Source organism: Taudactylus pleione, unplaced genomic scaffold (genome assembly GCF_031769625.1).
Source record: "Taudactylus pleione unplaced genomic scaffold, aTauple2 ptg000040l, whole genome shotgun sequence".
NCBI lineage: Eukaryota > Metazoa > Chordata > Amphibia > Anura > Myobatrachidae > Taudactylus > Taudactylus pleione.
The window spans coordinates 5,584-66,531 of NW_028284442.1; the positions used below are offsets into that span (position 1 = coordinate 5,584).

The window sequence follows — 60,948 nt, forward strand, 5'->3', positions numbered from 1 at the left end:
GCACGTGCTCCGGGCACCAAGGCTACACGCTACTCCTCTGCCAGGGCCACCCGCATTTGCCCCCCGGGTTAAAAGTTGCCAGCCAGCCCCTGCTGCTATCCTTTGTTGCACAGGTACTATACACTCTTATATTAATTTTTTATACTTTGCTGTATAAAGAAGCATTCAGGAAACATTAAAGGCTAACTGAGCTGGTCCTTCCGCTTGCTGTGGTCCTGGGACCAGCACGTTCAAGCAGTTTCTTTCATAGATTCCTCGGTTTCTAGTTATTCAACTTGTTAAAAATGTTGGGATGCATACATCGTCAGTATTGTCGTCAGTCAAAATGTTGAGAGCATTATGTCGACGTGACGATGCAGATACAGTTGTAACATTATTTAAAGCATTTTAACCATGTCGGCAATATAACTATAAACATTATCTTAAAGCATCATGTTTAAAGTTATAATGCCAATCTGGTTAAAATGCTTAAACATGTAAATCCTTGGTTCTCAAAGGGGGAATTGATGCCATGGGTCCAGTTGGAATGGGATATAGCTACTCCATTCCCACTCACAGATTGTCTCTGGTTACCTTCTCATGTTAAGATCCCATGGATCGAAAAATGTACGACGATATCCACAACCAGGAAAGCCTGGTTAGAAATTGTTCATGCGTCATCAGAAGTTGGTCTTCCTTCCACGGATTTTTCACTGGAGGGACTGGCCGCTTTAATACCAAATTTAAGCTTTGAGACTTGGAAATCCCAGGGTATTTTTTCCCTTAAAGAAATAACTACACTTGGCACTCTTCGACTTTTACCCAAATTAATGCACAATTCCACACCTCTTTTAGAGAGTTTTATAAATATTTACAATTAAGACATTGGCTACAAAGTATAACTCCACCCCCATACATCATCAAAGATCTCCCTAAACTTTTGGTAAATCAACTAAATAAAGTTAATAACAAAAGAGCCATTACATGGTGGTACTCTCAATTAACGACTCCCACAGAATTCAACAAACCTGTAACAATTGTGAAATGGGAAACAGAGCTCACTTGTGTCTTCTCGGAAGAAGACTGTCGTTTAATTTATAAAACTAGTCATAAGGTTTCAAAATGTATATCGCATATGGAACAATACTATCGGTTGCTCCACCGACAATATTTTACGCCTAAATTAATGCATAGTATTTCGTCATCTCACTCCAATTTATGTTGGCGGAACTGTGGCCATGTCGGCTCTTTACTTCACATATTTTGGACTTGCCATCTTATCACTCCGTTATGGAAAGAAGTGTTTATTTTAATATCAAAAATTGTAAAGATCACTATCCCTCCACACCCGGTTATAGCTATGTTTCATTTATACAAAGACGATATGACCTCTAACGATCGTTATTTAATGGGACACGTCCTGATAGCCACTAAAATAATGTTGGCCCAAAACTGGAGATCTTCTATAATTCCCACTTTGGAAGATATAGAAAAAAAGGTCCAAACTCACTTTGAGTTTGAAACAGCTGGAGTAAGCTACTCCACAGCACCTTCCAACCCGCTAATTCAGTGGCTGAATTGGTCTGAATACTGGTCCTCAAAACCCAATCCCAGAGACCCAAAACATTAAATTTTAGGTAAATAATCGAGTTTGAGTGGATCATCGGTGGTTTCGGGGAGAGATGTTTTGTTCCTTCTGTGACTTCAACCATCTGGAAGACATCACTATAGCTAGTAGTCTATATCTTGTCAGTTTAGTTGCTTGCATGTAGTGATTACTAGATCAAAATAACGTGACTATATATTAACTGATGAAAACAGTTGCCTGTTCCGGACTGTATTAATATTACCAGGTTATATTTGTTAGTTTTTATGCAAATATTGTACCTATTTTTTTTTTATTATTATTATTATTATTATTATTGTTTATTATTGTTTCCTTGATCCCTTCCCTTTTTATTTCTGTACCCCAGATCCTACCCTTATAATTTTGAAACAATAAAAATTTAATGTTTAAAAAAAAAATAAAAAAATGCTTAAACATTACATTATCTCATCGACACAATTCTGACGACATTTTGACTGACGACAGCATAACTGCGACTAACTACTGTACTTCCCAAAATGTTAACTGGTAGGACACATGTGCCCTAAGGGAGTGGGAACTCAACAGTCCAATATGAAGATACAAGGTCTCAGCAGTTTCCACTGAGACTTGGGGCTTCCTATTGGATGGTGTGGTCACACCAGTATAGACTGTGGGCCTGATTCAGAGCCGGATGCTCTGAATCAGGGCACTCCTACCTGAAATTGGAGCAGCCTCATGGACGCTTGCATAGCTGTGGGTTACCACCCACAGCTAAAGTGAGCGTCCATGATGATGGTCGCGATGGTCAAGACCATCGCGACCATCGGGCTTGCGACGAGACCCTGCGGTAGGGTCTCGGTGACCGCAAGCCCTGGAGTGATTTTGGCTCTATCAGAGCCAAAATCACTCCCACTGACATCACTACTGATGTCAGTGGGGCCGGACTCAGACGGTAGGCGTTCCCATGGGAACGCCTCTGTCTGGCAGCTACGCCCCCGGCACGCCCACCAAAGGGGGCGTGCTGTCACTCACCGTCGACAGCACGCCCCCTTTGGTGCGAGACCCATAACGACGGCTTGGCCATCGTTATTCGGGTCTTGCGCATGCGCACGACGGAGCTCCCTCCGTCGTGCGCATGTGCAATTCGGCACATTCGACCCGCTTGCGAGCGTCCTGCGCTCGCGAGCGGGTCTGAATGACCCCCTGTGCATGGCACTGTCTTGTGCCATAGCTGTGCTACTGTATTTTGGGGTCCTGGGAAAACTGTTTGAGCATGCAGTTCTGGTGGCTTGCCTAAGAGGAAGGAGCAGTGCTCCTTTAATATTACAAACTGAACATGTAAAATACAGAGATAAGCTTGAAATCAAGACTTCATACAGTCCTATGTCTGTGATATAGCATACCTGTCTGCAGTCACATTAAGGTAATTAACACTGATGATGCCAGGCTGTTCATTTCTCAGAGTATCACAAGCAAATGTATCCAGGACCAAGAAAAGCTTCTTCAATCTTTGTGAGCCCACAAAATCTTTGCAAAGACTTTCAGCATATGCTTGGTGGTACGCTTGTGCAAGGTTGTGTTCATGACCTTAAATACAAACATGGCAAGATAACACTATCTCAGTTATAGACAAATAATTCCAATCAACAGCATGGAAAATGCTATCCTAATGTGTAAACTGTAATTTCTGATTAGGCAGAAAAGAACAGAACAGAAATATAATACATCTACTATTACCCTATATGAGGGGTTATTATAGGGGTATACTAGAGAAAGTATGGGTAGGCATGATGCTCCAAATTACAATAAAACAGTGGAGAAACTAATTTGGGTGCAGAGGGTGTGGCAGCTACAGGCCCAGAAGGTGAGGGATGCCAGCATTGCCTGTTCCTAATCTGCTCCTCCCTCCACAGCCCACGCACCCACAATGTCCCTATGCAATGCCAGGACATTCTCTGAGGCCCCATATTCCCTAAAGGCACCCACACAGCACTCATCTACTCTCTGCTCTGCATTGGCAGGTCACTCTATCAGGTCCATACACCCACCAAAGCACTCGCAGCACTCCAGTAGGATGATCCAGGATGGGTGCCCTCACCTCTACCAGACCACCATCTGAGGTCCCTGTACCACCCAAGGCACCACTCATAGCAGTCCGGGAGCTCTGCTAATCTGCTCTGCAATGCCGGGTCACCCTCTGAGGCCCCTGTACACCCCAAAGTACCTGCAACATTCCCTCAAATCCTTCGTTCTGCAATGCCACTACACCTGCACATCCTCCAAGGCACCAGCAGCACTCCCTGAAGACACACAATTTTTGAGTCTTATTCAGTATTGCCACTTTTGTTTTTTTCCTGGTTTTCTTGGTTTGCAGCGGTACAGGGATGGAAGATCTGCACTGTCTATATAGACAGTCAAAACATCAACACCAGATGGTTGACATGCAACTGTTTGACAGGGTCCAAAGGTCGATAGGGTAAAATGGTCGACAGTTAAAAGGTTGACATGGACAGATCGACAGAGTCAACATGTTGACATAGTCAAAAGGTTGACACGGAAAAGTTTCATACATGAATTTTAGGGTTAGAATGAGTTAGGCTGTGGAAGGGAATGGTTAGGGTTAGACCTTTTGTGTCAATCTTTTTTTTTATTACAATGTTGACCATTTGACACTGTCGACCTTAGTCCATGTAGACCATTTAACAGACTACCTTTTTACCCGGTCGACCATTTGACCCTGTCTACCTATTGTCTGTCTACCATTTGGTGTCTATCTTTTGAAGGTCTAAATACTGTAGATCTTTCAATCCACACCCGTTTGTAGCAGCCTGTTAACAGGGAAATCTGCAATGTTAAGGTATAGGGTCTGATTCAGAGCTGCTCACAAGCGGCTCGATGTTTTGCCACTGCGCATGCGCCACGTCCGGCATGCGCGAGCCCCGCCGAGCGACTGAACTACGGGGCTCGCTAAAAGATGGGCGGCTGTCAATGGTGAGTGACAGCTCGACCCGTTTTGTAGGCGGGCAGAGGGGGTGGCTGCACAAACGCAGGCGTTACCTTAGGAACATCTGCGTTTGTGGGAGGACCTACTGACATCACTAGTGATGTCTCTGCTCTATTAGAGCAGAGAGTCTACCCTATCCCAGGGTCTCGTCACAAGCCCGATGGTTGCAATAATCGCGACGGTCTCCAGCCCGCTCGCACAAGCTGTGGGTGGACACCCACAGCTTTGCGAGCGGAGACCCTGCGAGCTGCCTGCGGCAGCGAGCGGGTCTGTATCAGGGCCATAGTGTTTCCACTTTTGGATTTTTTTTCCCTGATGGGATAGAGGGCCTGATTCAGAGATAGACGCTAAAGCAAAATGCAGCATTTTCATGCGGTACGCAGCTGCAAAAACATGCTAATAGTTCCAATGATCACCCGAGTACAGGGACGCCCACTGCTGCTTTCTCATCTGAGTATGACGTCACTTACCTGCGTAAATATCGGTAACATCAACGCACATTGAGCAGCCATCTTGCTCTTGCAGCAGGTCTGACCAGCCGCAAACACTGCAGCTCTCCTGAAAAGCAGAAGGCTCTCATGCTGCATAGGAGATCGCAATGACTAATTTATGCACGCCCATGTAACAGCGTTTAAATGGTCCCACATGTCTCCATTTTATTAACCGCCCCGTTACCTCTCCCAAGCGCTGACTACCTGTCACTCACTTTGTAAATCTCAAATCAATTGCAGCGCGTGCGCAGTACGGCTTACACGTATGCGTACTGGCAGCACAGATGGTGTAATGGTTAGCATTACTTCCTCACAGCATTGAGGTTGTGGGTTCGATCTTCCACTATAGCCCTAACTGTGTGGAGTTTGTATATTCTCCCTGTGCTTGCGTGGGTTTCCTCCGGGTGCTCCGGCTTCATCCCACAGTCCAAAAATATACTGGTAGGTTAATTGGCTCCCAGCAAAAATTAACCTTAGTGTGTAAGTATGTGCGTGTACATGTGGTAGGGAACAAAGGGCCTGATTCAGACCCGGACGCAAGTGGCCGTTCGCTCGTCCGCCATACGGGCGAAAAAATATAAATTCAAGCGCTCGCTCGCAGCTAATCTTCCGCCCCATATTCTCACAACCCCTCCTCTAGCTAGCGAACGTTCGAAATAGCGACCGTCCGTCTCTTTGGTTGCAGGGAACGCTCGCACAAGTCAAATCCGGAAGTGGCCCTGTCAGTTTTCGATTGCCTGCTATTTCATTCAGCAAACATACTTGAATCGATTAATAGCAATCACTATATTAATTAGCTTAATTGTTATTCACATGTTTGCAATCCTTTTTTTTTTTCAATTTCAATAAACTTTATTATTGTTAGTGTGTGTCATTGCTTCCGCAGAATATGTACGGTTGGACCAAGAGGATGGTTTTTCAAAATGAAAAGTTTGTTTGAATGCTACTCTTGTTTTGCGTTGTTGTTCTAGCTCGATTTTTCATCTTTTTTATTAATATTTAAATTAGCATACGCATGTCACTGCATCAAACCTATCATAACTCACATTATATTTGTGAGGGTGTAGGTCACATGACTCATACAATAGAATGCTTTTTGTTAATTTACAAAGTACATTAGCCAATCAAAATTTTTTTCTAGGACCTTTATTAAAACTGTTTTGTGTATAAAAAATCATTGCCATCATGAGAGCCGCAGCTTTTTGTAGACGTGAGCTCCTGGTCCTCACTAATGTGATGGACCGGAGAATCACACACCAGCCGCACCCCATCACTAACCTCTGCAAGCGGCTGGCCTACGCGGAGGTGAGGCGCCGCCTGCGTACGATCGGCTACCGCAGAAATATCGGCCAACTGGAAAGGAGGTGGTCCGATCTGGGGCGCAGATCCCCACGCCTGTTGGCCAATTTGCGTCAGCAAATAGAGGAAAGTGTTTTTTTTAATTATATTTAAAATGTAAGCATACCTGCAAGTGCATGTTTACTGTATAGCCCTGTTTCTTTATTTTGGCCATACCTGCTTGTGCATGTTTACTGTATAGCCCTGTTTCTTTATTTTGGCCATACCTGCGTGTGCATGTTTACTGTATAGCCCTGTTTCTTTATTTTGGACATACCTGCGTGTGCATGTTTACTGTATAGCCCTGTTTCTTTATTTTGGACATACCTGCGTGTGCATGTTTACTGTATAGCCCTGTTTCTTTATGTTGGACATACCTGCATGTGCATGTTTACTGTATAGCCCTGTTTTTTTTTTGGTGTGTAAATTGTTGAAACAAAAAATGAAATATGTAATAATCAAAATTTTTCAACATCATTTAGGGGCTGAGCGCAGACTACAATGTCGCCAATGTCAGCGGCGTCGGGCACGTCCCCTATCCCCCACTCCCACCCAAACCTCCTCTGCCCATTCTTCCCCAAATTACCCCTCCAACCCAGACCTGGCTGACCGTGAGGCCCCTCCCTCTTCTCACATTCCCATCCCTCCCAATTCACACTCCCCTCAACCCCTCCCCTCTCTTTTCCTCACCCTCAACTTCATCCCAAATCACCCCTCCTCCATCCCTGCTGCACTGGCCCACCTCTGATGAGGACGATTTTGGGGCTCCAGGACCAGGCACCATTAAGACCGGTATGTTTAGCTTTAAAACTATGGCTGTGTTTTCATTATTTTGATTTTGGTTGATGTTGTCCTTTTGCCTGTGCATTTCAAAATTGTAAAGTATTTCTAATGTTTTTGATATATATCTTTGTGAAACAATGTCTAGGATGTTTTCCCCTTACACATATGACACATGTCCAAACACTCATACTTGTGTCTTTCTTGTTTACGGTACCAACAAATGTTGTATTTTTGCGTAGTTGTAACTCTCTTTTATGTTATTTTTGCTATAGATTTTTTGGCTTTGTTTTTCGACAATCTATTCGTTTGGCATTCCTTTTGGTTTGTAGTTTTTTTTTGTCACCTTTTTTTGTATACTATGATTTTTTAGTTGTTTTTTCACATATAAATTAAGGTGCCATTTTAGTAATCCGCCCATTTTTTTTACCCACAGAGGACCAGAGGCGTAACGCTGAAATTTATGCAGGCTTGCTGAATTTGAGGGGCCATGTAGTTGCCATGCTTGTGGCCTTGGATCACAATTTGGCGCGCCTGCGCCACTACTTATTTTGTTTCACTCCAAATATGTCTAAAAAAATAAAATGTATTTTGATTTATTTAAGTCTCATTCCTTGTGTGTAAATCTTAGATTGTTGGACCTTACATAAGTCTACTATTTGTCCATGATTTTTTTAAGAAATGTAAATGTGTTTGTCGAAAGCTCAAGTAAGTATGTAAGCTTGCACATTAAACACATAACAATACCAATAGGTTTGGAGAAGTAACCTCAAAATGTGATTTTTTTTTTGGTGTGGGTAATGTTACATTTAAAAGGTACCTGCTTAGGCCTACAATTGCAAACATACTGATTCACCATAATACCTTTGGTATTTGTTTTTAGCAACAAAGCAGGGTACTAAACTTTTACAAATAAGAACTTACAGTATTAGGCATTAAGCAACTTTGCATTTTTAGAAACAGGTTACACTTGGTTGTAATTTACAATGGAAATCGTTGGTGAACGTAAAATAAAATTTTAATACACACAAATAATAAACACCAAGTGAATACACACAATAAATACAAAAATTCAAAACACACACACACATGTCAAAAACACACCAAAACCCCCAAAAAAACAAAATCTTCTGTTTGAAGAAGGAGCATGCCAACATGAATCCACAAATGAGAAGAAATCATTGTTCCCGAAGTTATATCCAATTTGTCCACATAAAGTCATTTGTGTTGATCAGGTAGTAGGCATTGTTTTTTATGGTCATTTTAGGGATTAAAAACAAAACAAAAAAAAAATCAGTTAAAAGTGTACTTTAAAATATTACATGTCTACATTGTGGCATTTTTAAACATTATGAGGAAATAATACCTAAAAAATCTGGCCACATACCCCCCCACATACTGACTTCCGACCAACCTCGGAGGGGCCGTCCTCAGGCAAGGCATCCTCTGGCTGCATTGGGACACCACTCCTTATGGCAATGTTGTGAAATATTCCACACAGGACCACAATTTTCGAAACCATAGCCGGCAAATACATGAGGTCGCCACCAGAGTGGTGGAGGCATCTGAATAGGCCTTTTAAAAGGCCGATACAGCGCTCCACCACCTGCCTGGTGGCTGTAAGTGCGGAATTATACTCACTTTGTGGCCCTGGTGTGGGAGCCAAATAAGGAGTGAGCAGCCAGGGCGTGCAAGGGTAACCACTGTCTCCTGTGAAAACAGATCAAAAAACATCAGGACCATTGTGTAACAAGCTTTGCATTGGTTTCAACAGAAGGTGTCAACTTACCCAGAAGCCACGCATCACCAGCTTGTAGGTTGTTTAATTTGTGCCAAATCCCTGATTGCCGGATGACGAAGGAATCATGTGCACTGCCGGGGAATTTGGCATTCAGGGACAGGATCTGGAGGGAGGCATCACATACCACCATTACATTCATTGAGTGAAAGTGTTTGCGGTTCCTAAATATAGCCTCCAGCCTTGCTGGAGGCTGAAGTGGTATGTGAGTGCCATCCACAACCCCTATGATGTGTGGGAAGCCAGCTATTTGAAAAAAATTAGCCTTCGCCACATTAAGGGAACCCATATCCAATGGCATTTTAATAAAATGATGGAGGTGTTTGAAAAGGGCCTCCATCACTGCCCTCAGGATCCTTGAAAAGGAGGATTGGGAAATTCCAGCGACTATTCCCACAGTGGTTTGAAAGGATCCTGAGGCACAAAAATGTAACACCGACATTAATTGCGTAAGTGGTGGTATTGCTGTAGGACTGTCAATTTGCCATTCAAGATCACTCTCTATTAATGAGAGAGTGTCTATGATGAGTTGTGGCGGAAGACGGTAGCGCCTTAACACCTCATCATCTGGCATTCCAAAAAGGGTGACACTGACACGTGTTCTATATATCTGGGGCCTTGCACGCCTACGAGGCCTACGCCTGGGACGCAGTTGAGGTTGGTCGGGTTCTGGAACCATGGCCAATATAATACGACCAACATCAACCTGAAATGGTAAGCAAGGTAGTTATAGGTTTAGACAAATGTGTTAAGAAAAATATACTTATCTTTTCCAAGAAAACCAAAGATGCTTACAGGCCTGGAACGTGTCATGGGCAAATCAACCTACATTTCAAAATTTTTACAGATATTAATTTCAAAAACTAGGATTTAAAAAAAAAATCGTATTCTAAAAAATAGAGAAGGGAGCACACATTAGTTCTCAAAATAGTACGCTACATTTAGTGGGAAGACATGATTTTACACAGAAAAATTGAAAAAACATTAGTTCACTAAATAGTACGCTACTTTTACAGTTAAATAAGGATACATTAGTTCGCTAAATAGTACGCTACTTTTACAGTTGAATAAGGATACATTAGTTCGCTAAATAGTACGCTACATTTAGTGGTGACATGATTGTTCAAAGAAAAAAAACAACATTACTTAGCGAAACATATGCTAAGACCAACACACCGAATTTGTAAAATCATGAAACCAAAAACACTTACCAAAAACAGACAAATATCCCAAAGTTCAAAAACTTCACTCGGTCACTGTCAAAATAACTGTAAAAGAAAAAAAAAATTAGAAACAAATGTAAACTATTTACTATTATTTTTTACGGTGGATTTTTTAAATACTTACTCAAAAATGAAAATCCAAAAAGCCGAAAAAGATAAAAAAATGCGAACGGAAAATAACGAAGAAAAAAAGCCAAAAGATCAAAATAAACCAGTCCTCCTTCTCCAAACCAATCGCCAACAATCAACTCCAACGCTAAACCTCCAACAAACAAAACATGCCACCTCGACTCGAGTCACACCAAGCCATAAATAGGCTTTATTTTCCTGCTCAAATTAAGGACGGACAATAGGAGCGCACAAGGAATGATGCGGCCGAATAATGCTGACGCATGTATAAAAACATCACTGAAGGCCAAAATCGGTCGGCTACATTGACCGAAAAAAATGAGTACAGAGCAGCAAAGTACTAGCCAACAGGCACCATGTAAGTTTTTTTTTTTTTTATGGGAAAATGCGTATGTTTATATTAAACATTTTTAACATTTAAAAAAAAAGGTGTGGAGGATGCCATGGAAGAGGCTGCTGGCCCTAGTAGGCAAACTAGGGCCAAAAAAAAAAGGCAGCCACAATTCACAAGGAATATGGGTGCAACGCAGAGATGGAAACTGTGGAACGACATAGCCATGTGGTGTCAATGGTGTGGATGAGTTTGAACGTTCAACCCGGTAGGTCAAGCGCCGGTACGTAAAAACTACATTTTAGTAAAAAGTGTTTACAGGTCAAAATACTGCAGGAATAATGCCAAATTTTAAACCAACAGATGGAGCGACTTCAAATATCGGCTTAAACAAAAACTGGCTGATAGGGCTAGGCATGCAGGGGAGACAGGTGGGGGTCCCACCCCTGTGTCACTTGAGCTCACAAATTTGGAGGAGCTGGCCCAGGGGTGTGTGCAGGATGAGGAGGTGTTTGGCGTGTCGAACATGGATACCGACATGCCAGACTTTGCGGCTCCTCATGTTGCCCCAGGTAAATGTTGTAAGGTTACCAACTCAGAAATGTGTTTTTGACAATATCTAGATTAAAATTTTACTCTTTTCTCTTTTTTCTCACAGAGACACAGGCGGATGAGTCCGCTCCAGAGGTGAGCTTTGGCCACAGAATTTCTTCTGGCTCTGCAGGGGAGGAACCAGTAGATCCGGCTGGGGACCCTGTGGCAGACAGTCCAGGGCATTCCCCCTCGCAGGCAGTGGCCCTCCTCACTGATCTCAATGGTAAAACAGGTAAAATCAGCAGACCGAGATTCTGCAGAGGATGCAAGCCAATCTGCTACGGGTGGCGGACGCCCTGGAGCAAAGTGCTGCGGCCAACGTGACCATTGCTAAGGCCCTTGCGGAAAATACTGGGGCCAACATGCGAATAGCAAATGCCCTGGAGCAGCTCGTTTGCCAACACATGTTGGAGCTGGCCTCCCTTCCTGCCGGAACATCAGGACCCTCCACCTCTGGCACAACAACAGCCATCCCTCCAAATGTGCCTAGCCCTATGCCTAGTCCAGAGGCCACAACATCTGCCTCTGGCCAGGCCAGCCGAAGGACTTCCCGTACCCGTTCAGGCTCCCTCCAACCCCCGGCCAAACGGCCTAAAAGGAGATGACAGCACTGGCTAATTTCCCCACAATCCATCTCTGTGTTTGCCCCATATTCCTGCATGGCAAAAACCTCCCTCTCCTTTCTTGTGAATTGTTTTTATTTGTTTTATTTGTGTTCAAATGACACTTTTTTTATTGGTGTGTGGGCAAAACGATTTCTAGATTTTGGCCCATGAAAAAAAATATGTTTACTTTAAAAAAAACTTGAAACAAAAAAAAACAAAATATTAATAAACTTTGGAAACAAAATGGCAAAATTCTATTGTTGATTTATTCACAAACTGGTTAAAAGGTAATCTCTCTAACAAACTTACAAACAGTACAACGGAAATAGAAACATTTCATATTTTGCCTAAAAACAAGGGTTAAAATCAATTTATGAGTTTTAATTAACAATTATCAAAAAACAAAAGGACGATTGGTTTCTTGGTCAAAAAATAAAATAGAAAAAAAACAAAAACATGCGTACAATATTGTTTGCCTACAAATTAAACACTTCCAAATATGTAAAAAGCACTCAAAAAACCCAAACATTTGTTAGCTAATTGATTGTATGCCCCAGAAATTAGCAGCTGAGTAGTTCACCTGCGTTCGGTTTTTAGCTACTAAAAAAGATCTATTTGCTAAACACCTTACAAGCTGTTTAGCAATTAAAAGTTAATTGTTTTTGTTGCCTCACTTGATTAATCGCAACACCATCGATGAGTCCAGGGAAGTACGAGGAGACCCTCGTCATTACGGTAGACTATACCAGACCCAAAGCTGAGCGAGCAGTCTTAATGGAAAATGGATCACACAGTGACGTGTACAAAATAGCGTCCACATTGGACGTTCGCACAAGATAATACATGTACGCCCAAAAAACACCTTGCCACGCCTGCATTTTCTCATCTCCACCCCCGTTACCACCCATAAACGGAACATTATGTCAATCAAATGACATAGGTCACCTCCTGTTCACTGTGTATACGAGCGATCGAGAAATGACCGCAATGATCCGGTCGCACAAATGCGCAATGAGATCCGGACGCATGCGTGGTTTAAAACAATCGAATGCGTACGAGCGAACGGCTGATAGCGTCCGGCTCTGAATGAGGTCCAAAGAGTGTAAGCTCCACTGGGGCAGGGACTGATGTGAATGAACAAATATTCTCTGTAAAGTGCTGCAGAATATGTGTGCACTATATAAATAACTGGTAATAAATAAATAAATAGTAAACGCCAAACAATCACTTGATCTGCGTAAAAAAAAAAGGATAACTAACCGTTAATCCATTTCTCCGATTCCACAGGGGAAACGGGATCAATACACTGGGAAGACATAAATACTGGCGTGTGGTTTTAAAGCCAGCTTCATGTCAAAGAAATCTTTGACGAGTGGATGAGTGGAGCTGGCACTTATAAGTGTGAGTGACTCCTCCTCCTCTATCCCTCAGAAGCCCCAGTTAGAGGAGACAGAACAGAGGGCCTGATTCAGAGCCGGACGCTCTGACCAGAGCGCTCGCTCTGAATCAGGGCCCTCCTACCTAAAATTGGAGTGGCCTCCTGGCCGCTCGCATAGCTGTGGGTGACCACCCACAGCTTATGCGAGCGGCCAAAAAGATGGTCGCGATGGTCAAGACCCTGCGGTAGGGTCTCGCTGCCGCAAGCCCAGGAGTGCTTTTGGTTCTATCAGAGCCAAAAGCACTCCCACTGACATCACTAGTGATGTCAGTGGGGCCGGCCTCAGATGGTAGGCATTCCCATGGCGCCTCCGTCTGGGCAGCAACGCCCCCGGCACGCCCACCAAAGGGGGCGTGCTGTCACTCACCATCGACAGCACGCCCCCTTTGGTGCGAGACCCATAGCGACGGCTTGGCCGTCGCTATGCAGGTCTTGCGCATGCACACGACGGAGCTCCCTCCGTCGTGCGCATGCGCACTAGGGCACCATCGACCGGCTTGCGAGCGCTCAGCGCTCGCGAGCGGGTCTGAATCAGGCCCAGAATCAGAACACATACTGAGGAGAAGGAAGCAACAAAAACAGGATTTTGGTACTTACCGATAAATCCCTTTCTCCGATTCCACAGGGGACACTGGAGTTCAAGACAGTGGGGAATAGACGGTGGTAGAGTAGAGCCTGGCACTTTAATTTAGAAGTGTGACTGGCTCCTCCCCCTCTATGCCCCATCAGCCCCAGTTTAAGAACTGAGCCCGAGAGGAGACGGAGGACAATAGGAAGACAAGGAGGAGAAAGTCCACAGAACTGAATAAGACCGATGGAAGGAGAACAGAGGAACCCACTGCAGGGAACACATGCAGTCACACAACCTTATAAGGAACCAACCAAAACGGCAGGTACGCAGCGCTGGGCGGGCGTCCAGTGTCCCCTGTGGAATCGGAGAAAGGGATTTATCGGTAAGTACCAAAATCCTGTTTTTTCCTTCATCCACTAGGGGACACTGGAGTTCAAGACAGTGGGGACGTCACAAAGCCAACCTCCCGGGTGGGAAGCGCGGAGAACTGGCCGACCCCTTGGCCAAACCTAAACAGGGACCGGCAAGAACCGTAGGCCCAAAGAAAAGGCAAGGGCTGCGGATCAAGTGTCATAGAGCACAAAAGACAATCAAAATTCCATCACTGAACAGCCATAGAAATTCCACAACATACAGCATAGGTGGAAAGATACAGAACGGCTAGCGAGGCAACGACCGCAGATGAGAAGCTACAGAACACTGTAATCTCAGCTGAAACAGACCAAACCGGACTGTTGGTAGCAGAGAGCTCCAACCAGAATCCATTGGAGAAGGTCAATAACACGAGAAGAACTCGAGAAAATCCCAATGTAGAGTCGAAAACAGGAAGATGCCACAGTCGCAGACAGAATAGTCCCAGCACTGCCGGACATAAACAAATCATACAGATACGTATAAAGATATCGACACTGATGCAACAGCCACCAAGGGAGAGCGAGCTACCCATATTGTGAAGCATCCCATATAGCAAGGTTAGAGCACTAGGACAACCATGAAAGTACCCGACAGGAACCTGTCAGAGTAATGAAAGTATCAACAGATACTGAACAGGAAAGCCAACCAGTGTACCTACAGCACCTGGTATTCCCAGGTGGTCTCCCATCCAAGTACTAACCAGGCCCAACACAGCATAGCTTCCAATATGATGTGTGGAGTGGCTGTAGTTTTTGCGTCAGGCATGTTATATGTGCATTAGCCCATAGATGCACCCTAGGCCAGACCAAAGTGATTCTAATAGAATAGTGTCACTGATTGCTATGTAGGAACTATGAACCTACACGCCCGTATAAGCTCGAAAAAGTGTAGAGCCAACAGATATGAACAGGTGCCATAAAGGAGTACATTGGCTGCTAGGACAGCAGCTAGGGTGCAGAAGAGAATAATGACTATGTAATGTTAGGTTGCATGGAATAGGAGCATCTTCCGAGACCTTACCTGTGAGCAACCAGAAGCCTTCTGGACGCTACATAGAATGTCACTGACCTTTTCCATTCCACAGCAACCTGCCTCAACTTTGAGAGTGGCTTTGTTGGGCAAGAACCCATGCTCAACAGCACTAACTGCAGTCTGGAGATGTTAGAAAATATTGTAGAAACTAGTAGAATGTTAGTGGAGACATGAAGGTCATCAACAGGACCACATTCTATACCTGAGCTTGTTCCATTAGGGATGTGTATCCATATAGAGATTATACATATACCCCAAAACCGGTCTACTGGTGTATCATTACAATAACACTTATAATGATGAAGTACTTATAAGCCAAGAGGCAGAATTAAGGTATTAACTAAAACCCTGTACCGGTCAAGGAACACATGGAAATATCACCTATTAGATTATGGATCCCTACCAGTGACCCCAGACATCATAGTAGTCACAACAAGAGTGATATGGAAAACAAACATTTTACTTTATGCCCATCATCTAATATAACCCAGGCCTGACCCTGCCTATATCAGCAGGAGGCCCCAGTCCTTCAGGCATAGGAGCAGCAACTCTGTTGTAATTTAACCACTTAAGCCCTGAGGATGGAATAGAACTTGGATTCTCCATTCTCCGATAGGAAACGTATCTAGAGGCCACTGTAGAGATTCTGATTTCTGAGATAGCTTGTGCCGTATGCGACAAGTCAATAATATGGAATACCGCAAAGGGTACCGTGCATCAGTTTTTCCATGAAGGGGATATATCGTCAGTCATAACCCCAGTTAGGCATTATAAACCGGACTTCCCAATGATTAGGAAATATTCATACAAGGAATGGGAAAATATCAGCATATAATCTATATATATATTATATATATATATATAATTATACATCATACCATATACGCACACACGTACACACAGACACCTACATAGGTGCATGGGAAGTCAATCTCTTTGAAAAGAAGAGTTAGTACTAAGTTGACTTGGCAGACTCCTGCACCAGGAGATTAGCATGCTTATATAGTACTTAGACACTGCATTTTAGTGTCTTATAATATTGTGCACTAGTCCTGAAAGTACTTACCGGGCACTGCCAAGTGCACCCCAAGTAATTAATAATATGTCCCAGGAAAAGGGGGGCTGTAGACATTGACTGACGTGAACAATTATATATTAGATATTGTCCAAGGTTGCAATGCGATAGCCCAAGACCTAATTGTTGTGAGGCAGAATGCCTCTAGAACAGCCTGAGCTGAACCTAGACACCTAGTGTCCCAGGAGCATCTATGTAAGTACATAGATTTACTAACAAGGCGGCCACAGGACATGAATAGGGTCCCTTATAGAAGTGACTCTAGTCTATAAAGCCACCTAAATTGGATAGTATATATATATATATATATATACATATATATATATATATATACACATATATTCAATATACATATATATCCTTAGGGATAGTGTAAAGTGGAGTTATTATACGTAGCAAACTACCGCATCAGGAGAGTCCTTTCAATCTCAGCATCTTTCCTTATAAATATGCTAGGTATCAGACATAAAACCGATACGAACAGATCCTACCCTCGCCTTTAGGGTAAGAACAAGAAGCTATATATAAGCATATCTATATATACACATACACACATATATATATATATATAAATATATATATATATACATACACATACATACGTACCCATATACCAGATTAATAGGTGACGAGCATACTTTAAGTAGAATATGAGCTGACGCAAGGTCCTTGAGCCCAGGTACGAGGTCACTCCAGACTAGTATATGTTCTAAACCAGAGTTTAGTATAAAATACAAATATATATATATTATACCACACACACACCGCTACGGCGTAGGGGGGCAAGAATTATTATTATTTTTATTTTTTTTAGCGTGCTGTCCCAGACTGCGTTAGTTTATGCAAATAACAAACAAGTTAGGTATTTTTAACCCAACCCACTATGAGGCCAGCGAGACGATGTCTAATAAAAAACAGGGCCTCAACCAGTCGCTGGTGAAAACCTCCCAGCTGATCAGTATTCAGAAGTGTATGAGGCAGCACTAACAAACCTTCACCCGGCACTGTGTGTACACAGTGCTGCTGAGGACTCTTGTAATAGAGGAATGGCAGCGTCCCCACATGGGGAGCTTAGCTTCCAAGATCAGACGAGATCGGGCACCATGTGCCTAGTGCTGCCTTCTGTATAGTGGAGAGCAGGAGCTGTCATCTCTTACAATAGCTAACTGTAGCCGCCTGCGCTTATAAGGAGCCTGGATGCGCAAAGGCTGGTATCCATCCCCAAGACAGTGGGATGTGGTGGCCCCCACCTATCAGCACTATGCATTATGCCAGCAGAGTCGCTGGCCAGATGCTGCTTTAGGGAGCCGACTGCTCCTAGGGCGTCCGGAGTGACACTCACAACCCAGGAGTTCATGATGTGCCATGCACGGCACAAGAAACTGTTACATTTTTACTGTGCTGACTTTACAAAATGCGGAGCCGCACTGTAACTCCTCGCTACGGCCCTCTTAGTTATGGGAGCAGTGGGATACCGCGGTCTTCTCATTAAGAGACCTATGAGAAGGACCACGCCCGGGGGTCGGCATATGTCTGCTAAGCCTATGCCCATCTTGTTGTTACAGCCACAACAGAGCGACTGGCAGCCTGCCTATAGAGACAGCGCTTAGTGTGGGTCTCGAACCTGGATCCCAGGTGGGCTATTTTACGGCACACTCCACTGTGCCGGTCTTATTGGCTGCCCGCCTTACAGACTCCAGAAAGCTTTCAAGCGCTAGCCTCTGCAAACCGGCGTGGTATGTGAGCTCTCTATTGGCTGACATCTCGTGGGCACAGTGCGGCAGAAGAGGGGAGAACCCGACTGAAAAGGCGCCGCTATATATATATATATATATATATATATATATAGGACGCGCCATTACTCTGGAATGGGCGGCAGGTTTAGCCACTATGGCCGCCGGTAAACTCCGCCCCCGCTAGCACTGGTGGTTTTTTTGGTTTTTTTTTAACCGGGATCTTACTGCTCCAACTGGCGCTGCACCTACTGAGACAGCGCCAGTGTAGACCATTGGAGTAGCGGGTCGCAGCAGTCTCCCTCCCTGTGTTTCTTATAGAGGAGGGAGGAGCAGGCATATTAGTAACGCTGCGCATTACTCTGCTGTAGAGGGGCCCGCGCTCCATCCCCTCCTTAAACAGGAGGGGGGACCAACAGCCGAGAGCGCTGTAATGAACAGCCGCGCTCTGCAGCGACTCTGAGCCTAAGCCAGCGTGGTGCTCTTTGACAGTGCAGCAAGCCGTCTAACTGTGGGGGGAGGGGCAGGAGACCTGGCTCAGCCGGTCTTCATTACTCTCCCGAGCGGGGATGAGTCAGCGCTTGCTGCGCGACTCTCTTACAAAAGAGGGAGCAGAAACCCCCTGTGTTAGGACTGACTGCCAGCTATGCTCCGGCAGTGTCCACTATAAATGGCGGGCTGCTGAGTGCGCTTAGCGGCTGTTGTACAGAGCCACCCTTACCACAGTGAGCCACTGCTGCAGTGCCTAGCACTGAGAGAGAGAGCCCGTACCAGTGGCGCCGCTGTGCAGGACGCGCCATTATTAGCTCCACCCCCGCTAGCTCCGGTGTTTTAACCGGGAATTATGTCCCCAGGCCTGACGTGGGAAGTTGGGGGGGGGATAGCGGGGGGAGGTTTTAGCAGCGCTGCTAACAGTGACAGCTAGCGGCATGTCACTGAGCCCAGCTCTAACGTCCACTGCTCCTGCTAATCAGGAGCAGTGGTCATACTTACAACTGCTGCGGCCGGGATGCTGGGCTGAGGGGGCGGCGAGGAACCCGGACACATGCCGGTGTCAGCAGGGGCGGGTCCTCGCAGGGTCCGATGGCTCCCTCTTGCTGTGCCCCCTCCTCAGGGTCACCGGACACAGGCTGCAGTAGCCATGTGGTGCCCTTCCCGGCGGCTCCCACGTAGCAGGCAGACTGCCACAGTAAGCAGCCTGCCTGTCCTCAATGCTTGATAATTAAAATTATATGAAAAGGCTGGAGACAGCCTAATGTGCTCTCTCGGGCACATTCTAAAAACTGGGGCTGATGGGGCATAGAGGGGGAGGAGCCAGTCACACTTCTAAATTAAAGTGCCAGGCTCTACTCTACCACCGTCTATACCCCACTGTCTTGAACTCCAGTGTCCCCTAGTGGATGAAGGAGAAAAACAGCCAAAAGCCGAAGAAAACACACATAACAACATACGGCCTGATTCAGTAAGGATCGCAACTGCGATTGCAAAAGCGATTTCGCAAGAAGTCTCACTGCGATAGTATGGTAATCCATTGTGATCGCTATGCTGTCGCAGCACAACATAAGGATGCCAACTTTACCTTACACACATCCGTAATGTTTAGCAAGACTGTGAAATCATCGGTACAATCGAGTACCATCGCAGCCTCACGCACACTTGCACAAGCTCTGACCTTACTCAGAAATTACTAACTTCATTGCACGCTATGAGTCCTCAAGCCGTGTACGGCATTGCAGTGGCTAATTTATGCACACCCCTGCAACAGCGTTCAAACGCACTGGCACCCCCTCCCCCGTCACCACCCACAAACTGTACTTCCTGTCAATCACTCTGTGATGGGTCTGCGCAGTCACTGCAATCGCAGTCCCGATCGCAGTGGCTGGTTCGCACACGCGCACTGCAATACATACGAATGCACAGAACACAACAATCGGCCGATTGCGTGCGTAATCGTAGTTGCGATCGGTAGTGAATCAGGCCCATAATGCATATACAAAGAGCAAAAAAAAAACTGAACACAATGGCAGGTAAAGCAGCACTGGGAGGGCATCCCTTGTGGAATCGGAGAAACATATTTAACGGTAAGTACCAAAATCCTCTTTTCTCGTTCATCCAACAGGGGACACTGCAGATCAATACACTGGGGACGTTCCAAAGTTTTTCCCCCAGGTGGGAGAGCCCTGAGAAACCTGCAAAACCCTGCGACCAAAACTAGACCCAGCGACGAAAACCGGTAGAGACTAACAAAAGTGTGGACTCTGGACTAGATGGCTGCAAGGCACAAGTGAGATGCTCTCCCTCTTTGGAACTCTGGACCTCATTCAGACCCGGTCGCAAGCACTGAGCGCTCGCAACCAGATCGATTTTTTGGTCCTGCGCTCCGGGGCTCTCTACAAAAGGGCCGGCTGTCGATGTTCGATAGCTCAACCCGTTTTGTAGGCGGTGCAGGGGGATGGCTACACAAACGGGGGCGTTCTTGATGGAACGCTTGCCGTTTTGTGGGTGGCCGCACTGACATCAGCGGTGATGTCAGTGGGGAGTTTCCTGCTCGATCAGAGCAGGAAGCTCCCTGGGTCTTGCTGTTGCTGAGACCCAACCTTAGGGTCTCGACACAAGCCCCGATGGTTGCGACCATCACCCTGGTCGGTCGCTAAGTTGTGGGTGGTACCCACAGCTTAGCTAGTGACTAGGAGGCCGCACTAAAAAATAGAAGCGGCCGCCCTCATTCAGAGAGAGCGATCGCTTCTTGCGACCGCCTCTGAATGAGGGCCTCTCTCCCTCTTCCCATCAGACTCTCATCCTCTCTCCAATCCTTCAAACGGGCTCTCAAGACCTACTACTTCCATCAATGCCTTCCAGCTTTCATCTTAACTTGCTGTTACATATTCCTTCCTCCCTGCCTACCCCTTCTGACACACCTGTTTGTCTGCCCCTCCCCTTTGGAATGTAAGCTCTTATGAGCAGGGCCCTCTACCCTCTTGTGCTTCTTCTTACTCTACTTTCATCTACTCCTTACTCCCCACTAGGGCACCTAACACTTGGATACTTTGCTCTGTTGCTTATCTGGGTGTTATGGTTGCTAATATAGCAATGTATATTATTCATGTCCTTGTCCTCTATTGTATTGTAAGTCACTGGACAACCTATTTGTTTATGTACTTTGTAAGGCGCTGCAGAACACTTGTGGCACCATATAAATAAATGATAATAATGAGAATGCTGAAGCGCCCTGATGAGCAGCCCAAGAAGCCCCCAAGGAACAAGTGGAATGAGCAGAAATAGAGACCAGCGGAGGCCAGGAATTTGCAATATATGCCTGTCGGGTGGCCAGACGGATCCATTTGGCTAACGTCTGCTTAGAAGCAGGCCAACCACGTTTGGAAGAATCATAAAGAACAAACAAGGCATCAGACTTATGCAATGCTGCAGTACGGGCCACATAAATCCGAGGAGCCCGCACGACATCCAAGGAAGGTGAAGCCTGGGAATTGGCCGACAACACCGCATACACAATAGGTTGATAGATGTGAAAAGCAGACACCACCTTAGGTAGGAAGGACGACTTAGTACAAAGTTCCGCACGAATGAGATAAGGAGGCCGACAAGAGAGGACTCCCAACTCCGAAACCCGTCTGGCCGAAGCCAAGGCCAACAAGAGGACTGTTTTCCAAGTAAAGAGTTTTAGATCCACATCCTCCAAAGGCTCGAATGTTGAACACTGGAAGAACGTCAGCACCAAGTTTAAGTTCCACAGAGCTGTAGTCGGGACAAATGGAGGCTGGATCCGAAGGACCTCTTGTAGAAAAGTCTGAACCTGAGGAAACAAGGCAGGGCGTCGCTGAAAAAAATACAGATAGTGCCGACACCTGAACCGTGAGAGACCCCAGGCGCAATCCAGCGTACAAACCCCTCTGAAGGAAGAGAAGGAGATGGGACAAATGGAAAGCAGTGGTGGGAAACCCCCGGTCTTCACAACAGGCCACATAGGAACACCAGATACGATGATAATGAGCTGACATAACCGGTTTGTGAGCCTGGAGCAGGGAACTACTGAGTCTGGAACCCTGCTGCGTCGTAAGATAGCGGACTCAACAGCCACACCGTTAAGCACAGCTGCTGTAAGTCTGGGTATACGAACGGATCTTGAAGCAGAAGGTCTGGATGAAGAGGTAGTGGCCAGGGATCCTCAACTGGGAGTAGCAAGAGATCTGAGAAACATGCCCAGCGTGGCCAGTTCGGAGCCACAAGGATGACTCTTTCCACTTCTTGCTTGATCCGTTTGAGGACTCTTGGAAGAAGGGGAAAAGGAGGGAATATGTACACGAGATTGTACCTCCAGCCTCCGCATTCGGGTCTGGAGCAATACCGAGGCACCTAATGGTTGTGTCTGGAGGCCATGAGATCTATTTGTGGCATGCCCCATCTCTTGACCATCTGTTGAAAAACTTCTGGGTGAAGGGCCCATTCTCCAGGATGAAAATCCCGAAAAATTAGATAGCCGGCTCCCAGTTTTCCACTCCTGAAATGAACACCGCCGAGGTCGCAGTCACATGGATTTCTGCCCACCGTACAATGCGATTCACCTCTCGCATGGCCAAACGACTGTGCGCCCCTCCTTGACAGTTGATGTATGCAAAGACTGTGGCGTTGTCCGGCTGGACTCAAACCGGCCAACCCTGGAGAAACTGCTTGCAGAAGTGCGTTGAAAATTGCACAGAGTTCCAGCACAATGATTAGAAGCGCCAACTCCTGATGCGACCATCAACCTTGGAAGCAGTTGTCTAGAACTACTGCTCCCCAACCTCTGAGACTGGCATTCGTCGTCAGAACAATCCAATCCTATATGCCGAATCAGCGACCCACTGTGAGATGATTGAGGCGACACCCGGATCAGGTGATGCATATGAAGATGTGATCCGGACCATTGGACCAGAAGATTCAACTGGAAGGGGCAAGACTGGAATCTACCGAATTGTATTGCCTCGAAAGCTGCCACCATCTTGCTGAGAAAACGGATGCACAAATGAATGGAAACTTGTTTCGGTTTGAGGACTAGGTGAACAAGTTGGCGAATTGCCCGAGCCTTGTCTACTGGGAGGAAGGCGTGTTGGGAGGCCATGTCCAAAATCATTCCTAGGAAGAGATGGAACTAGACTGGATTTTTGGAAATTGACAATCCAGCCATGATGAATGAGAACCTGGTGTATTAGAGCTACAGTTTGTAAGAGAATCTGAGCAGATGAGGCCTTGATGAGGAGGTCGTCCAGATACGGGCCAATGGTGACTCCTAACGAGCGGAGATGGGCAATCATCACAGACAATACCTTGGTAAAGATCCAGGTTGCCGATGACAGACTGAACGGCAGAGCCCGACTGAAAATGGGTCTCCTTGATTGCAAATCGGAAAAAAAAGCCTGATGTGGTGCCCATATAGGATTTGGAGATAAGCATCCTTAATGTCTAAAGACACTAGAAACCCTCCCTGTTCCAGATCCGCAATCACTGAGTGAAGAGACTCTATCTTGAACCGGTAAATCTCCAAGTAAAGATTTAGTGATTTCAGATTAAAAATAGGTCTGACAGAGCCGGCTGGATTCGGGACCACAAAAAGATTTGAGTAAAATCCCAGACCTCTCTGATGTGTTTGAACCGGGATCAACATCTCGGAATCCACAAGTTTCTGGATTGCTTGCAGAAAAACGTCCCGTCTCTGATGGGAGATGGAAAGACCTGTCTTGAAAAGCGACGTGGAGGGGAGGCTGCAAATTCTAGATTGTAGCCCAGAGACACCAGATTGTGGATCCAATCTGAAGAAATGGTGTGAATCCAAGCATCTCGGAACTTCAGAAGTTGTGCCCCCACCTTTGAATCCCCTAGGTAGGACTGGAACCCTTCATGCAGCTGGCTTGTCCGCAGGCTTTGTCTCCTGATGATGGGCAGTGACAGGCTGGCGTCTCCTACCTCTACCTCTGCGAGCCGCCGCAGAGGCACCTCGCGCAGATCCTCTAAAGGACTGACTGGTCTGAAAAGAGAGAAAGAAAGGCCCAGCCTGGGTGCGACATGGGACCGGCGCAGTAGTGGGTAAGAAAGTAGGCTTACCACCAGTAGCCTGGGAAATCCATTTGTCCAATTCTTACCCAAATGGAAGACCTTCTACTGCCCTCTTTGATTCAGCATCTGCTTGCCAAGACTGTAGCCAGAGGGCTCTGCGGGCCACAATTGCCAAAGCTGAAATCCTCGAACCGATGGACCTACATCCCTGGAAGCAGATCCTAAGTATACTGCAGACTCACCAATGTGTTCCGCCAGGACGATTAAATCGGACCTAGGCACTCCAGATTCTAGACCATTGGCCAACTCTTCTGCCTATCTCGCTATGGCCTTGTTGGCCCAAGAGCCGACCATGGCCAGCCTTAGCAACACCCCTGCTGCTGAATAGATGGTTTTCTATGTGGTCTCTAACTTACAGTCGGACCGGTCCTTGAGGACAGAAGCTCAAGGAACAGGCAGCGTGGTTTTCTTAGAAAGTCGTGAGACCGACGGATTGACTAGTGGAGGATTTTCCCACTTCTCCATAATCGAAGAGGGAAAAGGGTATATGGTTAAGAAGCGCTTGGGTACTTTTAATTTTTTGTCAGGATGCTGCCAGGCAGCAGACAACTGAGTATTTAATTCCTGTGAAAAAGGAAAAAATACTGTTAGCCTCTATTTAGTACCAACCATGGACTCATCTGGTAAAAGAGTGGCTTCGGAGTCCTGGATCTTCAAAACCTGGCAAACTGCCATGCTAAGGAACTCCACGTCACCGTCAGAAAAAAAACTCCAACTCCCCTTCCTCCTCTTCCTGTAAAAGAAGCTCCACTTCCGAGTCGTCCGACTGAAGGACAGCTGGAAGAAGCCTCTTTTTAGCTGGTCGAGTGGGAGCACTGACCCTGGGGGAGGAAGTAGAGGAAATCATAAGCTGTGCAAAGCCTTCCACTGAGCGGGCTAAGCCTCTCTGCCAAGCCGGTTTGGTGTCCATGGGTTCCCTGCTCCTAGCAGTTTCCCTTTCCCAAGTTTCGAGGTGAGGTCGGACATAATGCCTGCCAAGGTAGATATCAAATGCAGTGTGTGGCAGTATCTGAAGATGGTCCCGACAGAGCGGAAAAAGAGCAGAGTGAAATAGAAAAAACGGGCACAGAGGGAGAGGAGTCAGTGAATCACGCCCAAATGCAAACCCCCTAACACTCAGCAGCCCTGAGAAACAAACACCCCAGTGCACTCACGACCTTCAGGACCAGCGCTGGAGTCTTTTCTGCAGCCGCGCAGTGGATAACAGACCAGGGCAGACTGAAAGCTGTGCAGCTGCGGCTTGCCTGTGAACATGCCAGAGGAGGACAATGGCGCCAATGAGAGGGGCTATGGGCTGGCTAAACCCTCCCCTATACCGGGAGGTGGGTCAATAAACTGTACTCTCTGCAGTCAGAGAGCTGTATAGATACGCTGCCACTCAGCACTAAGCTCCGCCCCCTCCTTCCCATTGTGTAAGTGACAGCAGCGCTAAGTGCTGGCTTTGTTGCCAGAGACCACGCCTACGAAGCGGGGTCAAGGGTGGCGCAGCGGCGGGCCACGGAACATGTCCCAGTTCTCCTGCTAGTCAGAGGAAAAGACAATACTTACTGCAGCAGTCTGTCAGCCTGTCCTCAATGCTTGTAAAAATATGAGATATGGTAAGAACTTACCCTTGTTATCTCTATTTCTACGAAGTCCATAGGGTTCTACAGGATACCTTGGGGTATTGGCAGATGGCGGCAGACTTCGGGCACCTCAGAGTTAATTTTCAGCCTCCCAGGATGCACCGGGGCCCTCTCCTATACCCCACCCCCGAGCCAAAGCATCCTCAGTTACGTGGCAAGCCATAGGCCGGAGGAGGAGAACAAAGAGAGAGATGAAAGTCTGGAACACATAAGAATCACATTCTCACCAGAAGGAGACGGAAAACCGATGACCAGAACAAAGCCCTCTGCAGCACAGGTGCGACAGGGCGGGAGGCCTGTGGAATGCTATGGACTTCGTAGAAATAGAGATAACAAGGGTAAGTTCTTACCATATCTCATATTTTCTACTTCATGGTCCATAGGGTATCCACAGGATACCTTGGGGATGTTCCAAAGCAGTATCCTTTAAGGGTGGGGATGCTCCTGTGCAGAAAGGAAAATCCGCCGCCCGAAGGAAGCATCCTGGGAAGCGAAGGTATCAAAATGATAATACCTCACAAAGGTATGGACAGAAGACGATGTGGCCGCCTTGCAAAGCTGAATAGCTGAGGCGCCATTGTGAGCTGCCCACGAAGGACACACAGACCGAGTAGATGAGCAGTAACAGAGGCCGGTACAGGAAGGCTCTCATGAATGTAAGCCTCAGTGATCGCCATCCGAATCCACCATGCCAATGTCTGTTTATTTTCAGGCCATCCCTTCTTATGGATACCATAGAGGACAAACAAAGAGTCCGATTTCCAAAGAGAACAGGTACGGTCTACATAAATCCTTAGAGCACGTACCATATCCAATGAGGCCTCACCAGCTGAGAGGTCTGGGAAATTAAAGGCTGGCACCAATTTCCTCATTGATGTGGAAACTAGCCCCCACCTTAGGTAGGAAACCAGGGCGAGTCCTTAGCACCGCCCTGTCCCGGTGAAAAATCAGAAAGGGAGGTCTACATGAGAGAGCCCCCGAATCTGACACCCTTCTGGCTGAAGCAATATCCAGAAGAAACACAGCTTTCGCAGTAAGCCATTTCAAATCCACTGAGCCCAGTGGTTCAAAAGGCGGTCCTTAGACCGCAACACGGAATGGAGGTAGCAGTCAGTCTCTGGGCCTGATTCAGAGCCGGACGCTATTTGCGCTCGCTCGTTCAGAAAAAGGGTCCGGCTATTTAAATTCAGCGCTCGCTCTTTGCGGTCTGTTGACGCCTCTATGTCTGAGCGAGCGAACGAAACATGTGCTCGCTATTTTGTAAAGATGCCCCCTGGCCGCTCGCATCCTACGTCATCTCCGCTATTTATTTGATTAATCGAGTACATCGAAAGGCATCTGAACTGCTCGCAGTGCTTGTGGTAGGTTTATCCTACCGCAATCATGCGAACAGTTCAGGCCAAGAAACAACCAAGTGACGTGGTCGATGACGCTGCTTTGTTAATTATGCACACCCTTAAAACGCCCGTTTTTGATCGTTTGGCACGCCTGCGTTCGGATCACCACTCCCAGTTTTCAAGCACCTTCCCCTGTTACCACCCACAAACGCCTCATCCTGTCACTCAAATTAGCAGGCACTCGCTATTTTGCGAGCGCTCGATTTCCGACCGCAATGACTGGTTGGCGCATGCGCATTACGACCCATACGCATGCACAAATGTGCGAACATCACTCGGAGCGAACGATCGGCCGCTTACGAGCGGCTCTGGATCAGGCCCTCTGTACAGAAGTAGAGAGAGAGAGAGACACTACCCATGATAATGACACAGGATTAAGGAGCTCCCAAGGAGCCTCTGTGAAACGCTGCGTGAACCCCCAGGGAGGGAAAGACAGCTGTACTATTTTCTCCTCACTTACCTGCCACTCATAACTGGTAGAGTGGAACAGCAGGGTGTACATCATACCTGCAGACATAACAGCATACTAATAGCACACAGTATGGCACTGGGTATAATGCGACCAAATAGCATATACATACATTATATATATATATATATATACAGTCAGGTCCATAAATATTGGGACATTGACAGAATTTTCATATTTTGCCCTCTATTCACCACCACAATGGTTTTGAAATGTAACAAATAAGATGTGCTTTAACTGCAGACTTTCAGATTTAATTTGAGGGTAATTACATCCAAATCGGGTGAACGGTGTAGGAATTACAACAGTTTCAATATGTGCCTCCCACTTTTTAAGGGGCCAAAAGTAATGGGACTATCAACTAAAAAGCTATTTCATGGACAGGTGTAGGCTATTCCCACGTTATTTCATTATCAATTAAGCAGGTAAAAGGTCTGCTGTTGATTCTAGGTGTGACATTTGCATTTGGAATCAGTTGCTGTCAACTCTCAATATGTGATCCAAAGAATTGTCACTATCAGTGAAGCAAGCCATCATTAGGCTGAAAAATAAAAACAAACCCATCTGAGAAATAGCAAAAACATTAGGTGTGGCCAAATCAACTGTTTGGAACATTCTTAAAAAGAAAGAACGCACCGGAGAGCTCAACAACACCAAAAGACCCGGAAGACCATGGAAAACAACTGTGGTGGATGACAAAATAATTATTTCCCTGGTGAAGAAAATCCCCTTCACAACAGTTGGCCAAATCAAGAACACTCTACAGGAGGTAGATATATATGTGTCAAAGTCAACAATCAAGAGAAGACTTCACAAGAGTGAATAGTATGAATAGTATGGGTTCATCTATGGGTTCACCACAAGATGCAAACCATTGGTGTAACACAAAAACAGGAAGACCAGATTAGAGTTTGCCAAACAACATCTAAAAAAACCATTACAGTTCTGGAACAACATCCTATTGACAGATGAGACAAAGATCAACTTGTACCAGAGTGATGGGAAGAGAAGAGAAGGAAAGGAACTGCTCATGATCCAAAACATACCACCTCATCAGTGAAGCATGGTGGTGGTAGTGTCATTGTGTGGGCATGTATGGCTGCCAATGGAACTGGTTACCTTGTATTTATTGATGATGTGACTGCTGACAAAAGCAGCAGAATGAATTCTGAAGTGTTTCGGGCAATATTATATGCTCATATTCAGTCAAATGCTTCAGAACTCATTGGACAGCGCTTCACAGTGCAGATGGACAATGACCCGAAGCATACTGCAAAAGCAACCAAAGATTTTTTTAAGGCTGAAAAGTGGAATGTTATGCAATGACCTGAATCCGACTGAGCATGCATTTCACTTTATGAAGACAAAACTGAAGGGAAAATGCCCCAAGAACAAGCAGGAACTGAAGACATTTGCAGTAGAGGCCTGGCAGAGCATCACCAGGGATGAAACCCAGCGTCTGGTGATGTCTATGCGTTCCAGACTTCAGGCTGTAATTGCCTGCAAAGGATTTGCAACAAAGTATTAAAAAGTGAAAGTTAGATTTAGGATTGTTTAGTTTGTCCCATTACTTTTGGCCCCTTAAAAAGTGGGAGGCACATATAGAAACCGTTGTAATTCCTACACCGTTCACCTGATTTGGATGTAATTACCCTCAAATTAAATCTGAAAGTCTGCAGTTAAAGCACATCTTGTTTGTTTCATTTCAAAGCCATTGTGGTGGTGAATAGAGGAAAAAATATGAAAATTCTGTCAATGTCCCAATATTTATGGACCTGACTGTATATATATATAATCATAGTAGTAAAGCAAAATACAGGTCCTGTCTGATGCTTGGCAAGCTGCAGGAATTTACTGCTGGATTATGGCAGAGTGCAACACACAACCATTTGTGACAATTCTCACAAATACATAGCTTTATAAATGTGAGATATCATAACCTGACCCCACTCAGTGGGCATGTCAGAGACAGTTTGGTGCTGACAGTTTGTGAAAATAACTGACAAAGACAGACAGCGCTAGCATAAGTCACACATACAGAAATAGCCTGCACTATAGCACTATAATCTACTACGCAGACTCAGTGTCTGGTAGGCAATAGTGCTGCATACACTGACCCCAAAAGGGGGAGAGGTAAGCAGGGGGACCGGGCACACGCTGAGCCAGAGGGAACGGCGACACTGCCATAAAATAGCCGCCGGAGACCTCAGAAACAGTGTAGCCAGAGGAGGAGAGCAGCTTAGCATGGACAGGCAATAGTGGAAAGGCGCGCTTTAGCTGAGGGGAGGTGCCGTCTGTGAGACAGGGAAGGCGCACTCCCCTGGCCAGCAATTAACCCCACGGATGCTGGAGTGTTTCCGCACATCCAGCCCGATGTCCCTGGTGGTCCGGTGGATCGCAGGACTCAGTGCCTGGCCCCACCGTAGGCCGTCCCCAGGTAGCCCTGTCCACTGGGAACAAATGGACTGTGCATCGACGGGTCCCCTCCGCGGGAATCCGCTGCTTACCTGAAGACCCCTTAGATCCGGCCACAGTCCTGGGATTCCAGAGTCTTCGCTATCTGAAGTCCCGGAAACCCGCTAGGATCCCCAGATCAGTACCGGCGTTCTAGCGCCAGCGGGGTGTAGGAGCAATAGCAAGGACGTCCTATTGGACTGTCCGTGCTATTTGCTCTTAGCTAAATAATCTTCAGAGGCTGTTTGAACAGCCCCCCTCTGAAAGGTGATCCGACTCCGAGCCAGGCACCTACAAAACTGAGGATGCCTTGGCTTGGGGGCGGGTATAGAAGAGGGCCCCGGTGCATCCAGGGAGGCTGAAAATTAACTCTGAGGTGCCCGATGTCTACCGCCATCCGCCTATACCCCAAAGTTTTTAATTTTTGTTGTCTGTAGTTAGTTTTGTTAGCTATACTGTTATATAATTATCCCATCATTTTAAGTCAAAATTTGACAGGGAATTTGACCAGGAAAAAAACAGGTAGAGACCAGAAAATCTGAAAGTTTGAAGTGGAAACAATGGTTTTATTCTGAGCAGCACATGCATAGTGGGCACATGCAATGGACATGTATGCTCAGAAGAGGCCCCACAGGGGACAATCGGGGGGCATGGTGCGGTATAGGTTGTTGGTGTGGGGTTGGGGGGTGCGTGATTGCGCAATCACATCATCATGGTCCTGCCCCCAGCAATACAATGTTGAAATACCCAGAATTGTAAAGTAGGAGGTGTGGCTACAATGAGGCGATTCGACGCAAATCGCGTCATTTACCTCCCGGACCGCCCACTTTACTCGGGAAGTGGGCGGCGCTTGGCAGACATGGTGCAGTTCCGGGAGACTTGAATGATCTTCCAGGCAGCTGGGAGCAGCATCTTAGATTCGGGAGCCTCCTAGCCGTTCCGGGAGAGAAGGCAAGTATGAGTGGACCCAGGAAGCTACAGCAACATGACCGTTCCCTACTTAAGTGTCACTGTGAAGCCTAGCGATGCACTGTTTCCAGGGCCACTCGTTTGGGGGCATGGCCAATGGAGGGAGGGCACGACTACAACTCCATCATTGTGTACATACCAATGTTAAGTGGGGCCGGGGTGCCCACATACGGGCACGGCATTGCAAGGGGGCTACCTCTGCACTCCCGGGCCAAATCTGGGTGATCTGTACCCACCCCCTCCCCTTGACACCCCTGACTATACTGCCTCTGCAAGAAAACTTCATATCTAGAAAATACCAAGTTCTAAACATTCTGGAAAATAGATGCTAAACCTGTTTAAGCATTATCATATTTTTGTTACACATCAAGAATAAGAGAAAATAAATATTTATGCAGAATTATACAATGCACACATACATCGCATGTGATATAGCACATTGTAGTGCTAGGTTCCAAAGTAATGTACTACACTTTATCATAGCCTAAAGGAAGAGGAGTGATTCATATCCAGCACACTATTAGGGAAGTAGGAGAGCTGTAAGGAAATGTGGTTACAGACCTGTCACATCATAATGCTGCAGACTAAAAGCAGGGACCTGAGTGGTATACAGCATTTAGCAGGTAGATAAAGGGAATAAAATATAGCCTTGTGGGGAGTTATCTACAAGCGTTGAGAGAAGCTCTTTAATCCTCGCCACCGGGACTATGGGCAAAGACACGCTCATATAACTTTGTCACTGATACTGGCCCTGCTGTTTTCGCATATATAGGAAAAAAGCAATCATGATAAAGTACAAGCCATCATACGTGTGATTGTGTCTATGCATGTGTTGCACACTCTTATTCATATCAACTGGGCACTATAGAACGAGCCATTGGATACAATGGACTTTGGTACACTTCTTATGAATAAGGTGGGAATAAAGTGGCATAAAATGTTATGAATAAATGAGGATAACCACAAATCCATGGATAATATTACAAACATTTATTTCCAAAGTACTTTTTTATTGTTAAAGAAACTTAAAAGTGTTTCTCACTCCAGGAGATTTGCTGGGCACCACAGTGTGAGAAAGAGGAGGGAGATATTTGGAACATTAATGCGCCACTTAGGATGTTTACGTACACACGGATATAAAGTGAACAATGATAATATGTCTGATAATATTGCTATTTTCAAGCTGTGACATATAAACCTGAGTGCAACTGTATACAAAGCTGTGAAAAAATGTTTGGAGACAGTGGGCCTGATTCAGAGCTGCATGCAAGTCACATTTCATGCCCTGAATACAGGATTTTTGCCCATATTCAGAATTGACCACATCTATGCGGACGCATCATCTCTAGGGGATTCAATCGGGAAACCGGCTGACGTAAGCCCGACAGCCGGCTTCCCGATTGCTTTATCCCGGCGAGGGTTAAATGACAGGCGTCTAAATCTAGCCGGGAGACCGGTGCCCAGCATCCCGATCGAAGGGATACTGGGCGCCGTGAGCGGACAGCAGCGCGGGGGGGGAGGGTTAGGTTTAGGGCACCCAGGAGGGACTTAGGGTTAGGCACCCCCCTGGGAGTGTTAGGGTTAGGCTAGGGGAAGGGGGGTTAGGGTTAGGCACCCCCGGGGGGAGGTTAGGGTTAGGCACCCCTAAGGAGGGTTAGGTTTGTACTTACCTAGGGACAATCGGGATTTCCAGCGCTGTCGGGCTGCCGCTGCCGGGATCTCTGCATCTGTCGGGCTGACGCTGCCGGGAATCGAACTGCCGGCCATGCGTCAGCCGGTATTTCATACCGAATGCATCTCTAGCCATTCACTTGTGAAAGTAGCTGTCACCACTATCAGCAACGCATTTGCAGCAGCTCTATTGCTGGTGCAACAGATCCATCCCACATCAGACAGTTCTCATTGTATGCTCACCTCTGCATGGCCCACAATTTCACCTACATGCTCACAACACAACACAACACTCCCTCAGAGCACTTAGCCTACGTGCCAGCTCTTCAAATACAAAATATGACTGACCTATGTTTACAGGAGTGGAGTTGAGGGGATAAAGCTTGTCTATGACATCACACCAATCTTTCAGTACCAAGCTCCCAAGCTCCTCCTTCGTTTTAAAAAACCTCACAGCTAATCCTTTGTCCACAATGCTGGTCTTCAACTCCCATATTTTCAATTCTTCGTCCTCATTTCCACTTGCAAAAGATGACAAAATACTTTGCTTTTCATGTTCATTAGATTGGAGTAATTGTTCTTCAATATATTGGTAGTCTCTAAAGTAGTAGTACTGGAATTGAGTATCTTTGAAAGATGTAGCTTGGATAACCTCAAGTTCTGTGAAGCTACATTCCTTGTTACTTCCCTGCAGGACCCAGGGGTACCCACCATTTTCTGCCGCACTAAGATTCTGCTCTATTTCCGATAGACTGGAATTCTCTGATAGGTCAGCAGAGCTCATAGGAATCTGCATCTGACTTTTTGGTAAAAATTCACCATACGTGTGACCAAGTATACATATAAAGAAAGGACATGAACTGTTAATATAATCCAAACAGAGCCTTAACTGCTCATGTGCTATGTAATCCGACTGTACATGGGATATGGAATTTTCATTACTTGATCTCTTAATTATTGGCCACTTGAGGTCAACCGCTTTAAAAGAAGTTCCTCGGGTAAGACAGAAGTGGTCAAGCTGAGGAAATACTGATTGGGCCAAATAATTTCTTTCTTCTATGAAATCCTTTGGTGTTGCACAGACGTAGGGGCAGATAGGCTGCCTGCTTGTGAAATAATATTGGTGATCCTTGTGTGTAGTAACTGAATGCTCTGCCAGTAGTGCCATACTATAGTTGTGGATATTCAACACAACAATGTATCTTCTTAATAATTACTGAGATTTAGAAAAAAGTGCTGTTCAGTTTCCATCGTCCACATTACCTAGAACAAAGTAAGAAACGATATTACAAAGTGTTATATTTTGATTTCTCTATCTGTAAAAATACATACACTTAGCAGTTTGTTTACAGTGGAGTATATTTAGGTTCCCAGGAGGAGCACAAACCAGTCTCAGTGCTTTAAGCCCTGCATTAGAGAACCAACCTCATGATAAATAAATTGACGCTGCTGTGTGAAACTGGGCCTGATTCAGAGATGTACTCAATGCCAATGTTTTCGCAAATGGAGTAATTTTTGCCACTGCGCATACGTCTGAGTCACACAGCGCATTTGTTACGGTACATTACCATAGTCGCACGCTGCAAGTCTTTGGGCCTGATTCACTACTGATCGCTATTGCAATCGCAGCTACGATTATATGCTAATAAATGAAATCGCATAGCCAGTATAGACACTCACTACCACTATCTCACACCCGTTATACCTTGCAGTCCTGCGTATACATCGGTAACATCGTCCTCTCACGCACATTTACAGCATGTCTGACCTTACTCAGAAATTGCTAGCCTTGTCACACAGTAAGTACTGAAGCTGCGTATCCCGTCGCAGTGACTAAATTATGCACGCCCATGCCACGGCGTTCAAACGGACAGACATGCCTGCGTTTCTCCGACCACTCCCCCGTCACCACCCCCAAATGCTGACTGGCCGTCACTCACACTGCTATGGCTTTCTTTCTGCATGAGTGATTGCAAAGCGATCGCAATGCTAACTCACACACGTGCACTGCGATGCATAGGCATGCGTATTACGCCCCATTGACCGATCTGAGTACGCTGATGCAGTTGCAATCCGTGATTAATAAGACCCATTATTCACAGTGTGATTGACAGACAGGGAGCGTTTGGGGGAGGCAACGGGGAGTGTCAGACAAAAACGCAGGAGTGTCTCGACCATTTCGGGGGCGTCTCCCATCCTGTGTCTGCGATCCCGTAAGCAAGAAACATGGCTCCGACATCTCAGCAATTGTGAGTGACCATAGACTCACTCATGAAACCTGATCTGCATCTGATGCTGCGTTTGTGTACGTAGTTGGGGACAGCGGCGATGGTTCCGGTGGGCGTCTCAGTACAAGTCCTGGCCACTGTTTCATTAACATATTTTTGCACATCCACAGCTGCGAGAATCGCAGCTGCAGTAGTGTATAACTCTGAATCAGGCCCACTGTTCGCATTACTATCAGGGTGTAAATAGGAAAACATTTACATATCTAAGCATTCATTGAAGTGGAAAATAGTAAGGAACACAGTAGACCGAGAATTATTGGGGTATTTAATAGTGACATAAGAGACATTATATAAGACTATAAACAGTAAAGAAGCTTTAGACTTGTATAAACCTAGGATTTGTACAAAAAAAAAAAAAAGTTGGCAAGACAATGAGGTCAGTTAACAATACAGGACAGGTGCACAGAACATTTTTGATTTAGTTTACAATTGCACATCTCATAAATAAGTACCAAAAGGTGCCATTCTGTACCACTGATAGCATAGTTAGGAATACGTAAACTAGATGTCCCATAGATGCTTTGTAAAGATGAAATCTTTAATGGCAGCATCATGTCTGTCTCAAGATAGAGAACAAAATTAACCTGTACCTGTGTTTGTAAAATCCATCAAGTTCTCATAATTAAATCCCAGTTGTTACCGATCCCGCCTGGTGGCTCATGTTTTGCTAGTACCATCTAGTAGACTTCTATCCATAATGTCACAGGATGTCCAAGACAGACTACTATCCCCTTTCTCCTAGGGCATAACTGGAAATGTCTTGTCTCCTTAGCAAAAATGTACCATCATAAAGTCAACACCCACCACAAAAACTGCTCTATCCCCATTCAGTTTCAAATTGGGTAGGTTTCTAATTGCATTAGTATCTGAATCAGCGCCATAGAGAGCAATAACAGGCGCAGGTGACTGGACAAATCCTAGGGGTGTGGGGGCACCTCGGTCCAAAAATTAAAAGAATAAAATGGTGTGTGCAGAGGAAGGTGCCACTCTTCCCCCTGCAAAGCTGGACTATGCCTGTGCCAGGCCACTTAAACAAGCCCAGGTAATTAGTATCCACCTCTTGGCACTCCATGGTCTGAATTATATGTTCAGTGTTTTTATGCACATTATTTTTTAAATTATATTAATACCTTAACAAATTAATTATGAACCCATATTAAGTTTATTTCCTAAGGCACATTTTTCCACTGGGCCAGAGCCCTGTAGCAGCTGCCATATATCATGGCTATAGATATGCACTTGTCCCAATGCCATTGCATAACATCTGAAATTTGCTGCGGTCTATATTGTGCAGGTGCACAGGTGATTTGCTGACATATTTGCTCGTAAGCGGCTGCTCGTTCGTTCCGAGCGATGTTTGCCCAACTGCGCATGCGTACGGATCGTAATACACATGCGCGAACCAGTCAGTGCGGCCGAAAATCGTTTGTTCGCTAAATAGCGAATGTCTGCTATTTTGAGTGACAGGAGGAGGCGTATGTGGGTGGTAACAGGGGAAGGTGCTTGAAAACAGGGAGTGGAGATCCGAACGCAGGCGTGCTTAAAGGTCAAAACGGGCGTTTTATGGGTGTGCATAATTAATACAGCAGCGTCATTGACCACGTCACTGGGTTATTTTATAGTCAGAACTGCTCGCAAGATTGCGGTAGGAAAAAAAACCCACAAGAATAGCGAGCAGTTCATACGCTGGTCGATGTACTTGATTAATCTAATAAATAGCGGACATGACTTAGGATGCGAGTGGCCAGGGGCGTAGTTTTCAAAAAAACGACCGCAAGTTTTGTTCGCTCGTTCAGAGCTAGAGGCGTGAACAGACCGCAAAGAGCGAACGGTTCATTTGAATAGCCACCCCTTTTTTCTGAACGAGCGACCGCAAATAGCGTCCGGCTCTGAATGAGTTCCTAAGTGCATAAGGGTGCACACTGATCAGATAATCGCTCTCTTGGGTCAGAGCGTTTATCTGATCTGAAAGTTGATCTACAAGTGTGTACCCATCTTAACTCTCCAGTCCTCTATTGTAAACGGCATGTAGTTATGATACGGGCCGACGGGATTCTGGCAGCTGACATACCAACGCCAGAATCCCGACCACGGGCAAACTGTTGACTCCGCTTTCCCGCACGGGATCAGGATACTGGTGTCGGCATCCCGAACGTCGGCATCCTGAACGTCCGGACGCCGTTAAGTATGGTAGTTACCCGGGGATGGGGGGTTAGGATTAGGCACCCCCGGAGGGATTTAGGCATCCCCCAGCGAGGGTTAGGGCGTGGGGGTTAGGCACCACCAGGGGGAGGTTAGGGTAGACAGCTCCCCCCCCGGGAGACTTAGGTTTAGGGTGTGGGCAGGGGGGGTTAAGTTTAGGCACCACCAGGGGGAGGTTAGGGTAAGACACCCCCCCAGGGAGGTTAGGGTTAGGCACCACTAAGGGAGGGTTGGAGTAGGGAGAGGGGGAGGGTTAGGGTACTTACCTCCCATGTCGGGATCTTCACACTTCGGGCTTCTGGTGTCGGGACTTTAACCGGCGGCTATTGAGCCGCCAGTATATCATACCCATTCCATTGTAAACAAGTATGAACCTCTTTCCTTTGTCTTCTCTACACAATTATGCTAACTATACACTGTATTCATGTATCTATGAGAATTTATATACTGAATTAGTTTGTATGTATCTTCAATTTGTATCTTCTTGGCGCTATAGAACCCTTGAGGTGGCTTATAAATAAAAGATAATATTCTATGCCTTTTAGTAAATTATTATTAACACCCTTTTTGGGTTATGCCTTTTCTAATCTGTGTACAGCAGGTAGTTGGTATCCCGGGGTCGGGATGCCGGTGGTCAAAATACTGGTGCCGGAATTCCGACAGCATTTGGAATCCCGGCAACAGAATTCTGACCGCCAGCGTCCCGACGGTAAGTATTAGGGTTAGGGTTATGATTAGGCACTAGGAGGAGGGTACGGGTTAGGCTGCAAGGGGGAGGGTTAGGCTGCGGGAAGGGAAGGTTATGGTTAGGCTGCGTGGGGGGGAAGGTTAGGGCTATGGTTAGGCTGCGGGAGGGGAAGGTTAGGGTTATGCTGCGGGAAGGGAAGGTTAGGCTGCGGGAGGGGAAGGTTAGGGTTATGCTACGGGGAGGGAGGGTTATGGTTAGGCTGCGGGAGGGGAGGGTGAGGCTGCTGGGAGGGAAGGTTAGCATACTTTATCCTGTCGGGATTCTGACTGTCGGGATGACGCCATCGGTATTGTGACCGCCAGCATCCCGACCGCCATGATCATGTACCCAACCCCTGTGTACCTAGATGTCTAATGGGAAGGGGTGGGACCAAGGTTCATAACACTCACAGCATAGGCCATAGGGATTTACCAGAGCTGACCTCTGGGAAACTCAACTACTTCCCCCCCCCCCCCCTCACTGGAAAGAAGATAAAGCATCAGGTGGAGCCTGATTCTGAGTCACATGTACACTATACATCTGCTTTTCCGTACAGTCATGGTAGCCTACGTCCTTATACCAATGCAAGAATCTGCCAGTGCAAGAATCTTTGCATCAGCATGTGGAAGCCTCCTCACCCACTGTTTTTACATCCGTAATGGTCATCATTAGTATCTGGACTTACACTCACTCCATGCTAAGTGGAAAAGATCCTTCTGAAACAGACATCCCGTCCCGAAATATAATCTGCACTCTGGGTCTGCATTTTGACATCTTGGTAAATGTACCTTTCATAATTAGTATTCTGCATAGGGCAGTAAATCTATAATATAATATGAATTTGTGTCTGGTGCAAGCATAGTGAGAGCTGGAGGGAATCAACACCCTCCTCCCTCCCCTCACAGCTCTTACTAGTTGCCTGATTAACTGACATAGGGCCTGATTCAGAGCTGAACGCTCTGACAAGAGCACTCGCTCTGAATCAGTGCCCTCCTAACTGAAAATGGAGCGGCCTCCTGGCCGCTCGCATAGCTGTGGGTAACCACCCACAGCATATGCGAGCGGCCAAAAAGATGGTCGAGATGGTCTTTGACTATCGCGACCATCGGGCTTGCGACGAGACCCTGTGGTAGGGTCTCGCTGCCGCAAGCCCAGGAGTGATTTTGGCCGGGGGCCTCCGTCTGGCCGCCACGCCCCCGGCACGCCCACCAAAGGGGGCGTGCTGTCACTCACCATCAACAGCACGCCCCCTTTGGTGCGAGACCCCGAGCGACGTATTTCTCGTCGCTCCCTCCGTCGTGCGCATGCGGCAAACATCGACCCGCTTGCGAGTGTCATTTGCTCGCGAGCGGGTCTGAATGACCCCCATAGCCTCTCTCCACCCTCCAATGGTGTATAGATGTACAGAACAGAAACCCTCCCCCATAAGCAGTATGCACTGAGAGGTAAGTTGCAACCCGTCCATAACGCACGGTCCAAAATACAAAGGGAATCGGGGTAATAACAGCCTTATACTGAGCCTCCACACCCACGAGGGGTGGCAGTTGGCGGGAAAGCAAATCACAGCCCGTAGTATTAGCAGTTCCTGTAGAGGAAAGAGAGAAGACTCTGGCTTGTGATGGCATGTAAATGAAGGAATACATAGGGAAAGAGATAGGAGGAATAAGGAGAGAGAGAGAGACAAGCCCATGCATTACCAGGTAAACTAGCGAAGCAGCAAATGATGGGTCCTAAATTCTAGTAAATACAGAACCTTCCAATGACAGTGTCACGGCCAGGGTATTTCAGCATGGCGCTAGGCGGGTGTTACCTGTGAGGTCGTTGTGGCGCGGGCTGTCTGGTGGCGGAGCTGGTGTCTGGCGGGGGGCTTTGGCTGCGCACGTTGTTGTGCGGCCCTGTTGTCACTCTGCGCTGGTGAGGCCTGGCGGGGTCTCCGTTCCGTTTGGCATGGGCGCCGCCATCTTGCCTTCTGGCCATGTGATGCGGCTGGCCAATCCTGGTGAGTCACATGTTCCCTCCGGCCAGTAACAGCACGGCATGGGGTATTTAGGAAGGGTCAGTGCCTTCCTTCTTGGCCAGTGCAACGTGTATCTCAGCCTAGCTGAGAGGGAGTTCTCTGTGCTTTCCTGTTCCTGTGAATTCGCTGTCTGCCAGTCTGCCTGTCAGCTCCTAGTTCCCACTGGACTACCCCGCTACCTCCATCACCCTTGCCCATACCTGAGTGCCTGAGCCTGCTGACATCCTGCGCTTCAGTTCACTATCTGCAAACCTGGCTTGATTATTTTCAGTTCACTACCTGCAAACCTGGCTTGATTATTTTCAGTTTCACTACCTGCACACCTGGACTGCTCTAATTGTTTCTACCTGGACATTAACCCTTTTGCTCCCACCACAGAACTCTTGTGCACATTTATATTTTCCTGGACTTTTATTTACTGCCACATTATATGTCTACTCAAGCACTTATTAAAAATCCTAGTTTTATTTACAGATCTGCTTCTGTGATCGCTCCTGCTACCACCCCGGGTCCACAAATAACCCAGAACGTAACAGTTTGCACTGGCCCCATGGAGCCAGCCACGGATCAGGAGTCAGGAGTGGATTTGTTCAGGTGCATTTCTGGTCGATTAGAAAATATGGAAAACATGCAGCATCAGATGGCTACATTTCTGCAAGAGATGTCCAAGCGACAGGATAGTTTGCAAACTTCCTTTTCTACCCCTGAAGTACCAGCAACTACATCCGCATCAGCGTTTGGGAATACAGGAGGCAGATCATCTCCCCGCTTACGTCTTCCTTTACCAAATAAATTTGACGGCAATCCTAAACTCTGCCGAGGATTCCTAAATCAGTGTAACATACATTTTACCCTGCAGCCTGACAACTTTCTAACTGCAAGAACTAAAGTGGCTTATATAGTCTCTCTGTTATCCGGCCAGGCCTTGGAATGGGCTTCCCCACTCTGGGAGCGCTCAGATCCGCTGCTGGATAATTACGCAGGCTTTGTGTCATCCCTCAGGAGGATTTTCGATGAACCTGGGCGTACTGTATCAGCATCATCAAACATCATGACACTGAGACAAGGGGTCCGTCCTGTCAGTCAATATGCCGTGCAATTTCAAATTTTAGCATCGGAGCTCAAATGGAATGAGGAAGCCCTCACCTCGACCTTCTGGCATGGGTTGTCAGACCGACTAAAGGACGATCTAGTCACTCGAGAGCTTCCTACTAATCTGAATGACATGATTTCGTTGTGTATCAAAGTTGACCTACGCTTCAGGGAATGTCAGGCTGAAAAAAACAGAACTGACCGGCAAAGGTCATTTACCCCCTCCATTTCTACCCATCCCATTCCTTCCCCTACTGAAGAGGAGCCTATGCAGGTGAATCATACACACCTCTCTAAAGAACGTCAGAGAAGAATGCAAAAGAACCTCTGTCTGTACTGCGGAGAGTCCGGTCACCTGCTGATCTCCTGCCCCCGTAAACCGGGAAATGCCAAATCCTAACTGACCCTGGAGACATCAAGTTAGGAGTTATGAACCCGTCTCCAAAAATTAAAGATTTCACGATTACCCTAGCCTTGGATCTTAAACCCAAACCTGTCTTTGCTACTGCTCTACTCGACTCGGGAGCAGCCGGAAATTTCATAACGTCTAGTTTCATAGATAAATTTCAGATTCCTTGTTTGTCTCTCAACCATGCCATCTCTCTGACCTCTATAGACGGACGCCCTCTAACTAACGGGATAGTCACCAAAGAGACTCAACCAGTATTGGTCCGAATTGGGGCACTTCATTCTGAGTCCTTAAAATTCCTGGTGATAACAGAGGCCTCTCAAGAAATTGTTCTTGGTCTACCCTGGTTACGTCAACATAATCCCAGGATTGATTGGAGTTCTATGCAAATTCTGTCATGGGGTATGGACTGTCAGAAATCCTGTCTTCCAAATATTCGACCTGTGAGAAAGACAGTTCCATTAGTTTCTTCTGCCATTCCCAAGGAATATCAGATGTTCGCCGACGTTTTCTCTGAACAACAAGCAAATATCTTACCCCCTCGTAGGGAATGGGACTGTCCAATTGAATTGATAGCTGATAAGATACCACCTCGTGGTCGTACCTATCCGCTGTCCTTGCCTGAGACTCAAGCCATGACCGAATACATCCGGGACAACCTGGCAAAGGGGTTCAATCGCCCCTCTACTTCACCTGCCGGAGCTGGGTTTTTCTTCGTTGGCAAGAAGGACGGTGGTCTAAGACCATGTATCGATTATCGAGGCCTTAATGACATTACTGTAAAGAATCGATACCCTCTTCCCCTGATTACTGAGTTGTTTGATAGGGTCAAGGGCTCTGTCATTTTTTCGAAATTAGATCTAAGAGGGGCTTACAACCTCATTCGTATCCGAGCTGGCGATGAATGGAAGACCGCTTTTAATACCAGAGATGGACATTTCGAGTATTTAGTAATGCCTTTTGGATTGTGTAACGCCCCTGCTGTCTTTCAAAGTTTCGTTAATGAGATTTTCCGGGATCTGTTATATGTTTCGGTTGTTGTCTATCTGGATGACATACTGATTTTTTCACCCTCTGTGGCTAAACATCAAGAACATGTTAAAGAAGTTTTGACCCATTTGAGAGAAAACCACCTTTACTGCAAACTGGAGAAGTGCGTCTTTGGAGTGCCCAGTGTACCTTTTCTCGGCTATGTAATATCTGGCTCCAGTTTAGAAATGGACCCCAAGAAGGTACAGGCAATTCTGGATTGGACCCGACCTCAAACACTGAAGGCCATCCAGAGATTGTTGGGCTTCGCAAATTATTATAGACGCTTCATTAAGGGATTTTCTACACTGCTGGCTCCCATTACAGCCTTGACTCGCAAAGGTGCTAATCCTGCCCAATGGTCACCTGAGGCAGAGTCTGCCTTTCATCTTCTAAAACAGGCCTTTATCTCAGCACCAGTTCTTCGACAACCCGATCTGGACCGGCATTTTTTGTTGGAAGTAGACGCATCATCTGAAGCTGTGGGAGCAGTCTTGTCTCAATGTTATGAGGACAACCGAGTCCATCCGTGTGGGTTCTTTTCTAAAAAATTCTCTCCTGCCGAAAGGAACTATGCCATAGGTGAGCAAGAACTACTAGCTGTAAAGTTGGCGTTGAAGGAATGGAGATGTTTGCTAGAAGGCGCCAAGTTTCCATTTACTGTATTTACGGACCATAGAAATCTCCTATTTCTCAAAAACCTCCAATGTGTGAGTCCTCGTTTGGCCCGCTGGGCAATATTCTTTGCCAGGTTTCAGTTCACCCTGACCTTCCGGTCTGGAGCACTTAATCAGAAGGCTGATGCCCTATCGAGATCTCTTCTCTGTGATGATCAATCTGAAAATCAAAGCAATACCCCTGTCTTGGAATCAAGAGTTTTCGCCGCATTACAACTTCAGCCTCCTACGGGAAAATCATTTGTGGCCCCGGAATTAAGGAAGCAGCTTCTCACTTGGGCACATTCCTCTCGCTTCGCAGGGCACTCAGGCACTCGGAAGACCTTGGAGTTCCTGAAAAGACACTATTGGTGGCCTTCTATGAAGGCAGATATAATGGAGTTTATCTCTTCCTGCTCCTCCTGTGCCCAGCATAAATCATCACGACAAGCTCCAGCTGGGGAATTGCTTCCATTACCTACTCCATCACATCCATGGACGCATCTCTCCATGGATTTCGTCACAGACCTGCCAGTCTCTCAAGGTTTCAACACTATCTGGGTTGTAATAGACCGATTTTCTAAGATGGTCCACTATATACCGTTGAAGAAGTTACCTTCTGCCCCTGACCTGCCACAGTTGTTTGTCCAACACATATTTCGTCTACATGGCCTTCCTGCTGAAATTGTCTCTGACCGCGGTGTGAAGTTTACTGCAAAATTCTGGAGGGCTTTGTGTTCTGTTCTTCAAGTGAAGTTAAACTTTTCCACGGCCTACCATCCACAAAGCAACGGCTCCACCGAGAGAGTTAATCAAGATCTAGAGACTTTCTTAAGAATTTTTATGTCATCTTCCCAGGACAATTGGGCTGCCTTGCTGCCGTGGGCTGAGTTTGCACATAATGCTTCCTACCACTCGTCAACTAACCAAACGCCATTTCAGGTTGTATATGGCCTTCATCCTCGTGTTCCCGAATTCCGAAGCCTGCCTGTTTACGATGTTCCGGCCGTGGAGGACACGGTGCGGAATTTTGCTGCCATCTGGACTCAAGTACGGACTGATTTGTTGAAGGCATCCTCTCGCTATAAGACCCAGGCCGATAAGAAGCGTAGAATAGTTCCACGCATGCAAGTAGGAAACCAGGTCTGGTTGTCTACTCGGAACCTTCGTCTAAGAGTTCCGTCTATGAAATTCGCACCCCGCTTCATCGGTCCCTTCACCATAACAGAAGTCATTAATCCAGTGGCCTACCGTTTAAAGTTACCCCCATACCTAAAAATTCCCAATTCCTTCCATGTTTCCTTATTAAAGCCCCTAGTCCTGAATAAGTTCCATAATGCTCTACCTGCTTCTCCTCGAGTCCAGACAGAGAGAGGAGTTGAGTTTGAAGTCACCCAGATCTTGGACTCTCGTCTCCGCAGAGGTCATCTTCAGTATTTGTTGGACTGGAAAGGTTACGGTCCAGAGGAACGTTGCTGGACCGATGCTCGTGATGTCCACGCCCCCACGCTCATCAGGAGATTCCATTCTGCCCATCCGGAGAAGCCTGGTGAGTGTCCTGAGACCACCCCAAAAGGGGGGGGTACTGTCACGGCCAGGGTATTTCAGCATGGCGCTAGGCGGGTGTTACCTGTGAGGTCGTTGTGGCGCGGGCTGTCTGGTGGCGGAGCTGGTGTCTGGCGGGGGGCTTTGGCTGCGCGCGTTGTTGTGCGGCCCTGTTGTCACTCTGCGCTGGTGAGGCCTGGCGGCGTCTCCGTTCCGTTTGGCATGGGCGCCGCCATCTTGCCTTCTGGCCATGTGATGCGGCTGGCCAATCCTGGTGAGTCACATGTTCCCTCCGGCCAGTAACAGCACGGCATGGGGTATTTAGGAAGGGTCAGTGCCTTCCTTCTTGGCCAGTGCAACGTGTATCTCAGCCTAGCTGAGAGGGAGTTCTCTGTGCTTTCCTGTTCCTGTGAATTCGCTGTCTGCCAGTCTGCCTGTCAGCTCCTAGTTCCCACTGGACTACCCCGCTACCTCCATCACCCTTGCCCATACCTGAGTGCCTGAGCCTGCTGACATCCTGCGCTTCAGTTCACTATCTGCAAACCTGGCTTGATTATTTTCAGTTCACTACCTGCAAACCTGGCTTGATTATTTTCAGTTTCACTACCTGCACACCTGGACTGCTCTAATTGTTTCTACCTGGACATTAACCCTTTTGCTCCCACCACAGAACTCTTGTGCAAATTTATATTTTCCTGGACTTTTATTTACTGCCACATTATATGTCTACTCAAGCACTTATTAAAAATCCTAGTTTTATTTACAGATCTGCTTCTGTGATCGCTCCTGCTACCACCCCGGGTCCACAAATAACCCAGAACGTAACAGACACCCAATACTTTGGCCTATGTGTCATTACGTCCCCTGCTGACCTTCGATTAAGCAATTTGCTTGTCACCACTCATGCCCGGGCTCCTTGTAGGCAGGTTAAGCACCCCTATCTGGGATGAGAATTGTTTGGGAGGTCGTCCCTTAATTTGGGAGCTAGGATATTACCTTAATTTACTGTACAGTAACTAGCACAGCAGCTGTTTCCATGAAACTGTATCCCCCAAACAGCTACAATTCTTATTCTGCTTCCTTATGGGCCTGTTAAATGGGAGATAGTACTATCTCCCATTTAACACGATCCTCATTACCCTGGAGCGCTTGGACACATATTTTATTAAAAAATTTGTAACAGAGGGGTGGGGATACCCCTAATGTGACCAGCAGCTAGGGGTTAAAACCTATTATCTTAGTAGCGCCTACCTGTATATTTATCTTCCTTATGGGCCTGACGTGGCTGTGTCTTTTGCTGCAGTCCCGTCAGTGTCTTCATGCTAAAATGCCGCTACAGGTGTACATCCATGCATTCGGAAGTGCAAATACTGAGACGCCCACTGCCAGCGTCTGTAGAGGTCTTTAAATGCGATCGCAGTGGCCGGTTTGCGCTCTGCGAAGCATACGCATTGCAGAATACAACAATTGGCCGATTGCATGTGTAATCGCAGTTGCGATAGTGAATCAGGCCTTCTGATTGTAAGCTCGTTTGGTGCTTTACCTCTTGTTCCATGCCTTTGTCATTTATTACCCTCCATGCACAGCTCTGTATGAAATACTGTTTCTTTATGATAACAAAGTAGTAATACTATGTGATAAATATGACATGGATAGATGAATATAAAATAAATAAGTAAATATATATGACATGAATAGATAAATCGATATGACATGAATAGATACATATAGGAGACATATATAGCAATATGGGTAGATGGATATAAAAGAGAAATAGATCGGTAAATATGACAGAAACAGATAGAGAATCTATAGATATTACCATTATTACTTTTCAGCGTACTCGGGAACTGTCCTACTAAGGTGACTATGGACATAAGAGAGTCACACACTGATAGCCCCATGTTCCCATAGCAACAGCACCGGTCTTTTGTAGCTATGGTAAACATCCCGGGAGCTGACCCGGAACGATTCCTATTGACCCTTCATTCATTGTTTGTAATATTAATGACACTTTTATATGAGTGGCTGCTGATATTATGACGGCACCCATTGCTGCTAGCTTTATACCCCTCCTCTGTAGTAGCTGGATGCTGTTACAGAGAACGGCTGCTGCTGGGGTCGGCGTTTCCCAATAGACAGCAAGGCCGGGGAGCCCTGGCCAATCACAGCGGGACACGCTCCTAGCGCTGAACACCGTACATGGAAGCCGCCTATTGGACAGCTATGACAGAGCGACGTAGTGCGAGGAAGCTGTTTATTGGTTGGCTGGTGTGCGTGGTCGGCTGCCATTGGTGAGGAAACTGCGTCCGCCCGGCGCCTGGCAGGGACAGATATTAAAGCCTTGGATTCGGCTGAGCCGCAGTTATTTGTGGAAAGCGGGTGACGCCGGTGCTGGAACTGTGCGGCCACCATGCAGAAGTTCTGGGCTGTCGGCCTGTGCCTCGTCCTCTTGGCGTGTGGTGAGTGCAGCAGTGGGGCGGCCAGAGACCTCCTGTCATCCTGTTTCTAGAAGCTTCCTGCTCGGTGTAAATGCATCGGCTGCTGGAAAGGGAGTGGGGGGGGGATCTTTCCTCAAACCCGGCAGCTCACCGGGTGTACCGCGCTGGGAGTGGCTGTGTGGCTTCCGGCCCGTGCTCTTTATGCTACCTATAGTTAATGGTATTATATGCCCGTCTATCCCGGAGCCGCCGCACATGTCATCATGGGCGCAGCTCTGTCATTGCGGCTTCCTGGGTAACCGTCTGTGTCCCTCACACCCCTCCTTCGTCGCTGACATTGGTGCTAGGGCTATACTGGCTTGCATCGACTTTTGCAGCATTGATGGGATTGTAGTATTGGGCAAATGCAGAATGTATCTTTTGTTTGCCCCTCTCCTCCGTATACAATCACTGAAGCACGAATCTGTGACTCCCCTGCCTGATGTAGCTTCAGGTTACATGAATAATTCAGCCATATGTTTAATAATCAACTCCTAAAGCATCCGCGCTCATGGCTGGGCTTTGCTCTCTCTACAGATTTGAAATAATACTTCTAGAACTTTGAAAATGAGTCTGGAGCTTGGCAGGTGCAGCATAGGCTCTTACAGATGCAGCATAGGTGTGTAACAGGGGGTGTTCAAAAGAGAAGGTTAACATTTAATAAAATGACAGACCCATGTTGTCAGGGCAATCCATGGAGTCTGTCATGGTGATTCTGTGGAGATGGTCATTGAGGGGATGATCTAACCTGGTAGAGTAAAACTGACAGTCTGGATCTTGCCGTTAATGTTTAGCATGGGAAACCATAGATGCTTATCTTTCGTTTTGGAACAATTAGGTGTTTAAGCAGTTTAATGGTGCGTACACACTGGGCGATTAAAGTGGACGACTGAACGATAACGATATCGTTATCGTTCAGTCGTCCACTTTATCGTCCATTTTTAACACAAAAAAGATGAACGATGACGACGACGCGCGTTCCCGCGGGTCGTTCGTCATCCTCGTTCATCGGGCTGACATGCAGGCCAACCTGACGACCTCGTCAGGTTGCTGCATGTCAGGGAATGGGTGAGAGAGCCCGGCGCTGAACGATATCGCTAATGATATCGTTCAGCGGCTGTGCTCAATGTCATGAACGACATTGAGCACAGCCTGCCGGGGACACACTAGACGATATCGCTCAGGGAGCATATCGTCTAGTGTGTATGCACCTTAAGTGTTTAAACAGTTACAGCAGTGGTTCTCACCACCAGACCTCGAATACTAACAACAAAAGGTTGTGGTTTTTAGGATTTTTCTGTGGAAGCAGTTTGGATAATTACTGACCCATCAAAATAGATCAAATAGCCTTGTGCATGATTAAATAAAGCCAGAAAACATGACCTGTTGGAGTACTTGTGGAGTTGAGGATCTCTGATTTACAGGGAGAAATAAATGTGCATCATTAAATTTTTTTTTATTTTTTTTTATTGTTACTGTTTTTTGACCTTCTAAATATATTTGCAGCTTCTGTAAGAGCTGAAGATGAAGTAGACGTTGATGGTACTGTGGAGGATGACCTTGGAAAAAGCAGGGATGGTTCACGGACAGATGACGAAGTTGTAAGCAGGTCGGTGTTTCTTTTTGTTTTTACTGCTTTTAACATTTTAAAGCATTTTCCCTAAGCCTTAGTCGTGGCCATTCTATTACAATATTTCCTGCTCTTCAGGGATATATAAGATTAATTAAATTTGAAGGTTCAGCAATAGTTGGTTGGATCAGGCTTATTAGATTAGCTTCAGTTAACCATAACTTTAAAGGGGCCTATCCATTACATGACTTTGTGAACAATCAGGCCAAAACCAGGAGGTTTTGGTCGTTGTTCGCAAAGTCTGGTAATGGATAGCTGGCAAGGACCAGCGATGCGCGTGCATGCTGGGTCCTTGCCAACCCCGACTATCTACTGAACATGCCCGTCAACCTGACAACGCTTGTCGGATTCGGCATGTTCAGAGCTCGGTCGGACTACTGCACTGAATGATGTTCAGTGCGGGCACCGCACCTCGCCGACCTGAACGCTAGATGTTCAGTCTTTCAGGACTCAGTGGATAGGCCCCTTAAGAATAAAGGATTCACATTTTTCTAGGCAGTACTAAGCACTTTTCACACACATTGTTGGTTAAGAACTTCCTTTCACCAATGTTTGGAACTGTCTGGAATGTTCTAAGCTGGGTACACACTGTATGATGGTGCAACCCAGTGATGCAAAATAGCAATACATTGCGTGCATTGTACATATTGCACGATCTGGTGTGCGGCTGCACAATGTTTCGTTACATACTGCATGTAACAGCGCCATGTTCATTGCCTCGTCTCATCCGCCATGCGAAACGAAGATGGGATGCGATGAACGACTGATCATGATGTGTACAATAAAGCATTCTGGTCCTCGAATCGTATAGCGTATACCCAGCTTTACTTTATATCCATGTCTTACTTTGTATAGTTTGTCAAGTGACATCACTTGTGACTTCTTCTGTTATAGGGAAGAGGAGGCAATTCAGCTGGATGGCCTCAACGCTGCCCAAATAAAGGAAATTAGAGAGAAATCTGAAAAGTTTGCATTCCAGGCTGAAGTCAACAGAATGATGAAGCTTATTATTAATTCCCTGTACAAGAACAAGGAGGTAACTCTTCTAACAGGCCACTGTAAACTGCATGATGATCAGTGATGGCAAGTTTAAACTTTGAACTTTCTTCTCAGATTTTCCTGCGAGAATTGATCTCCAATGCTTCTGATGCTCTTGATAAGATCCGGTTAATTTCTTTGACTGATGATGTTGCCCTTGCTGCTAATGAAGAATTGACAATCAAAATTAAGGTATGTTAAGAAGAATAACGTTTGAATAAAGTATTTACCTTGTGCTTTAAATTACACTACAGTGCCTGACCATAATGGCCCATGTTTCTTAATGTATGTATTTTGATTTCAGTGTGATAAAGAGAAGAACATGCTGCATATAACTGATACGGGCATTGGCATGACCAAGGACGAACTTGTCAAGAATTTGGGAACAATTGCTAAATCTGGCACCAGTGAATTTTTGAGCAAGCTGACAGAAGCCCAGGAAGAAGGGCAATCCACCTCTGAGCTGATTGGCCAGTTTGGAGTTGGCTTCTATTCAGCCTTCCTAGTTGCAGATCGTGTAATTGTAACATCAAAACACAACAATGGCACACAGCACATATGGGAGTCTGACTCAAATGAGTTCTTTGTGACAGAGGATCCTCGTGGTGACACACTAGGAAGAGGAACAACCATAACGTAAGTGGGTCATCCTCAAGGCTTTATTTAAATCAGAAAATGATTAATGGAAGACCCTTGTCAGGGGCATATTAAGAGATGGGGCCCGAGTGCAGGTTCCATCTGCAGTGGGCGGCAGCGCACTGAGCGCAGCAGTAGACTCTGGGCACTAGTCCGTGCCAGAGTCTACTGCGCATGCGCAGGTCACCAGGGAAATGGTGTGGCAGCCATTCTTCCAGTGATTTCCCTACTGCGCGTGTGCAAAACGCTGGGAAACTGGCTGCGGCTACTGCCGACGCGGTAATCCGGAGAGGTAAATATTGAATAAATGGATCCAGGTTTTGCAGTGTGCGCCCCCCTTGACCTAGGAGCCAGTGTGCATCTTACAACATTATAGATACACCCCTGCTTGTCAGGTCAATAGCCCCTGACCTGTAACCTCTTCCCATTTCAGGTGCACCACCCTTCCCATTTCCCTGTACACTCTACAACAATGACTTAAATTGTTCCCTGTATTTCCAATCACTCAGGTGACTACAGTAGTTTTAAAATAGAATTCCTCCAATAAGGCTTTGTGTGTAGCCTTTCTCCCTGCCCTGACTAGCAGAACTTTGTATGGGCCCATGTCAAGTTTCCCTGGGGAAAGAGGAAGAAAAGTATTATGTGAACTCTATTGTAAGTAGAGATGCTGACTGGACAGACCTGCAGTATGTACCTGCAACACCTCTGCCTATCAGTCCTGTTTGGAAGTTAATTCTGTCAGAATCGGCTTTTTGGACTTGGTCTGAATTCCCCTGATCTGTTGGGATTCTTTGCACTTGATGTGGAGTAATCATCCTGCTGTCATGTTAAAAGCATTATGGTAACTTTTTTTTTTTTTTTTTCTTTTTTCCCCCTTCATAAATACAGCTTGGTCTTGAAAGAAGAAGCAACTGATTATCTTGAGCTGGAAACCATTAAAAACCTTGTGCGGAAATATTCTCAGTTTATTAATTTCCCTATATATGTTTGGAGTAGTAAGGTAAGCAGTAGTGTATCGATTGTAACACTTTAACATGTTTTTGTGGACTTATAATTTTGAAAACCATCAGTGTGAGCAGTGTTCAGTGGATGTCTTGTAAACTTAATAGTCTCTAAATTCCCTAGACTGAGACCGTAGAAGAGCCCATTGATGAAGATGAAGCTAAAGAAGAGAAGGATGAAGAGACTGATGAAGAAGCTGCTGTTGAAGAAGAGGATGAAGAGAAGAAACCCAAAACGAAGAAGGTGAGCCTTATTTGTCTGTTCCTTTAGACAGAGCACAGTAGATTCTTATCTCAGTGCTCAATCTTTATAATGTGCAAGCCTACCACCTTTTTGCTTGTATCCTACATTAATTTTTATTTGACCATTAATTTTTATTAGATTTTCCAATTAATAGGTTTTAGAGACTTGTTTAGCTTAACCCTTTAGCTACAGAGGAAGAGGCGTTCATCGGCATGTACACTAAAACTGTGGACAGTGAGGGGGACATGTTGCCTGCTGTCAGAATTTGTTAGCCCTTGTATGTATATAGATTTTATTTTATTTATTTTTATTTTTTGTTTAAGCCTTCCCCACTAGTTTGGATAAGCGTTGGGAACACTGGCAGCCAGCATTGAGTTCCAGGAAGTGTTGTCAGGCCAACTGTTAAAAGATGAGCGGGAGGGACTTTAAGTCCCCGTCTCACCCTCATGCGGACAAAGATTGGGGCATCCTCTTTCAAACTATGCCCTATAAACACTTATGCCTGGTGATCAGAGTACATGGATGTGGAAAGGTCTTACCCCAACACCCCCTCCTTATCTGGCATCCATAAAAATCATGGGCACCCATTACTAGTTATTGCCCATTGCGTGCAGCCTCCCCCCATAATGACACTGGCAACTTTGTGGTAAGCCGTATTTGAAGAGAGTCTTATTTTTCAAATGATGTGCTCCACACTCTAGTAGCTATCTTCTTTGGATCATCAAACAAGATCAGTCAGTGCTGTGGAAAATAGCTTTCCATAGATATGCGGGTTAGGGGGGTTGGAGTGCACAATGTGCCCCTTCTCCTTCATACTGGCCTGTACATGCATTCTGATCACCACCAATAACTAAAACCATACACCAAAAATTAAGTGATTTTGGTTCATTTTCTTCCAATTTAAGACCACTTTTTTTTTTTTTGGCCACTTTGGTTCAATATAATTTTTTTGATCGAGTATGCAAAAAGGTTAATTTTCTGAAAATACGAAGGCTTATTAAAAAAAAAAAGCATAATCTGTGTACTGCATAACCCCCTGCCGCCAACACAGTAATATTGATGTTGGCATGTGAGTAACGCCAGTGTTGAGATTTTGGCATTGGAACAGAAGTGAGCAAACCAGCAGAAGGGTTAAAGTGTTTCAACTAAAAGACACTGCAGTCTCAAAGGGATTTATTCCCTATATTATACAAATGGATCACTTCACTCTTCTCCCTAATACAGGTTGAGAAAACAATCTGGGACTGGGAACTCATGAATGACATCAAGCCAATCTGGCAGAGGCCATCCAAAGAAGTTGAGGAGGATGAATACAAAGCTTTTTACAAGTCCTTTTCCAAGGTAACACATTTTGCCCTGTGTAACACAGTATGCCTGTATTTGTACTGTATAGCATTACTATTGACAAATTTAAGACATCACATATTGCGTCCTACACCACTTTCTGGATCAGCGCTTTAATGTATCCCTTTTTTCCTTTTAGCCATAAAGGTGCGCAGGAAAATCTGTAGTGTAGTGGCTACGGTAATGGACAAATATGCGCAGCAATACATCATGATGGCACATTGCCACTAATGATGTGCTACTAATGGAGTTGACCCCTAAATTACACCATAACTGCTCAACTTAAAATATCTGCTTGGTAAATCTACAAGTGTCACTTGGCTCTCATGACAGTCTGATTTTAGTCACTATTAATATAACCGTAGCCTAATGGTTTGAGATTTACTAATCCCCTACCATGTGCTAAAAAAGTTGCCACTTGTACTAACGCCTGAAAATGTACATGTTCTCAGGAAAGTGATGATCCCATGGCTCATGTCCACTTCACTGCTGAAGGAGAGGTTACTTTCAAATCCATCTTGTTTATCCCAGCCACTGCTCCACGTGGTCTGTTTGATGAATATGGCTCTAAGAAGAGTGACTATATTAAGGTATATACCATTTTTCTGCTCAACATGGCTTCAATGCAGAAGATTCTTACTAGGTTTTGCTAATTGTAAATTCTTTGTCATAGCTCTTTGTCCGCAGAGTTTTTATAACTGATGATTTCCATGACATGATGCCCAAATACTTGAACTTTGTCAAGGGAGTGGTAAGTTGTACATTCTCCTGCCCAGTGTGTGAATCTTTAAATGTTTATGCAGGAAAAATAAAGTTCACAGCTTTTTTTTTTTTTTTTCATCCTATAGGTTGATTCTGATGACCTGCCTTTGAATGTATCCAGAGAAACACTGCAACAGCATAAGTTATTAAAGGTAGGTTTTTTGGTTAATTCTTTTAGCCATTAACTAACCAGAGCCTCACACCTCTTGTAAAAGTCCAATACTACAAACGAGTGATTATTTATTTTTCGCCCTCTAGGTTATTAGAAAGAAGCTTGTACGTAAGACTTTGGACATGATTAAGAAAATTGCAGATGACAAGTTCAATGGCACATTCTGGAAGGAATTTGGTACCAATGTTAAGCTTGGTGTGATTGAAGACCATTCTAACCGTACACGTTTGGCCAAGCTTCTCCGATTCCAGTCTTCTAATCATAAGACAGAGCTGACCAGCTTAGAGCAATATGTGGAAAGAATGAAGGAAAAACAAGACAAAATCTACTTCATGGCTGGAGCAAGCAGGAAAGAGGTGGGCTCGCAGTTATGGATTTCTCTATGCCCTGCAGTTGTACCTTTTTTTTTTTTTTTTTTTTAGAAGTTTACAAGTTCATTCTTCTACTTCATTTGTCATCAGGTGGAGTCTTCCCCATTTGTTGAACGTCTCCTGAAGAAAGGCTACGAAGTAGTTTTCTTAATAGAGCCTGTGGATGAGTACTGCATACAGGCCCTGCCAGAGTTTGATGGTAAGAGGTTCCAGAATGTTGCAAAGGAAGGACTGAAATTTGATGAAAGTGAGCAGGCAAAAGAAACACGTGAAGCATTGGAGAAGGACTTTGAACCCCTTCTAACTTGGATGAAGGACAAGGCTTTGAAGGATCAGGTAAGCTTAGAAAGAATCTAAATCTAGCACATGAAGTGTCAGTATTTCACCAGTGCAATCTGAGTTAACTTTTTTTTTGTCTCCCCACAAGATTGAAAAGGCCATTTTATCTCAGCGTTTGACACAATCGCCTTGTGCGCTCATTGCTAGTCAGTATGGGTGGTCTGGCAATATGGAAAGGATAATGAAAGCACAGGCATACCAGACCGGAAAAGATATTTCCACTAGGTACAAATTATTTTTATTTTGCTGTGAGTTCTAGAGTATTAATTGTCAAGGCTAAAATTAGGTTCTACTTCATGCTAGAAAAACTTCTACTTTTTGTAAGAACCAAAGTCACTACATACTATGCAGTACATAGTACTTGTCACGGGTTGGGTACATGATGCCTGTCGGTGAGTATCGTAATCCTCCCTGTCCACTGCCTAACCCCACTACATACCGTCTGGCATCCAGACAGCCAGTATTTAAACTACATCCCCCTGTCACTGTTCCGTATATGTATATTAACTACTTAACTGGCATGGTCATCTGTGATGTGACCGGAGCCCGAAGTGCTTCATCTGGCAAGGTTGCATCACATGCAACCACGCAAGCATGATCTGTCCCCACAAGTGCTGAATGGACCTCAATCTCCCCGGACCCTCATGCAGTAATGTGGACATCACTGCCAGAATCTCATCCCGGAATGCTGTGCAAACTGTGCTCAGGGGCCCATGTGTTGTAAGTATATATGCGAGTTCCGAGCAATGCACAATATTGTATGTATCTTAAATTAAAAAAAAAAAAAAAAAATCTGCATTAATCACTTATACTCCTTCCAGACATACTGAGATTCCCGGGATTTTGGCCTGCCTCGGCCAAAATTCCCGGGTCTCATGTCTGTGTGAAAGGTACCTACCTGGGAACACGTTCCCGGATAGCCGCCCCTGCAATCGACCAGGGTTTTTTCCTGGGACTTGAGTCCCGGGAAATTACCCTGCTTCTGTCTGAATGGTGCTACCCAGGAATTTACTACTCCCGGGCAGCACCAAGCAGCTTTTGCATGTAGCTGACAGCGCAGAGCGCTCTACAGGACGCTCAGCGCTGCTGCTTTGAGCTGACAGCGCAGAGCATCCTATAGGACGCTTAGCACTGCTGCTCTACACCCCCAGCACCGGCCGGCCGTACCACAGCGGGCCGCCCGCACTCCCGCTGGACCACCAGGGAATTAAAATGTTTAAAAAAATGATAATTAAAAAAAAAATGCATTACGATTGGCCGGCTTTTGGCTGCTGAATGATTACATCATCAGCCAGAGAGGGGATAGGCTAGGAGGAGCAGACTGCAGAGAAGAGGCAGGTAAGCAGAAAAACCCTGCTCTTGTCTGAAAGGGGTCTACCTGGGAATTTCCCAGGTAGACACTCTAGTGTGAAAGGGGGGTCTCTACCAAATACCCGTGAATTTGCACAGGAGAAATTCCTGGATCTGAGCAGGAAATTTCCCGGGTCGTATGTCTGAAAGGGGTATTCACTGACAATTTCTTCTCTTCAAAGACACAGAACTTTGTGCATTATGTTCTGACATGTATTTTAATTTGTGTCAAATTTTCAGTTATTACTCAAGCCAGAAGAAGACCCTAGAAGTTAACCCTAGACATCCTTTGATTAAGGACATGTTAAGAAGAGTAAAGGTGAGTAAGCTTTTGGAAACCTATCCTGGCACAAACCTAGTATGCATTTCTGGCCTTTCCATTGTACAGGGTATCTGAAGCCCCTAAATTAATATAATCTTATTGTGTAAAGCGCTGTGGCTTAGATTGGACAGTATAAAGATTTAAAGAGTCAGATGTTGTGGTCTTTGAGCCACAGAAGTATAGAGTTGACCTTTTTTTGAAGTAATTTTATTTCTGTAAACAAATTGAGGTGGAAACAATATTGCCAGGGTATCGCTATATTTTGGTAATCTCTTTATTTTATTACCCCCACAAGGAAAATGAAGATGACCAAACGGTGTCAGACCTTGCAGTTGTACTTCTTGAGACTGCCACTCTGCGGTCAGGATATCAGTTGCCAGACACTAAGGCATATGGGGAACGAATTGAAAGGATGCTGCGGCTCAGCTTAAATATTGACCTTGATGCCAAGGTAAAGGCTGAACTTAATTTCAATGCATGTATAGTTTGGTGGGATGTGTCTTGGCTGTCTGCTTGCTGCAAAAGGTTCTTGCACTTGACACTACATTATTTCTATATAGCAGGAAGTATAAATGGAAGTATCTTACATTATCATGTACACCTGTAATAAAGAGTGGAGCATAAACAGTTGTTTCCATTTATGCTTCTACCTTGCTGTCCATTCATTTTTTTTTTATTTTTTTTTTGTATGGTTACTACTTGCCTACGTCAACATCCCAACACTATACTGTACTTAGACTTGGCACTATAAAGGACCTGTGTGTATTTATTTCAGTGAAAACTTGGGGGTTGATGTATAAAGCAGTGAAGAGTGGAATAGTTGCCCACAGCAAAAGTCTGCTTCTATCGATCACTTTATAGAATGTACTTGGCAAATGTTGCCTCAATGGTTGCTATGGGCAATTTTCAAGCTTTGCATTGTTTGATACATTTTCCACATAGTTTGGTAAAAGTACAAGGTCTTTCTATTCCTTCCACTGTCTTCAAACATGTTAGTTTCTGTGATCTGTAATTAGAATGGTTACATGTCTCTTCCCTTCCCCAGTGTGATTTATATGTAGTGAATGTGTAGCGCTCAGGGGCTAGTGGAGGTAATGTAACCTAGCCAAGAAGGCAAAGCTGTAGGTATTTGAAAACTAGATTCCAATTTTACCATTTCACACCTTTCTACATGTATTGTATAGCACAATGGAAAGCTAGTGCAGTGCATAGGAATCAATGGCAGCTGGTATGAGGTCTCAGACTGATCAGTTCTGATCCTAGTTTTGTTTAGTATTTTGGACACTATGGGCATGCAAAATACATAAACACAATCTGAGTATTTGTGCTTCCCGCTGGGGGTATTGCTGGTCAGGCTGCATGGGTGAGGAGTGTAGGCAGCGGGGTCCATTGCTCATCCTGCACAGGGACTTCAGTGTCCTGCCCTGGGGTCATAAAGGCCAGATGTGGCTGTCATTGCAGACAGCAAGAGCCTGGCATTACCTATATGGGTAATACCTAATTTTCATTTATTACCAGATATTTATATAGCGCCTATTCCACAGTGGTTTACAGAGAATATTTGGCTACTCTCATCAATCCCTGTCCCAGTGACCTTACAATCTATAGTCCCCTAACACAAATAAATAAAAAAAATATATATATTTTTTTATTATTATCTGAGGAAACTCTCAAAAGCACAGGGAAACCGTAAACTCAACACAGTTTGAGCCATTGTGGGAACCTAAGATCTCAGTTCTTTGACTAACCACTATACCATTCGTGCTGCCATTATTTGATGTGGGGGCTCTGTGAGGCTGCACAGTGCATATGATACTGTCTATGACTGCGTTTACCATAGATGTACAGTTTAGAAAGGTACTTTAGTAGTCTAAATCCCAATATTGGATGCCAGATGTATAATCTACCTTTTACAATTCTGGTAAATTGTTTGCTGCACACCAGTTTTATTGAAAAGCTAAACTTCTTTGTTTACTGCGCATAGTGGTATAAAGTAATCCTATTCAATTCTCAATAGATGTCAGTATGTGCAGTAAATAAAGAATTTTAGCTTTTCCATATCCTTTCAGGGGCCTAACTAGACCCTTTACTTGCAGATGGTGTTATCTAATTACACTATCTTGGTGTTCACTCTAGGTCCGGCAGCAGGCAGGGTGACTGACCTAGAGCTAGGGCACTTCTGCACACGTCGAAGGCGCACTTGACCAAATAGGGGGCGTGTTTGACGCGTCCCTTTTTCGTCACTCCCGGGGGCTCATGCGCCTGGCATCTATTCACCGGCGTTGACTGCTATGCCACCGTATTGACCACCCGCAGGACACTGACCTGTGTGTGGAGACAGAACCCGCAGGCTGTCTCAGCTGGGTTCCGTGCTGGAGGGCAGGGTGCTTTCTGCCCTTCAGAAATAGGGCAGGGTGTGGTGCCACGCTAAAACAGCCTAGCGGGAACGCTACTATCTTGTATACTATTAGCACTGGGAAGTGTAGTGGTTTCACTACATCAATAGATTTAACACCATTTTTATACTTTGTTCAAACCTTTTTTTCATTTTGGCTCAGTCCTGGAGAAAGTGAAAATCACAAGAAGCTAACACTAGAACTGTCTTATAGCTAGTGTTACACGTTATAGGGGGCTTAGTTATCCCAGAACTTATCAGTGATTTATGCAGTGTGGTTCTATAAACTGGTGCCAATGATTTTTTTTTTTGTTAGTATTGGGTATAGAAGCTGCCTGTTTAGGATATTGCAATATAACTTTCTCCTCTTCTAGGTGGATGAGGAGCCAGAAGAAGAGCCAGAAGCTGCAGATGAAGCAGAACAGGAAGAATCAGATGATGTTGAAGAGGTTGATGCAGAGGAAAGTGATGACACGGGAGAAGCTGATGAAACAGACAAACAAGTGAGTGCCCATTAGAATGAGAATTAGACTTAGGTTCTCCCCACTCCTGCACTGAAAGGCAGAGTAGCCCTAGAATTCACTTTGTATGTGATGAAATATTTGTTGCAAAATCTTAGTTTAGAACCTTTATAGTCTGTTATAGAGTTTTGTCTAGCTAGAGTGTAACTTAATTGGCTTTGCTGTGTATGAATATAACAGATTTCTTTTTTATTTTTATCTTCTAGGAATCAACACATATCAAAGATGAATTCTAAATGGCATTTCACAATGGGGGTTGGGTTTTTATTTTTTTACAGTGTTTGAGTTTATTTTGTTTTTTATATATAAACATTCCTCATGAATGTAAATTTGTACTATTTATGAGTGTACGGTTGCAAAATCTTTCCACATGAACAGATGTTCTAAAGCCATGCAGGATTCATCGTCCAGATCCAACATGGCAATGCCAACTTGACTCGTCAAAGCACTGCAAGCTGAACTTTAAGTGGAAGTTGGAGGGATATGGCACTTAATATGTTGGAGGGGAGATCAATGATCTAGAGACTGATGTATAAACTAACGCTATCAATGAGGGACTTTGCCTCAAATGTGACATTTAAAGTGTAAAGATTATTTTTGTAAATAGGAAATGTCTTTTGAAAGACCCCTGATTCTAAGCTGAAGTTGCAGCATCTTGTAACCTTTCCAGTTACTGTTGTCACAAAGTTGCAGTGTATTTCCACAGCGATTTGCCTCGAACAATAAAGTTGTAAAAGACTTTGTTATTGAACAACTTGTGCTATGGAATTTCTAATACTTTGTGTTAATATTACCCTACTCTACTGATTTTCTGGAGTATTCACTACCTTGTCTTCATTACAGATCATTTACATCCAAACACCTTTTATAAAGGTCTTATAGTACGGTAGATCTATGAACTTAGCCATGTGTTAAGCTGGATATGGCGATATATCTATAGTGCACCACTGGGTGTGTATAGGTCTGTAAACTACTTTCAGATATCCAATCTGTGCAGCACAGCAGATTGCTGATATATCTGAAAGATATGTCATCTACTGGTGTGTACGGGCGGCCCCACCAATTGCCTGTACACATGCTGTGGGACCTGGCGGTGATTGACTGCTCAACTGGGCGAGCTATTTAAATGCCTGCCCATTTCAGATGTCAAGCCTGGCCTGGCACATCGGACAGACTAATTGGCAAGTGTGTATACATGTTGACCTAGTGTGTACCCAGCATCAATAACATCCAATTTAGAGTTGAGCAATTTATGTACTTTGTCCCTAAATTTAAAACAATATAATTTCTTCCAAAACTCTGTCCTACAGGTACCTTTAACAGTTTAGATCTTAAGAACATCATAAAAAGGGAGTTAACCACGGCAGGTTCTTACACAAATTTTGAATAAAACAAATAAACCTTTTCAGGATATGTAGCACTGTTTCTCAGTAAAACCAGCCAGCATAACATGTCAATAAAATGGGGTTGGTGTGAGCCCTATTTAGTGTAAATAAAGTCTGCAGTGAGGGGAGTAGTTTTCCTTTGAGAGATCTTGCCACCTAGATTAACGCGTTAGT

The 60,948-nt window shown here is 45.5% G+C and overlaps 1 protein-coding gene across 1 annotated transcript; it reads left to right on the top strand.

Moving 5' to 3' along the window:
- The first annotated feature begins 47,056 nt into the window (after positions 1-47,056).
- On the top strand, positions 47,057-60,143 carry HSP90B1 (heat shock protein 90 beta family member 1). Its single transcript, XM_088454338.1, has 18 exons — positions 47,057-47,246; positions 48,771-48,873; positions 49,789-49,930; positions 50,008-50,124; positions 50,237-50,568; positions 51,457-51,568; positions 51,694-51,813; positions 53,038-53,154; positions 53,610-53,747; positions 53,831-53,908; positions 54,006-54,071; positions 54,178-54,447; positions 54,553-54,798; positions 54,890-55,026; positions 56,392-56,470; positions 56,769-56,924; positions 59,243-59,371; positions 59,596-60,143. The coding sequence occupies exons 1-18, from the start codon at positions 47,198-47,200 to the stop codon at positions 59,623-59,625; spliced, it is 2,421 nt and encodes an 806-aa protein (XP_088310464.1). The 5' UTR covers positions 47,057-47,197; the 3' UTR covers positions 59,626-60,143.
- The last annotated feature ends 805 nt before the right edge of the window (positions 60,144-60,948 follow it).

Bases quoted from the DNA above. Each gene is read 5' to 3' on its own strand.
- HSP90B1 (XM_088454338.1), top strand. From the start codon at position 47,198: ATGCAGAAGTTCTGGGCTGTCGGCCTGTGCCTCGTCCTCTTGGCGTGT. The intron at 48,874-49,788 runs GTCGGTGTTTCT...CTTCTGTTATAG, and splicing joins GATGACGAAGTTGTAAGCAG to GGAAGAGGAGGCAATTCAGC. The intron at 56,471-56,768 runs GTGAGTAAGCTT...TACCCCCACAAG, and splicing joins ACATGTTAAGAAGAGTAAAG to GAAAATGAAGATGACCAAAC.